Below are 72,089 nucleotides of genomic sequence, written 5' to 3' on the forward strand. Positions count from 1 at the left end.
GACTTCTGTGGCTACTATTTTATTTCATTGCCTTCTGTTTTCTGGTCTGTCTTAAGGCGTCTTTTGGGAGATTAAGAGTACGCAGGTAGAAGCCTAGCTAGCCTCAGTTTTGCATTTAGGCTTTGCTTTGTCTGAATTTGTTGGACAAATTTCTATGCTGAATAAAGGCTCTTATTAGGAAGATGAGGAAAAGCCTATTACACAAAGTAAATGGAAAGATGAGACATGGTGTTGAAAACGCCTTAGCTGCAAGGTGTTGCTCACTTCTAATTTACCTTGGAAGCTTAATTACATCGTGTGATTTACCCGTGGAAGTTACGGGTTAGACGGATCACCAGGATCTAAACACAGCACTAGAGCATAGGGTCCTCTGGGAAGGGGCTGGATACACGAAGTGAGTGGGTTCTGAGCCGCACCTGCAAGTACACCTCTTCCTGCCCGTATGCTCTCACCCTTTTGTTCCATCAGAGTTGAGGTGACAATCTGTGGAGGGTCCTGCCATGGGTGGAAGGTTGTTTTGGGTGCCCTTTGCATAATCCAAATCTGGGCATTTTGTGTGCCACCCAGCTCCCGAGATGGTGGCTGCCTGCAGGCAGTACGGTTTGATTTCAAAGCTAGGGACAGCCCTTCTCCCACCAATACCCCCATTTCTTCTCAGGGCTTAACATTCCACATATGTGTGCTATTTTGGCGTTAAGCTTTGATTCTGTGTTAAAAATCGGTTATCAACCTTTGCAAGTGCCAAGTTTGCAAAGCACATTTCACATACCTTATCTCAGTGGTCGGCAAACCGCGGGCTCGCGAGCCACATGCGGCTCTTTGGCCCCTTGAGTGTGGCTCTTCCACAAAATACCACGGCCTGGGCGAGTCGATTTTGAAGAAGTGGCGTTAGAAGAAGTTTAAGTTTAAAAAATTGGGCTCTCAAAAGAAATTTCAATCGTTGTACTGTTGATATTTGGCTCTGTTGACTAATGAGTTTGCCGACTGCTGCCTTATCTCATTGGATCTTTATAATAGCCCTCTTAGGTAGGAGAGTGGCAGTGTCTCCTTTTGGGAAAAAGAAATACAGAGGAAAGAGTATGATTTGGGAGCTAGAGATGCTGGGTTTGAGTCCCAGCTATAACTAATTTCCTGTGTGACCTTAAACAGGGGATACAACCTCTCTGAACTTAATTTATTTCCATACAGACTGGGGATTAAAATTTTACTTTACAGAGTGGTTGTAAGGATTAGAGAGAATATTTTCATTCATTCATTCATTCATTCATTCATCTACAAATATCTCTTCAGCCCCTACTGAGACCCAGGCACTACACTAGGCTCTGAAGATAAATTTGTAAATGTGACAGACCCTGGTCCTACCCTCATGGGGCTTAAAGTCCAGCCCTGAGCAGTGTAGAGCACATAGTAGTTCCTCAATAAATGGTGATTGTTACTAATGGCCGGCCCACAGTCACTTGGGGAGCACAGAGCAGAGAAGGAGCGGTGCTCAGATTTTCAAGTCTTTGGCTCCACAGTCTTTGACTAGTGAGTTCTGTCCTCCAGTCCTCGGGGGGTGGGGTGGGGGTGGAGGGAGGGAAGGGAGCTTCTTACTATTGCAACCTGAGCCATTTATTGCAGCCGTCGTCTCTGGTGTCCACTGTCACAGGAGAGTGCTGTAACAGAATCCCATAGACTGGGCGGCTTAAACAGCGGACATTTACTTCTCAGTTCCAGTGGCTGGGAAGTCCAAGATCAAGGCATCAGCAGATTGGGTGTTTGGTCAGAGCCTGCTTCCTCGTTCACAGGCAGCCTTTCTGGGGAGGGGCGAGGGAGCTCTTTGGGGTCTCTTTGATAAGGGCACTAATCTCATTCATGAAGGCCCCCTCCTTCATGACCTCCCAAAGGCCCCACCTCCTCTTACGATAAGGTTTCATCCTGTGAATTGGGGGGCGGGGGGAAGGGGAGGCACACATTCAGTTTATAGCACCGTGTGTGAGTAGATGGGTTATGAGCCAGCTCTGGGCTGAGCCTGGCTCTGCTCTTTAGTTGCATGCCCTTGGGCAATTTACTCAACTTCGCTAATCCTGAAATTCCTCATCAGAGGAATTCTTGTGATTGGGTTGTCATGGACTTCAGGTAAAAAGTCCCTGGAAGGTGCCCAGCACAGTACCCGGCACACCGTGAAGTGTTTGTTGTTCTTGTTGGTTGGCCGCTCAGTGTAGGTACATGTCAGTGGGGAAGACGTATCTCTCGGTACTGGCTGCCCTTTCTGTGGCCATGGGACAGAACTCACAGCAGCCGCTGGGTCCTGGGGGCTGTGGCTTACATCTCCCTCCTGCTCAATCCACATCCTTCATTTTGCAGCCTCGCAGGCCCGTGGCAGGTCCTGGAGGGGCAGGCCAGGAAGACAGGCTTTTCCGGGGCATGTCCTGGTTTCCATTCGTCGAACGTTGCTGGGTGGGGTGAGACACTTACGTTTGAGGGGGAGGCTTCAGAGCCGCCCTGGAAAGGATGCTGTGTGTCAGGCTTCTGCTTTATGTTGAGTCTGAAGTCAGACTGCCCAGCTTCAAGTCCCAGTCCTGCTTCATACCAGCCAAGTAATTTGATCTTAAACCCCAGTTTCTTCCCCTGAAAAGTAAGGGCAATCACAGGTAAGACGTGTAACATTCACTATGTCCTAGGCACTTCGTGTATACCTATTCACTTGTCCCTGCGTTAGCTCTCGGAGTTAGCACCAGTGTTATGCCTGCCTGCAGACCAGGAGGCTGAAGCATAGAGAGTCTAACTCGCTTTGCTCAAGGTCAGTGGCAGCTGGGATTCAGACCCAGCCAGGAGACTCCAGGGCCCTGTGCTCTTAACCCCACTCTACTATGCTCCTTTCTCAATAGGGAAGGATAATTAGCATCTACCTTATAGAGTTTGTGTGAGGCTCGGAGGAGATAAGCAGGAAAAGCATATAGTATGTGCTTAGTAAACACATTTTTGTAATGAACAATTTTAATTTTGTGCTAGCTAGTGTTTCTTTATCATTGCTTCAGAATGTTTAAGCTTAGAATTCCATCGCCCTTTTGGATTTCAGCTATATTTCTTTATTTCCCATGTTTTCACCTCTTGCATTTTGGATATTTAATTATATGGGTCACAAACAAGTATAGGTTTAGAAATGTTACATTTGCCCTAGCTGGTTTGGCTCAGTGGATAGAGCATTGGCCTGTGGACTGAAAGGTCCCAGGTTTGATTCTGGTCAAGGGCACATGCCTGGGTTGTGGGCTCAACCCCCAGTAGGGGGTGTGCAGGAGGCAGCTGATCAATGTTTCTTTTTCATCATTGATGTTTCTATCTCTCTTTCCCTCTCGCTTCCTATCTGAAATCAATAAAATCCTATATAATAAAGAGGTAATATGCAAATTGACCATCACTCCAACACACAAGATGGCCGCCCCCATGTGGTCATAGATGGCCGCCACACAAGATGGCCAGCAGGGGAGGACAGTTGTGGGCGATCAGGCCTGCAGGGGAGGGTAGTTAGGGGTGACCAGGCTGGCAGGGGAAGGCAGTTGGGGGCAACCAGGTCTGCAGGGGAGGACAGTTGGGGGAGACCCAGGCCTGTAGGGGAGGGCAGTTGTGGGGGACCAGGCCTGCAGGGGAGGGCAGTTGGGGGGGACCAGGTCAGCAGGGGAGAGCAGTTAGGGGCAATTGGGCTGGCAGGGGAGCAGTTAGGCGTCGATCAGGCTGGCAGGGGAGTGGTTAGGGGGCGATCAGGCTGGCAGGCAGAAGCAGTTAGGGGGCAATCAGGCAGGCAGGCAGGCAGGCGAGTGGTTGGGAACCAGAAGTCCTGGATTGTGAGAGGGATCCCAGATTGGAGAGGGTGCAGGCTAGGCTGAGGAACACCCTCCCTCCCCCCATGCACGAATTTCATGTACTGGGCCTCTAGTATATATATAAAAAAGTTACATTTAATTATTTGTTTAAAAATTTTATTTCATTGTGGTAAGAACATTTAACATGAAATCTACCCTCTTAACAAACTTTTAAATGAGCATGTTGTTGGCTAGAGGTACAATATTCTACAGTAGATCGTGAGAGCTTATTCATGTTGACTGAAACTTTATGCCCTTGATCAGTACCTTCCCCTTTCCCCCTCCCTCGGCCCCTGGTAGGAATATGTGCTCAGTAAATGCTAACTGTCATTCTTAGCTCCGAAGGTGGGAAGCAGCAGTCCCTGAGAACCCTGGTGTGGGGCCTCCCTCAGAGACGGGCTCCTGGGTCCACGTTTCTATCTTGGCCTCCTGCTGGAAGTTTGAAACCCAATGCTCACCAGTGGCCCCATAAAAATACGGTGATGCCCTCGTGGCAATACTCATATTTACTGTCAATGTGAAATATTTATTAAGTCCCTACTTAGACATGATGCACTTTCAGATGGCTCCAGGTACAAGTAAACAAGCCTGTTTCATACCCCTCTGGACTTTTACGTCCGAAACAAAGAAAGCTCTGTTTGTGCTGCATTGATTTTAGTTTCCCGTCACTTGGCACATCCATCTCACATTTTACACGGCGCCTTAAAATGATCAGCATCTTCATCATCATTACTATCATCCTCTCCACCATCACCATTACAAGCTCTTACTGTGCACTCAGTGCTTTGCCCGAACCATCTCATTGAATTCTCACGTTAAAACATAAAGTGAAGATTTATGCAAATTGGTCACCTACAAGTGAAAGCAAATGTTGTGTAAATATCATTGCTAGCAATAGTTATAATAGAGGGAAGGGGAGAGAAATATGTTTCAGCTCTTTGAGTATTTAAGAATTGGGCTATAGCCTGGCCAGTTGGTTGAGCGGTCGACCCATGCACCAAGCAAACAGTCTCGCGTTAGATTCCTGGTTCCTGGCTTTCAGGCTTGATCCCCAGTAGGGGGCGTGCAGAAGGCAGCTGATTGATGTTTCTCACTCATGGATGTTTTCTATCTCTTTCTCCCTCTCCCTTCCTCTCTCTCTAAAATTGATAAAAACATATTTATAAAAAGGAAAAAATTGTGCTATAGAAAATTGGAGGCTATTACTTTGGTATAAATGTCCACCTGCTTAGAATAATAGGATATTATGAATTTAAAAATGTTGACAAAATTCGGCTAGTACCCATTTCCAAAATATTGCCTAGTGGACATGAGTTTTTAATATAAATATTTAATGAGCAGCTACTATGTTCTGACATCTCAATGTTCTCCCATACCCTATTTTCTCTGCTTACCTGTGGAAGTTCTTGACTTACATGTGATGTCCTTTCATTGTGGTGATGAATTAACAGTTAATTTTATTCTCATTAGGTGCAGGGATTTTCCTGGAGCGGTTTCTCAGTGCTGAATGAGCTTTAGTGATGGAAAAGCAATCTGTCAGGGAAGTTTTTAAGATAGTCAATAGATAGGATTCTCTTCATTTTATAGGGAAAGTTTTTTTTTTTTTTTTTTGTGCTTAATTTTTTTCTGATTATAAAAGTAACATAAGCCCAGACTCTGATTCTAGCTATACTCTGAGAAATCTCCCTGCTCAAATGACCTAAGAATGCTGGAAAAATAAAAGAATGCTGAATAAAGTATAACTAATGACATGTTTAGTGATGTCTGCAAAAAAGTGAGTGCAGTTCCCAGGGGCTAGGGAGATACTGGAACTGGGTAGGAAGCATGAACTGAGGCTCTGTCTGAGGGTGTTTGCTGAGAGCAAAAACTTAGACTTGAGTTTTGACTATTGTACTAGGGTTCAGAAACCAGGCTCTGGGCCCTTGCAATATGGGAAGAGACCATACTATAAAGCTAGGGCTCTCCAGGGGCAACATGAAAAACATAGTTAGAAAAAAAATCCCCCCGCTGGCCAACAGAGATATCTGATCCTTAGCACTCAGGGAAGGGAGGAGCGGGGGGTGGGGGGGGGGGGAAACCGGTGGGGGGAGGGAAAGTTCTCCTTCCCCATATTTTAACAACAGTCCTGCCTTAATTTGGTTTGGGAGGCTGAATTTATACTATTGGGTGATTTAAGTGAAGGCCTGGGGTTGGTGGTGGTCAGAATGACTAGAAGATAAGAATGCAGATACTTTTTGAAGAAATGCACCTTTATCCCAGACCCTATGGCATCTCTATAGTTTCAGATGAGTTTCATGTGATCTCACGGTTAGGAATTAGAAACACACAAAGAATTTAATTAATTCTCAAGTATTTAAAAGTCAAGGGAAACAACAGATAGCAGGATGAGACCCTCAAATATTTCCTATATTGGAATTATGATGATACAGAAAAAGATACAGAAGATAAGTAAGTAAAAAATGTTCAGTGACATAATAGAACTGAAAACATCAGCAAAGGCATTGACTATTCCCTAGTAATATATGTTTGACAAATCTATTAAAAAGACAAGAAAGGTTTTTAAAAAGCCCAAGTAGAACATCTAGAAATAAAAATAAAATTTTTGAAATTCAAAGTAAAATATGCTCTTTGTAAGATATAGATGAAAATAAAGGCGCTCCAACAAATTAACCATTATTTTATCACCCAGGAGCAAGCAATATTAATATTTTTATGCAATTCATTCAGTTTTTTTTTCTGTGAATTTTTACAAAGTAAACATCATATTCTATATGAGTATAATTTTATGCTATTAATAACTTTCTACATAGTAAACAGCTCCCATCATTGTGCTATATAAATATGTTAATAAAGAAGTGCTACAATATAAATGTTCCCCTACAGTTGAGTTTATTTATTTATCTGCTATTTATTATTTATTTATAAAGACTATTTTGGCAGAAGCTGCCAAGCCTTCTTAATGCTGCCAGGCCTTCTTAGGCTAGAACTAGCACAGTGTCACTTTCCCCACATTCTACTGTTTTAGGTGAATCATCTGGCAAGCTCAGATTCCATGTGGGAAGAGACTATATAAATGTATGGATAATGGGAGGCATGATTCATTATGGACTTAGCTACCACATACATAGTGTTTTTGTTTTCCTTTTTGTATACAATGGTAGCATATGACACTGTTCTGCACCTTGCTCTTTTTCAATCAAATATTTTGTAGTACATTCAGTATTAATACGTACATTTTTGGGGATTAGGATTGACGGCAAACAAAACTCCAATTTATAGTGGCTTAAACAAAGTGGAAGTTTGTCTTCTGAATTTAAAAAGTTTGGAGGTAATTGGTCCTGCTTTTTCTATTTTGTTGCTTCATGACATGTAACTTCCATTCTCAAATCATCTCAATATCTAAGATGGCTGCTGCAGTTCTAGCCATCACATCTGCATTCCAGCCAGTAGGAAAAGAGAAAGAGGAAAATAAATTATGTCTTTCTTTAAGGGTACTACCTGGAACTTTCAATGATCATTCTAACTTACATTCCTTAGTCTAGAACATATTTACAGGGCCATACTTAGCTGCAAGGTAGGCTAGGAAAATATAATCTTTTAAAAATATATTGTTTATTGATTTCAGGGAGGAAGGGAAAGGGAGAGAGAGATTGAAACATCAATGATGAGAGAGAATCATTGAACAGCTGCCTCCTGCATGCCCCCTACTGGGGATCGAGCCCGCAACTGGGGCATGTGCCCTTGACTGGAATCGAACCCGGGACCCTTCAGTTTGCAGGCGGACACTCTATCCACTGAGCCAAAGCAGCTAGGGCAGAAAATATAATCTTGGACATGTACCCAGCTAAAAAAAATTGGGTTTTCTATACCTAAAGAAGAGGAGAATGGCTATTGAAGGACCATGGTATGTTAAGACTTGCCTCATGTTTTATACATATGAGTTTCAACTTAAGACTTTTGATATATATTCTTTAATGTTTTAAGGAAGATTTACCAATTACAGTCTATTTCAATGCCAGTTTATGCCACCCTCATCAGCACTGGGTATAATGAAGTTTATAATATTAGCAGTCAGTTAAGATTATGTTGTGTTCTAATTTAGTCTTTGATTACTGGTGTGGATTCAAATTTTATTCTATTGTTTATTAGCCATTCATATTTTATCTTGTGTGAACTTTTGTTCATGTCCAATGTCCATGGATTGATTGGGCTTATTTGTTTTTTGAATATTTATTAATTACTTTATATTAAGGTTACTGACCCTTTATCATTTAATTATAGAGCAAAAATAATGTTTCAGAGAGTCCTGGAATAGGGTGTATATGACAGTACCCTTTTGTAATTGTGGTGAGTAGTGAAGAACTCTCCTCATTGCACAGTAAGAGGGCTAAGATTTGTACAACGTTTATATTTGAGATAATAGACTTTTTTGGTAGTGTTTTAATTGTAGAAATTAGAGTATCTTTCTTTTTTTTAAAAATATGTTTTATTGATTTTTTACAGAGAGGAATAGAGAGTTAGAAACATCGACGAGAGAGAAACATTGATCAGCTGCCTCCTGCACACTCCCCACTGGGGATGTGCCCGCAACCAAGGTACATGCCCTTGACCGGAATCGAACCTGGGACCTTTCAGTCCACAGGCTGACGCTCTATCCACTGAGCCAAACCGGTTCTGGCTAGAGTATCTTTCTATGAAGGAATCAGAAGAACCAGAAAGGGCATGGAGAAAGGTGTGCCATAGAGTTACATTCAGTGTTTTTTAAACATAGCTGTGGAGGTCAGTACGGTGTTCTTTGACATGTAAACTGATTGCCAGGGCTTCCTGAATCCTGGATTTACAGGTCTCAGAAGAAAAAAATATTGGACACACATACTAAGATGTGAATTCTTTTATTATTTCCATGATAGTGAAGGTTGCAATGATACCACCTATCCATTAGAGGCTGCTCGATAGACAACCATCCAGGCCAGTGGTTCCCAACCTCTTTTGGGCTACCTTTAAAATCCTGAAATCCCCCACACTCCTCCCCATGACATATAATTCTTACTATTAAAAAAGTGAACTCCTATTCACATGGAGGAAGCCTAAAAGGCCATTAACTTGGTCTAAACAAGCTTCCAAAGAACATGGCATCCATGGGAGAGAAAAATAAAAAGAACGAAAGGACAGTTGAAGTACTGAGGAAGAAATCACTAAGAAATTGTTAAAAAATAATAATATGAAGTGGTATGAAAAAATAGCAAATAAAGTTTCAAAACATATAGACAACTGAAATGCATAAATATGTCACAATATATATTTATATACTGTATATGAGGCCCCTAGAACCATAAGAAATGCAAAAAATTCACTGTTAACACTCACTCTCAAATTGCCCCCCTTAAAAATCAAATTGCCCCCTGTGGGGCATGTGCCCCACCTTGGGAACCACTGATCTAGGCAGTCTATTAGTTGAGAGCATTTTGGAGACACTGTCTAATTTCATCTGCACAGACTCTCCAACCACAGTAAGTAGGCTGTCAGAGCACTTTAGCACTAACCTGTAAAGGTCATGGGTCAACAACTCTTACAAAGGGGCCCACTCTTAGAGATTACTAGATCAAAGCCCTCACCAAACAGACAGGAGCAACGTGACTAAGGTTACCCAGTTTGTAAGCAAATCTAGGACCTCCGCCTCACACGTGTATTAGGCTACCGCATTCTCCATGCCTCGCTGCCTCTCAGCTTCTACCACAGCCTGCCCCTGCCCTAAGGGTTTGAACTACCCACCTGCTGTTGAGATGCCCACCCACCTTGCTGGATCTCTCATGAATTCCTCAGGAGGTCGCATCCTGAGCCACCAGCCCCCTTGTGGCTCTACCTGAGAACAGCACTCTCCTGCACCCTCATGACCAAGGTCCCATGTCTGCTTCCGGTCAGCCCCAGAAAGTGCAGGAACAATGACCTGCTGAATCTCCCAGAAACTTGTTTCATCTCATGAACACTGAGAAAGGTGGGCGAGAGATTGAGAGCTATGGTGAAAGCTTGCAGGACCCGCGAAGAACAAGTCACGCACCAAACATGAGAAGACAGAATGTGGATAAAGAGCAAAATGGTGTATGTATGTCTGTTTATTTAAAAAAAAATTTAAATATATTTTTATTGATTTTCAGAGAGGAAGGGAGAGGGAGAGACAGAAACATCAATGATGAAAGAGAATCATTTATCCGCTGTTTCTTGCACGCCCCACACCCGGATGAGCCCGCAACCCGGGCATATGCCCCCGTCATGAATTGAACCGTGATCTGATTCATAGGTCGCAGCTCAGTCACTGAACCACACTGGCAGGCCGTATGTGTTTATTTTTATATTGTTTTTATGATGTGGGAGCATGGAGTGGGTGGGAAGAGCACCACATTTAGAGCCAGATTTGGGCTTTCTTCCAGGCCCAATGACTTACAATGGGGTGACCTCTCTGGATCTCAATGCCCTTTTCCATGAGTTGCAACAATAACGCCAGAGCTTTCCTAATGCCCAGGCTCAGTTTGAGGCTCCGATTGTGTTGCAGCTTGAATGCATTTGGTGAAGTGACCCACAAACTAAAGAGATGCTGCTCTGCCAATAGGAGGAACAGCTTCCTCCTCCCAGGGGTTGCATTGGGGTAGGTCATCCCACATTTTCTCTTCAGGCCAACTCACATTTACAGAGTGATTGGTGTCCAGGAGTGTCCTGGAATAGGAAATTACAAGGAACTGGAATCTGGGATTATAAATCAACTCAAACAAACCCATCTGTATGCGACCCAACTTTATTTGTGACCAACCAGTCCTCATATTTCAATGTATTTAAATGAGCACCTATAAAGCAGGCAAGGATAATCTAAAATCAGTCAGTACGGTGGTTCGTTTTTCTTTTTTAAAAATATATTTTATTGATTTTTTTACAGAGAGGAAGGGAGAGGGATAGAGAGTTAGAAACATCGATAAGAGAGAAACATCGATCAGCTGCCTCCTGCACACTCCCTACTGGGGATGTGCCTACAACCAAGGTACATGCCCTTGACCGGAATCGTACCTGGGACCGTTGAGTCTGCAGGCCGACACTCTATCCACTGAGCCAAACCGGTTAGGGCAGTACGGTGGTTCTTGAGGTCTAAAAAGTATAAAAGGAAAAAAGTTGTTAACTATATTACTACAAATGATAATTAGCTTTCATTACAAATTAATTATGACAGATCTGGGCAGAAAAATGTGCAGCTTAAGTTTTCTACTGGGTGTGTGTGTGTGTGTTTAAATACTGAAAAATATAAGAGCATTTTACAGATGAGCCAACAGAAGCGTTCAGGGTGTGTTCCTCATTGAACATGTCACATGTACTAAGTGGCAGAAGCAGGACTTGAATCCGGGGTCTTCCCAGCTCTGCTCTGAATCAATGCCCTCTATTGTCTTGTCTCCAAAGTCTGATAATTTACTGTTCTACTTACATCAAGTAGGATGTTGTACCAGATATGCTTTTTCATTGTTTTCCGAAAACCAATTAACTTCCAAGCTCTATATTATTTGCTTTTAAGCAATAGTGATTAATAATGTGTCTCATTGATTCCAAGACAAGCATTTCCCCCCCCACATTTTAACATCTCTGAAATTGGATTACTTCTTACAAGTGATGGTGTATCATCATTTAATTGGCAACATTTTTCTTTCTTAGTGGCATATAAAATAATGGCGCATCTCACAATGGATAGTATCTTTGATGAAATGCAGTAACAATGACTTGGTTTATATAAAGAATACAACAGTGTGGAGAAACATACAGCTAACCATGGGGTGTACTTGGGTGGGGTACCATTGGGGAACAACATTACCTGTTATCTGTCCCTTCTATTTTTCTAGTTAAGACCCTTGGCTTCTGTCAAATGAGCTAATATCTTAGCTTTTATCTCTTCTCTGCCCTTTTATCTTTTGTACCACAATCAGTTTTCTTCTTAAAGAACTGCCTACCTGTAATGATTTTCTAGCACCTCATGTGAAGGCCATCCACTTGGCATGAACTTCAGGGCCCACATGAGTCCAAAATCTGCTTTCAGCCTTATTGCTCATCATGTCTCTTCTCAGTCAGCTCTCGAGGGTCTTTGATCTAACCTAGTGTTTTCCAGTGTGTAGGACAGTGATGTCAAATGACTTTAGGTGCTATACTAACATTGTATTGGAATTCTCTCAACCTTCCAGAGAAGCTTGAAGAGAAAGTCTTTATTTAGTGCTGGGAAGTCTTCAGCCTCTTGCCGTGCTAGCTTCCCTTTGTGAAAAAGAGAGGGCAGGCTCAGCAATAGCATTTAGGTGGAATGTCATTGTTTTGTTTTCATTTATTTTTTACTAGAGGCCCAGTGCACAAAATTTGTGCACTGGGGGGGGATGTCCCTCAGCCCAGCCTGCACCCTCTCCAATCTTGGACCCCTAGGGGGATGTCCGACTGCCTGTTTAGGCCCTATCAACTGGCAGTCAGACATCCCTCTCACAATCTGGGACTGCTGGCTTCCAACAGCTCGCCTGCCTTCCTGCTTGCCTGATTGCCCCTAACCACTTCTGCCTGCCAGCCTGATTGACACCTAACTTCTCCCCTGCTGGCCCAGTCGCCCCTAACTGCCCTCCCCTGCAGGCCTGGTCCCCCCCAATTGCCCTCCCCTGCAGGCCTGGTCACCTCCAACTGCCCTCCCCTGCCACCTGGTTCCCCCCAACTGCCCTTCCCTGCAGGCCTGGTCCCCCCAACTGCCCTCCCCTGCAGGCATGGTCCCCCCAACTGCCCTCCCTCCCCTACAGGCCAGTTCGCCCCCAATTGCCCTCCCTTGCTGGCCTGGTCGCACCTAACTGCTTCCCCTGCTGGCCATCTTGTGGCGGCCATCTTGTGACCACATGGGGGTGGTCATCTTGTGCGAGGGTGTGACAGTCAATTTGCATATTACCTCTTTATTATATAGGATAGTTATCTTATACTTGGGGCAAGTGACACTGTATTTCCATTTATAAAAGTGACATAAAATTTCCTTTAAAAAATAAACTTGCCCTAACCAGTTTAGCTCAGTGGATTGAACATTGGCCTGTGGACTGAAGGGTCCTGGGTTCTATTCTGGTCAAGGGCATGTACCTTGGTTGTGAGCTCAATCCCCAGTAGGGGGTGTGCAGGAAGCAGCTGATCTATGTTTCTCTCTCATGGATGTTTCTAATTCCTTGTCCCTCTCCCTTCCTCTTTGTAAAATCAATAAAATATATTAAAAAAATAAACTTATGTCAGCAAAAATGGAGTTAATTAAAAATATTAAGCAAATACTAGTACAGGTGATATGTAGATACGGCAAGAATTGTGAACGTGGTACTCATGCCAAAAATGTGGGCAGCAGCGATCTGTTCCGAGTACTTCACTTCTCTATGTATTTGTGCATACTTGTCCTTAGTTCTGGGTGCTCTTTGCCCTACTCACTAATGGAACTCCATTGCTTCCTTCTCCTTGAAGCCTTCCCTGATTTCTCTCATCGGAATCAATTGCGGCTGGCCACAGGACATTGCTTTAAATTTGATTGAGTACTTTTGTTATTCTCATCCTCGTTAGATCTTCAAATGCCCATATTTATTGGGATTTGGAGTCTTTTACTGGCAGGGACCACTTCTCTATCCATCTCCATGGCTTCTTCCATGCCTTATATGTGGTTATAGGAAAGAATGAATGGATGCACTGGAAATTCATGTCAGCAATTATTTTATGCAGGTTCCCCCATTCTGCAGAAACCTGGCTTGGTTTTAGACAGCTCATTTGCTTGGCTTATATTTCAGCTTCAGTGTAAGTAGCAGTTTTTGAGGCATTTGTCGAAACTGCATGGTTTTTCAGCATAAATATTTTGTAAGGAAGGTCAGAGAATCATTGGAAACCTAAGGTAAAGTCAAGGAAAGGCCAGGAGGAACTGTGCCTCTGTTTGTGCCTGTCTGTGTGTGTGTGCATGTGTGTGCACGCTCGTGTGCTCGTGCATGCGTGCGTGTGCTGACAGAGCAGTGATCGATTGGGTTTGGAGCTGTACCTTCTGGTCTCCTTGCTCTTTCTCTGCAGCCCAAAAGACAAAATTCAGTGACCAAAGAGAATGGTAATCTAAGCAGAAAGAAAGGGAGAGAAATAAAATACTTGCAGTTTTTATACTCGAGCAGCCCTGTTATCTTTTTCAGTCTTAGATAAGGAGCTTTGCTCAGCCTGCCTGAACTGAGGCAATGGGAAAGCGTGCAGAATTACAAAGATAGGTGCTGTTTCTGGGGAGAGGTCCGAATCCACGACTGAGGCTGTCTTCTGGAGAGACAAAGCAGAAAAAGACCTGGTACCACGACACCAAAAATGATGTTGGATGTCACTTGGTGTTCCAAACAGCTCCTAAGAAAGCCCACTGCCTACTCCTCTTATCTCTGCTCAGGAGGGGCGATGTCCGTGTGGGAGAGTGCCTGGGGAAGGGGCCGTGATAAAAACAGGAGGCAGCTTTAAGGGAACACACCTCTATCTTCGTATAACACATTCAAAGCGTATCTGGCTGCTTCCTATCAAAAATAGCACTGCTCACTTCATAGTATATTCTTCCCGATTAGCCATCTGTTTTTTTTCTCTTTCTCCTTTTAGGATTCAACTGCATTGAGGTGCAATCAACGTGATAGTTTAATTGTTCTCCAAGGAATGCTCTAGTACAATCAAGACTGACACATGACGGTCCATGAAATGAGGATCTTTATTTTAAAAAAAAAATCTTCACCTAGTTGTCAGTCATTTACGAAAGAGAGTCCGGTTTTAATGATGGATGGAATTGGACACATCTCGCTGTCCTTCCTGGACTGGCTTTTCCTGGCCTGTTAGTTGGCAGGTCTGGGGGAGGAGGGAATAGCAATAAAACTCTTACCCTGGCAGGCTTTCCGAGGGCCTCCCTCGTGCCCTGGCAAACTGAATCGGAATAGTAATTAATTTGATCAATTTTACATTAAAAACTAATTTCTGCTTGTATCTGCCGTATCCTTTGTCAGGGTACAACCCTGTGGTCGGCTGATCTTTAAAGGAACAGAGAGCGTATCTGTTTCTGAGCCCATTGAACGTGGCTTCCTATTCGCGTGTGAAATGTATGGGACAGTTGGTCTTGCTGCAGCAATACAATTATTCTGGGAAAGAATTTTCAATGATGAAAATGAAAAAAAGTTAAAGTAGTCATAATTTACTGCTCCGGAGTGCCTGCCGGGCAGCTGTTTTCTGCCTCGATCTGTATTCTAATAAGTCTTTTAAATGAGGAGATTTATGAGATTATTTTAATTTTGATGTCTTTTTAATGCTTCATGCATTTTAAATACAACCTTTTAATAGTTTTTGAGATTGAAGAATTTAATTTTGTTTTATACTGCAGAAATAAATGTATTCTCAGGAGACCGCACCATTATTGTAGCTCTCTCTTTCTCTTTTTAAAACCGGCGTATCTGCTACCTACAGCTCAATTGCCAACCAGAACCCACAAAGTCTTTCTTTAGTCGGGAAGCCAGGAAACTGGAAGAGAAATGTTCATCACTGTGCTACCTTGTAACTGGTGCTAATAGAATTTTTGTGGGTTTAGATGTGTATTTACTCCCCAGCAGGGAAAAGATTTCCTGATGAAAATGACCCAACTTTATTTGGATGGGTAGTCACAGATGAATGTGAATTGAATATACACTTGGCCCTTGAATAATACAGGGTTTAGGGGGACTGACCCTCTTCCCATCCAATTGAAAATCCACATGTAACTTAAAAAATTTAATTTTGTTGTTGAGAGTATTACAGATGTCCCCCATTTGGGAAGAGATTAACCACGTGTAACTTTTGACTGCAGTTGGCGCATGGTATCCAGGGATTCAACCAACTGCGGATCTAAAACAGTATTTTCGCTCCACGGTTGGGTATCTGAAGTTGGTTCACTGCTGCTGGGAATGCAAAAGTACTGTTTTCAATCCACGCTGACTCTGCAGAGGCAAAACCTGCAAATAGGAAGGGATGACTATATTGAAGCAAATCCAGGTATAAGTGGACCTGCCCAGTTCAAACCCGTGTTCTTTAAGGACCTACTGTACATGTAATGCATTGCTCGTGACCCAGATTTGACCAAGTTAAAGTCAAATTTTAGATCGCTGTGGTGTGTATGGACCCATAAACTGGTTTTAACCTTTTGCACTCGGATGTCGAGTGTGACTCGACACGGCTAGCATTAGAATAAAGGAATCGAGAAAAAAGCAAGCGAGTGCAAAGGGTTAAAATTACAACATCATGGCCAACCGGCGTGGCTGTGATTGAGCATCGACCTATGAACTAGGAGGTCACGGTCCAATTCCTGGTCAGGGCACATGCCAGGGTTGTGGGCTCCATCCCCAGTGTGGGGTGTGCAGGAGGCAGCTGACCAATGATTCTCTCTCATCATTAATATTTCTATGTCTCCCTTATTCCCTGAAATCAATAAAAATATATTTAATAAAATAAAATAAAATTACAACATCATGGATAATATTGATCCAGAAATATTAGAAAAATAGTAACTGGTACTATTAACTTTTTAAGGCACTGAAGAAGCTTCAGAGTTGGATTGCGAAGTGGTCCCTGCCCATAAAAGGCTTGCAGTCACAATCGATATGGGCATGTGGGCTTCATAGCAATATTTTACTTTCTTTTTCCCAGGCAGGGGAAAACCATAATGCTAAGGAAAGTTGGCATAGCCAAAAGGTTTCAATTACTCAAGGCAGGTCTGTTAAAATGCAAACACAAGGGATTATCTCTAAATAAAAGCTTCCCCCTGATGTTTTAAGGTACAACTTATTACATTTCTAAAGTTGTTTTAGACAACATTACGTGTATTTATTGGCGTTAACAGGGGTCATGACACTTAGAGTTCCATATTATGTCAGAGAGATTCGAAATGCAGAAAATTCTTCAATCTATGTACTATTTTAAAAAGAGGAGATATCCAAACCTAAAAGCCACAAAATATAGTTTCAAACAATGATTAATAACACACGAAATGCTCTTGATATCATGTTAAATGAAAAGCAACACAAAACTGCATATACTATAGTATCCCAGTGATGAGAGGGAGCAATTTTCGTGTGACATTTAAAAAGTTATAAGCTGCAGCAAACTGGAAAAAAAATTCTGTCTTGGGGTCATGTAAATAAATAGATGTCCACATAGGCACATCACACATGCACAGAGCATTACACAATTAAGAATATTTATGATGAATATTTTGGACATTACGAGGAATTTTCACGATTTTCCACAATAAACATGTTGTTTATCAAAAACTAATAAAAATACCTTTAGTTGTGTAAAACAAGGCATAAAAGGAGCCAGAATTTATTATATAAATTGTTAAAAATCCTATATTCTTGTTGTAAGCATAGGTGTTTTCTAATAGCGATCTTCTCTTAATTTGAATTTGAGGGGGAAAAAGTGCCAGCTTCCTGTCTTGTGACTCTGATCTAATTTTGCAGCTGGAAACAAGGACTTGTTTGAGGAATAATCACGTTGTAGGAACTTCCAGGATATTGCTGCTACAGTACAGTTTTCATAGTGCTGCTTTCTGTGGCTCTTTCTTTCAATCTTTTTTTTTCTTAAAAAATAAGTTGCTCATGATTCCTACTTTGAGTAACGATTACTCAAGTTTTACTATACCATTTAAAATTCCAAACCCATGCAAATTGCTTTGTCAACAAAAAGACAGGCCATAAACTCTCAACCAGTCTCCCCCCCGCCCCCTCCCCCATGACATTTGGAAGGTTGGCACTGCTTATATATTTTCCTCTACTGTGCAGCTTTAGAAAAAAACCTACCTCCACTTTTAACTAAAGTCGTTATTTGGGGGCAATTCTGTCAATTGCATCACTCTCCTAGACTTCAGTTTCCTGAGCTATATAATGGGTTTAAGACCTGTCTTAAGAGGTAGCAAAATCAGAGGAGGTAATGCATGGAAATGATGGCATGCCTGGAGAAGTATAATAATACCAGTATCCTTATTGATGTCATCATCAGTAATAGTAATAATTGCAGGCTCCCTCTAGGCCAGAGCTGCCATGCTTCTGTGTATTCTTACAACATCTAATAATAAGATCGGCTAATATGACCTATGTGCTTTTTATGTTCCAGGCATAACTCTAAGTACTCTCCATACATTAATCTCACTTAATATTCACAAGACCTCATGAGATAACTACTGCTATCATCCCCATTTTGCAAAGAGGAACCAATGGCCCAGAGCATTCCTGTAACTCATCGAGGGTCTCCAAGGTCATAATTTTGGAGCTCCAAAGCAAACAAACCCCTCTGACTCTGGGCTCACCCTTCTAACTAGTACAGGCTGTCAAAATCATAAGCGAAATAGATAATTGTCATGTGAAGCATTATTATAGGTGGAAAGAAGGTCAGTTCTCATGGAAATGTTGGGAAATAGCTTTTGTTAATCTAAAGCGATTAAAATTGAAGCAAGGCCTGGTGACAACAGGCTAATCCAATTCTACCTTAGTGTTATTTGAGCATAATAAAAAATTTACTAGAAATATTAAAAAAATAAAATTAAGTTTATTGTAAGTAGTATTCAGCTAAAAATGCAGAGGAACTTGGTAACTTTAGCACTTTGCTAACAATAGTTTACTTATACTGGAACTGTCTGCCATGGTTTTTTTTGTTTTTGTTGTCAGTAAAATTGGTTAAAATATTTTTATATCTACAGATGCTGACTGTAGAGATAACAAGGTACCTATTGGTATCATTTCAATGAGTCATAGTTGCAGATGGATAACTCCATTTAACCTGCTGTCAGTTCTAGACAGGGCTTTAGAGTCTACAAATGAGTCACAGTCTACAAATAGTCTACAAACACGTTGAGGTACATTTTAGAATTCTTTTTTTTTTCCTTAGGACTGTTTTCTCTTCACTGGTTTTGATCTTCAGTTATTTTCCCAATTCCTTCCCACCTTCTCTTCCTTCCTTTTAGTTTCTGAAAATTCTTATGACATTAAAGGAAAATTTGAAAAAAGACAAAATCTTCCTTATTCCTGCAACATGCTTTTTTTCTTTTTGAGTTTTTGTGTTAAATTACCTTTAAGAATTTTTTGGTTTGTACACATAATTTACAATTATATGATTGTGGTCAAAGTCAACAATTCCATTCAGTTTTGTTTCATGCAATTAATGACTATATATTATTTCATCAAGCAGATGTTCATAATTCATGTAGTTTCCTCCCCATTGTTGAATTTTTAAATTGTTTCCGTGCTTTAGATATTCTAGATAATGTTCTAGTGAATATGTTTGTGCCTATGGCATTTTCTACTATTATATTATATGACAAAGTCCTAAGAGCAGAATTATTGGGTTAGAAATAATGAATCTTTTTATGGCTCTTACACATATAATGAATTTGATATTTCTAGGTGAGTTGAAGGAAAGAATGGTATAGACTTTGACTTCATTAAGGCCTAAAGTTCTTAATAATTAAATAGACCTATGAGAACCACAACAAAAATGAAGTTTTTAAAATTTCTATGCAAACTTCTTCAAGTAGTTTATACTATACAAGTGGATTTTTATCTAATCAATCTCAGGTCTACTTAATGTTAAAAAAGCTATTCAGTTAATTTAAAACATCTTGGCCATTCAGTAGGTAATTTAGCTAAAATGAATTCATTCCTGGTTCTAAGTTATTTATAGTTATCAATTATATTCTTTTATATTAGCCAACTCTTTCAGTTACCTGAGTAACATCAAAATTTAAGGTGAGATTTTGGAAATGGGATATCAGGATTTTTGTCACACTGACCAAAGATCTTGTGATGTGCATGTTAGCACACATCTGGATAAATGTCATATTTTTGTTTTGTGCTCCCTCCCTCTCCCCCCCTCTCTCTTTCTCTCTCTCTCTTTCTATCTCTCTATATATACTAGAGGCCCGGTGCATGACATTCATGCACTGGAGCGGGGGGGGGGGGTCCCTCAGCCCAGTCTGCGCCCTCTAGCAGTCCGGGACCCCTTGAAGGATGTCCGCCTGTCGTCAAGCCCTAAGCCAGCAGGCGGACATCCCCTGAGTGGTCCTTAGCACTGCTGCAGAGGCAAGAGAGGTTCCCACCACTGCCCCTGCACTGGCCAGCCGTGAGCCAGGCTTCTGGCTGAGCGGCGCTCCCCCTGTGGGAGTGCACTGACCACCAGGAGCAACTCCTGTGTTGAGCGTCTGCCCCCTGGAGGGAAACATCCTATTACATGTCCCTGTCGGGGATCAAACCTGCAACTTAGGTATGTGCCCTGACTGGGAATTGAACCCACAACCTTTTGGTATATGGGATGACTCTCCAACCAACTGAGCTGTGGTGATATGACTATATTTGTATTAGGTGAAAAAAAGGTGACTTCATTTCCTTGGTAGTCATTACTGTGATTACAGGGAGTCACCTATTGATAAACAATCAATGCCCTTCTTTCCTAGTCATAAGTTCATCTTTAATTTTTCACTCTCCTCTTCAGGTCTTAGTTTAAATATTGTGGACTATTCCCCAATGTGTTATAAGCTTCTGACTATACTTCCCACCCAAACTACTCTAGCAATGGTCAAATGAAGATTTTTATTATCAAATCTAAATGATGCATTTTGGCCTTTGCTTATTTGACCTTTAGAGCCTTTCACTATCTTGATCACTTGAAATTCTTGAAATTCTCTGCTCCTCGGCTTCCGTGACCTCGTTTTCTCTGCGCATTTCATCATGGTTGCTTTTGCTGGCTCTGCGTGCCTGTCCCTAAATGTCGATGTTCCCCTGATTTCTGGGCTCCTTAACTCACCTAATCTTCTAGGGTGGTTCTATCCATTTATAATCTGTTAAGCACCTAGCTGTATGCTGAATGTCCTCAAGTGTTTCTCTGACTTGCATACGGATCCATGCAGCCTACTGCTTATGCTTATGTGGGTGTCCAGAGTCACCTTTAATTTTACATGAACAAAATCGAATTCACTGGCTTTTTGCTGAGATCCACTTCTTTTAGGTGGTTGTACCACTGTCCATCCAGAAAGCTGGGGATTATCTCAGACCCTTTTTCTTATTGACCCACATCTAACTGGCCACTCAGCTATGTCTATTCTTTTTCTTAATTATCCCTGGAGCCCCATCTCTCCTTTCTGGTTCCACTGTTCCTTCCAGAGATAAACCTATCAGAACCTCCTACCTTGTCCACCTGACTCTAGCCTTGCCTTCCTCCAGTTCTCTGAGCTGGAGCTAGCGATTTAAATAACTCATATAATCATAGTACTTGTTTTGATCTAAACCCTCCCACGTCCCCTTCCCTAGTAGGCTCTACCGGGGATGTAAAAAGGTTGACGCTGGATCTTTTCCATAGCACTCAAGGTCTTCTAGGAACTGGCATGTGATACCTCCATCATCATCTTCTACAATCTCTGGCCGTAGTCTTTGTCCTAATGAAGTCCACCCGCCCCATTTCCCTGGGGAGTTAGCCAGGTGTTAACATAAGGGTTTTTCCCTGTGTACATCACTAAATAATATTCCACACAAATATTTCCCTGTGCTTCTGTGCCTTTGCATATGTTCTTTCTAGACTGCCCTCTCTGTTATTATTGAATACCTGCTTACCTTGCCAAGCTCCGTTCAAGGGTCTCTTCTGTCTATTCTGACCTCTACCTTGGTTACTCCCATGGTACTCTGTGCTCTCTCCTTTCACAGAGATTATCATACTGACTGATGCTTTGTACTTCTCCAGGAGAGTGTAAGGTCTTGAAGGCAAGGATTGTAGTTTCGTTTTCCCTTAGAAAAGATTCCATGATTTAAAAACAATGTGTTGTCAACAATTTAAATAATAAGGCCTAGAGAAGTAAATAAAATCACAATGCCCCCAGCACTCATATTTATTTCTTCCAATTTGCTTATGTGTCTATATATAATTATTTCTTTTGTAAAAATGTCATGATAGGATTTAGGTAATTTTGTGACATTAAGAAAACACCTAATATCGTATTGTGCAAATTTTTCCATATATTTAAATAGTCTTAAAAAAACACAATTTTAATGGCTGTACTGCAGTTGAAAAAATTGTATCATATAAATGTACCATAATTTATTTAACTATTTCCCATTATACATGTTTAATTTTTTTCAGTTTTATTAGATAAAGCTTTGTTGAGCATCCCTTTTTGTTGATATTTAATGGATTTCTTGAAATTGAAGGAGACAAAGATCTACCATAATATAACTCTAATTTTCTCAAACTTTACAATTCAGTCAAAGGGAGATTTTTATGACTAAGAACAATTGCCTGGTATAGTAAGAGCTCTGTTAACCCTTTGGACAGTTTTGTTAACAATATTGATAATTAAATATGTTCTAAAAAACATAACCTTTCTTGTAGATTAAATATACAGGATGCGTGAGGGTGACTTGCTGAGAGAACCTGAGCTTCCCCATTTTCTGACTTTGCAGTAATGCAGCCTTTTATGTAACTAGTTCATATTTGTGAAGTGCTTTGAAGATGAAAGCTATTATGTTGGGGCAAAATCACTTCATAAAAATGTTACATATAAAATACGAAAATCCATAGACAGACTTTAAGATTTTCAAAGTAACATCAACTCTTTCATGTAATCATTTATAACCACCATCTTTAGACCAGTAATCTAGGATTCATTTATAGATTATTCTTGGAGTGTTTTAGTGTTATCCATTACAGTGAAATTGTTTTTATAGTCCCAGAAAATGGTTAGCAATGACGTTATTCTTTTTAACCATGGCTATTGAAGTTGTAGCACAATTTATAAATAGGTGAGGATAAATAAAAATTGGCCATAAATATAAATCTTTCTTTCTTCATCGAACATTGCCACCTCGCAGATTGGTATTTTAAAGAAATAGATTTCATCATGTGTTGTTTAGGTTTGAAAGTAGTAGCAATCATAAATTACAGACCATCTGATTTCTGTAGCATATTCGAAGAAAGAGTGTACCGATTGTGTGAGCAATGGCCCTGGGGAGTTAGCCAGGTGTTAGCATAAGGATTTTTCCCTGTGTACATCACTAAACAATATTCCACACAAACAATGTGTCATACCTACACTGAAGGTGTCCTGATGTTAACATGTGACTCTTCTATGCACACAATGCTTTTTGTTTTAAAACATTGCCTTTAAAGTTTCCCTGATGTCCCTGCCCCTTCCTACGTAGGCATTACTAAAGTGAGGTACTACTGCTGTGACCTGAAACTGAAGGTACGTATTTGCAGTGATTGCTTCCAATGACAGTAGCGCTCTTCACACAGACACAACTCGACAGGCTGACTGCAAATGCTCACCGAGCCATCCTACGCTATGTGCTGTCTTTGGCCAGAATTGAAACTCAGTTAAGATCAGGAGCCCAGAATAGTAGTATGCAAGGAACCAAGAATCAGGGTGAATTTGGGGTAGAACTGGCATGTCATGGGTGAAGTCACGTCATTTTGCTTTAGTTTTTATGCCATTTAGATGGTGTTGATGTATATTTATGCAATATGACTTCAACTTTGAGAATTGAAACCAAATGAAATATTTTCTGTCTAACTCTCCCCCTCTCCCCCCATTCTTAGTTCTTACTTCCCCCTGTACTGGGCTCCTCCTTTCTATCATTACCCTGCATCCCTGCCCCTGCCCCAGTCTGGGCCTGGTTGGTTTCTTGGGGTATTTAAACCCAGGCATAATATGAAGTATGAGAAAATTAATGTTCCAGAAATCTCTTTTTTTTTTGGCTTCTGACCTTTTTGTGCACTTGAAATTGCATTTAATATTTCATTACTACAGGTCTTTCCATTTAATTTCCTGGACTTTTTTTTCCACCTGAAAAAAAAATCTACAAATTTGGTTTTGCAGTACAGAATTATGGGGGCTAATAATTCTCCGGCGTATGACAGTTCAGTAACTGGTGCCCTCCAGCATTTTATTGCGCACAATTTTATTGCTAAAAGGTTAGGCCATTTGACCATTTTTTTTTAGACTTATCCATCAAACATTGCTCAGAGAGTACTAAAATCATGCACAATTTAAAATGTAACCAACATCTAGTCATTTCCTTGAAAGGGACGTCCTTAAATTCATTATGAGAAGAACCTCCCACCTAGAAACGAAACAGATGGGTTCATGAACATGGGAAGGTGGGTACGGATATAGCGTAGGTATGTCTAGTACTTCATGTAGCTAACCAGGCTGTAGTAAACGTAATGAATACGGATTACTCCAATAGTCTTCCCCTTTTACTCACCCATAAATATTTCCAGAACATTGACCTTTAGTCAAATGGTGAATTCTTTCATCCTGACACGACAAGGGAAGACCAGTGAGCTAGTTAGGAAAACTCTCTTGCAATCCATTTTCTTTTCCAAATGGCTTAAAAGCAATCAAGAAAACTGTAAGATTGGAATTCCATAAAATTTACAGCTTCTCTGGTGCTATGGACGGGTGCTTTGTACAGTCGGGCACATCCCTTCGTCTGCCTGGTCATCGACCTCTATCCATAAAGCCGATTGGGTGCATCCTGAGTCTGACCAGCTCTCATGGACAGCTGACCACTTCTGCAATCCCTCCTCTTCACTCCCAACAGGGCCCAAGTGCCCTTGTGCCATTTGCTCCGGGGGGCATGCAGTAAATACCCAATTGCTTTGGGATTTCCCCGATGGGATGGAGGCCTCTTCCACTGTCTGTCGTGGAAAGTTTATGTGCTATGTGCTAAATGCATTAAAGAGCTATGCATCACACTTACAAGTTCCTTAGTGAGGCTGGTGATCATATTTAATAGTGATCGTTTCTCAAAGGAAAGTAGAACGTGTGAGCTGCTAGGTATTATTTAACGTGTCAACGGAAAGTCCCTAAAGAGAGAAGAAAGGCATCATGTGCCGTTTTCTTTTGAATGTGAAGTCTCCCAGTTAGTGGCATCGGCACAGATAATTTATGATGGTGTTGCTCTTAATATCATCAGTGACCGTTTGGTGTTGCCCTCCAGTTGGCTTGCCCTCCTCCTTACCTTCCGGACCTGTGTGTCTGTGACCACGATGGGTCTCACCCAGGACCTCCATGTGTGCTCTTTATTTTGTGCGGGACCCTCTTTCCTCGGCTCTTACCATGGCTGCCTCCACCCCATCCTCCCATCTCAACCGAAATGCCTTCCTTCCTTGTCGAAAGGAAGCTTGCTTTATTTTTCTCGATCACAACAGATTAATTTAATTCCATGATGGCTTTACTCTCAGTTTTTTAATGATTTTACTGAATTATTTCCCCAGCGCCTCCATCATAATATAAGCTCTACAAAGGCTAGGCCTTTGCCTTGTGATTTCCATATCTCAAACTTGCCCCGCTGTCCGGCACAGAGTAGGTGCTCAGTAAATATTTGTTGAACGAATGAATAGATTCACAAGTGACCCATTTACGCATCATTCCTGCTGCAACCAGTTGACGTGACATTTTCCTTTTTAGCTGTCTTTTTGGTCTATCCCATGTTCAACTCTTAAAGAGGCTGACTGATTTTGATAAAACTGGGTACCCTGCTCTGTGTAAGTCCCATCCTGAATTGGATTTATAACTCCGTCTGTCATCTTGAATCCAACTGGTGGCAGATAAAACTTGACAAATGAGACTTGGAGCAGATTTCAGTATAGTGTGGTACACGGGTCGATGTCCTATTTAATTGAAATGTGTGGAGTCTGGATTTCACAGACCCTTAAATCCTAACCTTAGGCTACCCCAACTCTACTTTCCCTTTTAACGATACCGCTTTCTCCAAAACGTAACGTTTGTGGCTAGCTTAAGGTGTCCCGGGAGGTAAGAATTCACAAGGAGTTTCAATGGTGGATATTTAGCAGTTTTCTCTGAAAGTCCCCCCTTTCTCATAACTGGGCAGTGCTGATGGGAGGCACACGGCTTCTTCATGAGTGCTGGCAGCCGGGCCAGGTGGGAAGGCCTCTACAGATAGTGACAGGATGGGAGTGCTCTCTAGCTTCCCCCGCACTGCGCCTGTGCCAGCAGGCCAGAGATAGATGCTGATGGAAATGCTGACCTCAGGTTAGGGAAAATGGAGCTTTCCCACACGGAAAAATCTGTCCCTCCCCAGGGGTGGTGACGGTCATGGTTTTGTCCCAGGAAGCATCTTGAATGTTGCAGGAACATTTTAACTCTGACATCTGGAATGGCCCTCTTGGAAGTCCCTGGCATCTTGTGTGAGGTCACCGGTATTTTTATGCTGGAAAAGCACTGGCCAGTGATGTCTTAGACAAAACGTAAGCCCCTCCTTGGCTCAGTTTGGTCTCTGTGCTGTGCTCGGCGCTGGGTTCTCGTGCTGGGGACCTCGTATCAGCATTCCTCCGTGTTCGGTTGTGTTTGCCCTCACACGGCAAGGCCCAGCTTCCGCAACAGTGGAAAAGCCAGTGTCAACACTGCAGGCAGAAAAGGTTAAACTATGGACTGCAGACTTCCTTGCTATTTGCAGTGGTTAATTCTGGCCCCAGTTCTCCCAGAAAACATGGGCTCAGGAATGGTTAACCCGCCAGCTTTGTTTGATCTTCTTAGACACACAGCTCTTTTTGCTGTCTTAATCTTGCATCCTCCCGCTTCCCCCACCGCGAGCCTCTTTACTCCTTGTCTTTCTCTCATTTATAAACGTGTATGACATCCTTCATTGGCTCCATTCCTTTTTTTCCTGATAATAAAGGACACTCATATTCATTATGGATTTGCAACCGTACATCGAAGAGACTAGAAATGACCCACAAGTTCACTGCTTGGAGGCAAACTCTAGTAGCATCTTAGCCTGTTCTCTTGCAGCCTTTTCCCTATGCCTGTGTGTGTGTGTGTGTGTGTGTGTGTGTGTGTGTGTGTGTAGAGGGTGAAGCTCACTCCCCGCCCCCCACCCGTTCCCCCCGCCCCCAGCCCGCTCCCCCCTCCCCCCATCCCAATCTTACAGCCGGCCTGAACATTTCCTTGCTGCTTATTCTCAGTGGTCTGAGAAATTCACTCCACGGCCCTGCCAAAACTGGAAAAGGCAAATGTCTTTTATTTTCCCTCCCTCCATCTGTTGCAGAGACTCCACTGTTTCCTCACCAGGCCCCTCTGACCCGTTGCCCCTCTCTCCCTGCACATTGGGCTGCAGGAGTCCGAGACTGGCCTGCTTGTCTGGGCCCTGCAGTTCAGCGCGCTCACCTGTAGCTTCTCTCTCCTGGGCTGTAGGACTGGGTTTCATTTCTGCTTCTCTGCAGCTGAGGGGAGGGAGGATGCTGCTGCTTTGAAGCTTGAAGTGCCTCTCTGGCCGGCATTAATCTGCTCAGCCAGAGACCACTACTGGGTTCTAGAAAGTCAGTCGGGTGGGCCTTCCTCCAGCAATTCCCTTTGTGAACACCAGACCCCTGGTGCCTCCAGATTGTAGGGAGGGCGGGACATCTAACATTTATTCAGCATTTACATACCTGTACTTTGCATGCATTTTCTCCAGACAACGGCCCATGAAATAGGCATTACCGTCACATTTTGGAGATGAGAGAGCTGAGGCTTAGTGAGGTTATGAGGCTTGCTCAAGGCCACTGCACTAGGACTCAAAACCAGGCCTGTGCAGTTACCAAGCCTGTATTTACCCAACTGCAAAGACCCCTTTGGTAGAAGAATGAACTCCAACTCTTTGGTGTTGGCCGGTCTCTGGCTAAGGCTCAGAACTGCTATGGTAGCCAAGGCAAGCACCTTACAGAGAGATGGGAAATGAGAGAAGGCTGCCAGTTCCTGAATGAGGTTCAGAGACTAAAAGAAAGAGATGGGCCCGTCCTTAGAGGTCATTTATGCAGGGGTCCTCAATCCCCACTGCGAGTTACAACTATCCGGGAAGCTTTAAAAAATACAAATGCCCGGTCCGGGCTAGCACATGAAACCATTTAATTACACAATGAAACTCAGCGAGCTTCTGAAGATGTAAAGCTGGACCCATCCTCCTGGCCTTGCATGCTCTCCGGTGGAAGGCGCAGGCTCCGTGCTCCCACCTGATTCTTGGATTCCTCCCACCGCCCCCCTCCCCTACCTTTCCCTTCCCTCATAGGCATTGGGACTCCTGTTGGCAGAGCTGTCCTGTGGCCTCTCCTTTGGAGAGGGTGGTGGGCCGGAGCCGGGGACAGTGCGGGTAAGGGCTGATACCACCACACAAATCTTTTTCAAGTTTCTAAGCAACTTGATTATTCCGAAGGAAGTGTATTAGGGACAGTAAAGTGTGTCAAGCTTGGAAGCAGGATGGAATTGTCTCTGATGGATTGAAGGTGGTCCATGTATTTCACGTGTGCTCTAACAATGAACATGATGGAGATGAGAGAAGGCAAGAGGAAGGTGACCAGAGGGAGTGGGGCTGGGTGTCCTGTGGTCTTATTTCTGCTCTGGCTGATCTGGAATGAGCTGGAGCACATGCTTCCCCTCTGTGACTGGGCCCAGGCCACGGTCAGTGAAAATGAACTTTTAGAGGGAAAACGTTTCTTTTACCCCTCATCTGAGTTTGAACAAGAGGTGGGAAGCTGTTAGACTTTAATTCTGTTTAGACTTTGATAGCTTTTCGTCTGAGTGTAAAAGTAATGTGCGTGTTCTATTAAAACATTGACAAAACAGAAATACTCAAAAAGAAGGAAGCAGCAATTGCCCATGTTCTCACGATGCCCTTCCAGTCTTTTTTCTCTGTGCTGATAGCGGTTTACATATATCTTTGCATTTGGTGGCCTCAGGAAGAGACAATGCATTTGCCCAGGCTGTAGTCATCTTCTGAAATGGCTCTTGTCAGAGCAGCTGGGGGCCAGCAGGGGGTTGAAGAGGCAGAGTGAGGCCCAGGGAGGTAAGGCTCATCCCATTCCATTGCCAGGAGAGTCTGTGTGTCTTCTCGTGACAAAGAGAGCATAAAACTCTTTGAAAGGACACACTCAATAGGCCACAAGAAAATGGCCATCTGCCCAGCCCATGTGGCTCCATGGTTGAGCATTGAACTATGAACCAGGAGGTTCTCAGTTCAATTCCCAGTCAGGGCACGTGCCCGGTTGTGGACTTGATCCCAAGTAGGGGGCGTGCAGGAGGCAGCCGATGGTTGATACTCTCTCATCATTGATGTTTCTATCTCTCTCTCTCTTCCTCTTCCTTCCTCTCTCTTAAATCAATAAAGACATATTAAAATAAGAAAGAAAATGGCCATGTCCTGACTGCTCCCTCTCTGTTTCTTGTGCCTTTCCTGGTGGATGGACCTCATTCTTGTTTAGTGCCACTGAAAGTTCTGTCTTCCATGCATGTTAGATTTCAACTGTCTCCTTTTGGTGTCATGCTCAAGAAATTAATTAAAATGTGAGTCAGTTTATTGCACAGCCTGTTGGTAGCAGAAAACTTAAAGGTCTTTTACTTTGCGTTTTGGTAGTGTGGATTATATGATCCAATGTACAGAGTAATCTATTAATATTAAAAACAACAACACCTTGTTCAGAGGCTCTGCTTAAACTTACTAGATCTGATCTTGAAGAGAAAAGCCCCCAAATTAGATTCCATTGTTGTCGGGATCTTAGTTGCCCAGCTTCAGATCACAATGTAGAAAGAAGAAAACTAGAAGTGTTATCAGGGGGAAGGGGAAAGGACATTTTTATTTCTTTTTTGAAAATTGTTCTAAGTTTGCATGCAGGTTACCATGACTACAAAATGTCTTGCTCACTTATTGAAAGTATCTGCTAACCTGTGGCTGTCCCATCTACGGCTACATTTCAGGATTGCCACCCGACAATTGCCGAGTATTTCACAACTACCCTTGTCGCAGATTACTGCCTCTGCATTGGAGATGTCCAGCTTTTACGCAAATGGAGCTCAGAACTCACTCCTTCCTGCAGTTCCCAGCTCACGTTTGACTCAGATGGTTAAGACGATTCGAGTCTGACATCCCAACATACAGCAGCGTTTAGGTCTCTGTGGTGTGAAAGTGAATTGGAAATAGTCATCGTGGCCGGTTGTGGGAAGGTGTTTTTAGAAAACCTTGCTTACGTTATTCTGATGTCTTTTGTGTTCAATCTTCTTCATATGGAAACCATCGGTGGAGGTACGAAAGGATGGTGTTTCGAAGAGCAAAGATGTTTGTGTCCCTTGAATGAAAGGTTCAAATTCTTGGCCACCACCCTGGAGGGCTGGAATCTGATGGCCGTGATCGTCCCTGTTTATTGGAATGTTTTGTGGTTTCTGATCATGTGGTTGTTCCAAAGCACCATCTACCTCTTCAAGCACAAAAGGAGGCTAAAAGTGGCCAGGTCTATCTATCTACTATCTGTCTATCTAGCCATCGTTCTTTCTTTCTTTCTTTCTTTCTTTCTTTCTTTCTTTCTTTCTTTCTTTCTTTCTTTCTTTCTTTCTTTCTTCTTTCTTTCTTTCTTTCTTTCTTTCTTTCTTTCTTTCTTTCTTTCTTTCTTTCTTCCTTCCTTCCTTCCTTCCTTCCTTCCTTCCTTCCTTCCTTCCTTCCTTCCTTCCTTTTTCTTATATAGTAACAAAGAAACAACAAAACCTTTTTTAAGGCAGTATACATATTAATACATGGCTACTCAATAACAATGCTTATAGAAATTAAATTCTGCTTTGAAGCAAGCAAGAGAGGGAAAGACTTTTTCAGGTGTTTTAAGATGCCCATGCCATCTCCCCACTGTTTCCTCTACATTACTCATTATTTGTCTTAATCTGGAATTACTCTTTTCTTACCTAATTGAAGCCCGAGTTGTTTGCAATCAGGGGTGGCTTAGCCGACCAGCTTCCTGGCGTATTTGCTCACTGCTGAGCCCATTTCATTTGGAATTTTCTCATATGTAAGCCTGTCCTGTGGCTTTTAAACCGGTGCCTTTGAAGTCCAGGTGGCCACCGAGGATCAGAACGTTTCTGCTCTTTCAACCTTGATTCTGAACTAAGCCGTTGATTCTCGTGACTAATTTGGTGCAATTATGGCTATTTAGTGTGCGTTTCTCTGATGATGGAAATTTGGGGTTATCTTCCCTGGTGATTTTCCTGAGGACTCTCCCCCCCATTTCTTCCTTGGGCGCCCACTTTCCTCCCACAGGAGTGGTTACTGACCTTGGGCTACCAGTGATTGCCAGCCATTAACCCAAATGCTTCTCTTGACAGCGATTGCTTTCCAAAAGGACAAAAGCTGCATTTCAACAATTTTCTCCATTATGACCTATTTTGAACGTGCACACCGGAAGAGAGCCAGAGTGTGGAAGAAATACGGCTGGTGGTTTCTCCACGAGTGTGCACATCAAATAACAGTCCCGCAGGCACTCTCACCCCTCCTCCTAAGTGTCCCTGGATGGAATCCCAGCATAGTTGTCATCTTGTGAGCACCATCGGATTTGGGACGTAGCAGAAAAGGGAGGGAAATATGCATTTTTATTTTTGAGAACAAAGAGACCCTGCCTGGTATCTGTGGAAATCTCCTGTGAATGACCTCGAAGCAGGGCCCACGCGTGTTAAGTTTTGCTGGCTCCTAATTCATCACAGTGGAGTATTGACTACAAATACATACGACTTTTGATCTTGGGAGGGCAGAGTAGAATGCCTTGCTTGAACCAGGGTCAAGTCTTTCATTAAAAAAAAAAATATTTTTATTGATTTCAGAGAGGAAGGGAGACGGAGAGAAAGATAGAAACATCAATGATGAGAGAGAATCATTGATTGACTGCCTCCTGCACACTGCACACTGGGGATCAAGCCCGCAACCTGGGCATGTACCCTGACTGGGAATAGAATCCAGGACCTCTTGGTCCATGGGACGATGCTCAATCCACTGAGCCACCACAACCAGGCAAGTCTTTTGGGTACCATCTGTTGTGGTAGGCATGGCCTTTAGCACGCCCAAAACATTTAATGCTGCTAGTTTAATCGGTATGAGTTTTGTGTCATCCAGTTCTTCTGAGCCAGAGGAAAAATATTTGCTGTTGGTCCTGGTGTGAGGAGGCTTAAAATAGAAGATAAAGGCAATAAAAAAACCCAAACAAACTCTTTTTCTTCACTATATCACTAGCAGTTGAGTCAAATATTATGGTAGGAAGTTATCAATCAATCCTTTCCGGAATGGAAAGGCTCCAGGTAAATATCAGCCCTCACGTACATTGTACAGAGTCAATAAAAATTGGCCTAATCATTTCAATAAACATGACACGATTTCTTCCCTCATTAAAGATTTAAGGAGCAATGCTGTAAGAATGATAACTCTCTTCAACAAATGAAACTGAATAAAATATGTGAAAAGAATATTTTGGCTGGTTCCAGGGAGGAGAGGCTGGGGTTTGGGTTTAAATGCCAAAGAATCCTATTTTCAAGTGAATATTTCGATGCTGTGAATCTCAACTCTTGGTTAGGCGACTTCTGACTGATGACTCTTTCAGACTGGTTCGAGCCCAGTGGTTTTCATCTAGGAGATCAGGGAGAGAGAGAGAGAGAGGAAATGGTCAGATCTTTTCTCTCCCTTGCTCTCTATCCCTCCCAAGTCGGTGATTAGGAGAGAAGCCAAAATTGGAAAAGTGTAGCACATACTAAGTGATCTGGCTGTTCTGAACTTTTCATTGTATATTCTCTAATTTTGAACCTGTCAAGTATAATCTGTCAATCATCTGCATATAGCTTGTTAAGATTACAGAGCCGTGAATGTGCATAGGAGACTGACTGAATCCTGTGATTAGCAACAAAACCCTTAAAAAAAAAAGTTGAAGCATGTATTAAAAAACCTATTGCTCATAAAGACCTCGATGTTTACTTATGAAAAATACAAAATAAGTGATTGGGGCGGGGGAGCGGAAAGGATATTGGAGAATGCAGCGCACACTGGAATTTATCTGATGTACGTTTAATAATAAAATGACAATGCGGCTGCACTCATGATGCTTAAGAACAAGAGGGATTATTAGATTTGTGCGTGGAAGGTAAAATTACTGCAAAGAATTGCTTGGGGGAATATACAAGATACAGGGTATGAAATGAAATAAAACAAATACAGGGCAGATGACTGGTTTCTCTGTATTGCTGGGCAGATTTAATTAATTGCTAATAGAGCACCGAGTCATGAATTACTCAATCATTGTTTCAATTGTGGAATTTTCCTCTTTAGTACAGATTCATTAGAAAAGAAGAAAATGCCACGGAGCTGTAAAGTACTGAGCCATCTTGTGAAGATATTTTGGAATAAGTTGGAAGCATTCTGTTTTCTTATTTTGATGGGAGGCCTTCTTATCTTTAGGAGTCCCATCGAAATTTGAAATAAAGCAGTGAACTTTTCAATGACTCCATGCCATCTCTGCAGTAAGTTGTCGTGCTTGTAGGTATTTGAGAATCGGCAGGATGAGGTGGTGAAAAAGGCCAGGGGTTTAGATTCAAGCAGACCTGGTTCAAATCCCAGATTTAGCATCTGTCAGAAGTGTGACCCTCAGGAAGCTACATAACTGCTCTGAGTCTCAGTCTTCTGCTGTGTATGGGCATAGTATGAGGAGGCGCGATCATTCATTCATCTGTTGTTATTGAGGACTGACAATATATGAAGCGCGGTGCTAAATGCTCTGGGTATAATCCAATGATCGTAATGATAGCTAATGTGTATTGAAAGCTTGTTGGATATTGTGCTGATCATTTCGTGTATCAAATCTTGTTCAATCCTCACAGCAACTCTGTAATGCCTACCTGGATGTAGGTAGGTACATGTATACACACATATATGAGCAAAACATATACATAAATAATTTCATAATAGAAGTGGAAGGAGGTTTTCTCTGGATAGATCAGTTTCCTCATCCGAGTGCCTTTAAAATTCTTCTTTGCTTTTTCTTCCCTTCTTACTATCCTTAGAAGAAAGGCTCGGATATTACTAACCTGCACAATTAGAGAGAAAAACAGCCAGAACATGATGTCATAGGATTGCAGCAGCTCCCGTCCTGCGGGGTTGGCGGCTGGGCGCTGGAGGCCGCGGCGGGGATGTGCGGCGTAAGTGCTTGCAACTGTTCGTGTCGCACTTGGCGTCTGAGCGCCCCTCCCGCGAAGGGTTCTGCCATTTGAAATGTCACGCAAAGCAAAGTTTGCCACGTATTAATTCAGAGAGAAACGGGGTGGTGTCATTGCCCACAGGAAATCCCTTCATAGAGTTTGAATGTCTTTATTATAAATAAGCCTCTAGCACCTGAACTGGAAACGCTTTACATTCCTCGGTATGGCCCGCCTCTCTTCCCATGTTTGAAAGCTGGGGATGACGGATCATCCGCTGTGGGTCTTTGCAGGCCGTCCATTCTGCAGCTGTGGTGGTGGTTACACGAGGTGGGCGGATTCCTGGCCATCGTGGGCATCTCAAGCTTCATCTCCTAAGAAAATCTTTAGCCAAGTCAGGTTTCCAATCGCCGTGTTAGTCATCCTTCTGATTGCATAAGGAACACCGTAGGAGCATTTCAAATGCCATCCGCTCTTGGCAGCGGAATGACAATGAGGATGAAGTATGAAAAACGAGGTGCCCATAAAGGCAGGCCTGGGGAGAGGGCCTGCACTCTGCTCCCCAATCTGCCTCGACAGTAACTCCGCTCCCTTACCACAGTGCTCGTTGGAAGAAAAGCATCATCTGAATTAATTATTTGCCCATATGGTGTGTTCCTGATGTCAGCTAATGCTACATTAAGGGCTTACATGCTGGGCACCCATTAAATAACCAAGTAAATATTTGTATTGTTTATGATAAACTGGCTCCTTCTGTGGGTATGTTCGGTGCCTTGGTAAACATTCCTTTAGTGGGCAGACTCTTGGGGCTTCATACCAGGCTTAAATCTGACAAAGAGGCCTCACCCCCCCTGTGGGCTTTTGGAGCTCAGTGAATATTTAGCAACACTTCAATATAATAGCGGTATCATTATGGTACGTTGCCGGACTGAATGCTACGTGAATGACATTAGTCATGTGGACTCATTCTTTTTTTCTTTTTAATATGTATTTTTTAAAATTGATTTCAGAGAGGAAGGGAGAGGGAGAGAGAGATATATAGAAACATCAATGATGAGAGAGAATTATTGATTGGCTGCCTTGCAACACAGGGGATCAAGCCCGCAACCCAGGCATGTGCCTTTAATCAGACCCTGGGACCCTTTGGTCCTCAGGCCAATGCTCTGTTCACTGAGCCAAACTGGCTAGGGCTCGTGGACCCATTATTGTCCAGCATGTCCTGAGTACTTCTGTGTGATTTCTACAGTATCCCAGAGTAATTAGGGATACAGTTACTGCAGCGGGCACCAAATATTTATACTGAAGCAACGTGCGTGTTAGGTCTCGAAGTAGAAGTGGGCCCAGCCTCTGAAGAAAAGACTGGGGCGAGGCAAGTGACCCCGTTTTTCTCTGGTGAAATACATTATGTAACTGGAACATACACACGGTTGATAAGTGCTCCGAGGACATGAATGAGGTTGACTTTGCACAGTGTTCACCGAAGGTCACATTGTCATGTTGTCACATGGGGAAATATGTCAAGGGATCATCGCGGGGCATGTTTTTCTGAGAAGAAGCCAGTGTTTGAGAAAAGCTTGACGTGAGACTGTCATTAAGTTTAGGAGGCGCCTCAGGACCCGTGCTTGGAATGCTGAACATACATTCCTAATGATGGGGGGGGGGGGAGGCTTTTTGGAATAAGGTCCTTATAAGGATTCCTTTTCAGTGAGCTTTAGGACATCTTGTTTTTTTGCATGCTTGATATTTCAAAGGGACCTCTGTATGTGCTCTCCATTGCCTGTTTTTTTTTTGTTTTTTTTTTTGTCTCATGAAAGGAAGGTTTTCGCCTGCTTGGCATTATTCTACTTAAAACTAAGTTGTGGAGGTGATGGTAGCACTTCCCTTGATTCCTGGGACCGACCTGTGCCTGACTGTCAGCTAATGCAGATTAGTACAACTAGGTGAACAGACTTGCAAACAACCTCTACACATTTCTGGGAAAGTGAAAAGGATCTCATTCTTTTTCCAAAAGTGGGGAGAATGGGCCAATAAGTACCTCTGTTTATTTTAAGGCAATGCGGCTTGTCATTGGCTGCATCTTGGCTATGGGAATTAATTTGTGGAGGGAAGAAAATCTAATGATGCTATCTCCCCCTGCACCCTACTTTTTTTTTTAAACTTCTAAGTGAATTTACTTCACTACCCCTAAAGGCAGATCTCTGATCTCTTAATAAATGAATTCACCCATTCATTCATTCATTGATTCACTTGTTTAACAAAGTTTCATTGATTGCCTGCTAGGTCTCAGGTATTGGTGTGATTCCGAACTTGGCCCAGGAATCTGGAACCTCTAGTTTGGGGCAGCAAAATGAGATGGTGGGAGATGTATGTTCAGAAAACAGGAAGATTGCCCTGGCCATTGTGGCTCGGTAGGAGTGTTGTCCTGTGTACTGAAACGTTGCCAGTTTGATTCCCAGTCAGGGCACATACCTAGGTTGTGGGTTTTATCCCCAGTGGAGAGGCATACAGGAGGCAACTGATTACTATTTCCTCTCACATTGATGTTTCTTTCTCTCTCTCTCTCTCCTTTCCTCCCCTCTCTAAAATCAGTAAAAGCATATCCTCTGGTGAGGATAACAGAAAAAGAGAAAAAAGGGAAGATGGTCACAGCTAGTATCTGAAGTGGATAAGCTGAAAGGCAGGCACTGGGGAGCAGAGACCCACAACTGGAGTCTCTTCAGAATAGGACACCAGGGACAGGATGTGAAGAGCCTCCTGGATAAATTGCAAGAGTGAAGGAATATGAGTTTTGCATGGGACTTGCTCTTGCTATTCTTAAAGTTTTATGATAACTGCAGAACTCCCTTAGCAGGCCAGGTCAGGACCAGCTTATCTTTTAGCCTTTATTCCCAGACAATGCATTGGGTTTGAGGAGACTGTTCGGTCCAAGAAAAGGAAGGTGCTTTATGTTCTTCGTGCCTGGAGCTACCCTGTTCCCTCTGCTGCCTTCTGTCGGGGCCTGTTTTTTTAGGGGGTCATGCAGCCTTTCCGAGCTCAGCACACGGAGTGCACACTGATACGTGGGCTAGGAATGCTAATTCTTTCTTTGTGTTGAGGTCCTGAATATAAATTGTCTAGCTTTCACCTGGGCATCTTGCAACACCAGCTTTTTGTCTTATTTTATTTTTAAGCTAAAAAAGATAAATCAGAATTTATTTCAACAGTACATTATTAAATGCAGGTGTTACATATACAATCTATATAGAAAAGGGGAGAGAGAGAGAGAGAGAGAGAGAGAGAGAGAGAGAGAAAGAATACAAGAGAATGAATTAATCTCCATTGGGAAAACCTCACGAAATTCGCCCTGATAATGGGTGTGAAGGGAAAGACATCTCCGTTTCAGGCCTTACTGACTATCTTGCTATAGGAACTTAGCAGTTCAACTCTCAGAGGTAAACTGGGGCCTTCTAGGTTCTCACCGACTCCCTGATGTGTTTCCTATGGGCTGTTTTCCTATGGGCTGTTTTCCCGTTTGTCATTTGGGTCAGATCATGTCTCTCCCTGTCTGCGAATGTCGTGGGGGATCTGGCCTGTGATCCGTCTCACTCATCGTGGGCTGCCTTCCCTCTCCTCCATCTCTTTCTGGCCCCGCCCTGGCTGCCGTGGTTCATTTGTGTCCCAGCCACACTCACCTCTAGCGAGTAGTTGTCTTTAGACCTCATGCGGGTCCCTGCCTCATTACCTGCTGGCATCCGCCTGCAATTCCTGTTCTCACTCACCCACCCACGCACCCACCCACCCACAGATAGTTAAATCAAGGGACACCTTATGACACCTTCCCATTTTATTGAATTCTTACCTGTACTGGGCCCTGCACACCACACACTCGTTATCTCTATTTAAGCTATATATAAGCCATATATAAGCTATATACCTGTGTATATCCATATTTAAGCTATAGAGTATAGCTGATTTAGACTGTGCTATAGCTCAGTGACTTTCAACCTGAATGCCGCAAGAATGTTTAAAACAGGCAATACCTGCCTATTTAGTCAGGGGCACTGACCATTTTTCCCTTAGATCATAAAAAAAAAAAGGAAAAGAAAACAGACAACACAATAACAGCTATCCAGTGTGAATGAATCAAATACCTATTTTTTGGGTCAGAATTTTAGTCATTAGTTTATGTGTGCCATGAGATGAAAAAGGTTGAAAATCACTGCTATACAGTATAGCTGACTTAGACTACGCTACAGCTTATGCTATAGGTAAGCATTGCATATCCCAGGGGATAAGTGCTATTATGATGCCCCTGGTAGGGATGAAAAGAAACCTGAGCTCTAAGGTGGAGTGAGGCACTGCCCTTGGACTGCCCCCCCCCCGCCCCCCGCCCACACTGCTGTGTGAGTGCTCTCGTCAGCACTGCCTTGCTCAGCAAATGGACTGAAAGTCTCAGATGAGCCCAGTACTGTTCCAGTGCCTGTTCCACTGCCCTGTGCTCACGGAGCTCCTCTTCTAGGGAGGGAGACAGACACTACGCAGGCCCATGTTTAATATACCCCCATCGATGCGATGAGTGCCAAGGAGGCAAGTAGCAGGATGAGGGACAGAGTGAGGAAGGGGTGCTGTAACGATGGCCTCTGACCCGAGGGGACGTTAGTTTGGCTGGAGCAGAGTGAGGGATGGAGAGAAGCCGGGAATGAGTTCAGGGAGGGGGGGCAGTTGTGAATTATGGTATGTTGTTTGGGTTTAATTCTGGAGCCATGGGATGGTTGAGTCAGGAGTCAAATAATCCAGCCCATGTTTGTAATATATATATTGATTTCAGAGAGGAAGGGAGAGGCTGAGAGAGATAGAAACATCAATGATGAGAGAGAATCATTGATCAGCTGCCTCCTGCATGCCCCACACTAGGGATCGAGCCACAACCCGGACACGTGTCCTGACCGGGAATCAATCCCTCATTTCCTGGTTCATAGGTTGACGCTCACCCACTGAGCCACAAGAGGAAAAGTAATGGAGAATTGGCCTCACCACCAGGGAGAATGGATTTACCTTCCACTCAGATGAACGTGTGGGTTTTTGGGGGTGTACTCATTTTCTCTGACTGTTGCAACAAGTCATCACAAATCTGGGTGGCTTAAAACAACAGAAATGTATTGGCTCACAGTTCTGGAGGCTTAAAAGCCCAAATGAAGGTATTAGCAAGGCTATCCTTCCTCTGAAGGCCCTAAGGAGGAAGCCTGTTTTGCCTCTTCTAGCTTCCAGCCGTTGCCATCCTTGGCGTTCCTTGGCTTGCAGAAGCATCACGCCAACCTCTGCCTCTGTAGTCACATGGCCTTCTCCCTGTCTCTGTCCATTTCTCTCTTCTTATGAGGATACCATTCATTGGATGAGGGCCCACCTTAATCCAGTCTGACTTCATCTTAACTTGATTACTTCCCCAAGGACCTTATTTCCAGACAAGGTCACGTTCACAGATACTGGGGAACACAATTCAACCCACAACAGTGGGGACCACGAATTTGATTTTAGTCAGGTTAAGTCTAAGACGGAGAGCAGGGCATGCGGGCAGTTGAACAGAGGGATGTGGAATTGGGGCTGAGTCTGAGCTGGAGGAACAGGCGGGGCAGCACAGTGCAGAGGTGGTGGTGGAGGCTACAGGGCTTTGGAGAAGAGGGTGTGACCTGAAAAGGCGAGGATTAAGGACCCAACCTGGAACGCTCTAGTGTTTAGAGGTCAAGAGACAGGGAGGAGGAGGATCTGGATGGCGGTGATTTGGTTCCGTGTCTGTGTCTGTCTTACAGACCCTAAGCTGCTGGAGAGCAGCAAACCATCGTTTTATTTCTAGCTGCAGCACGGGCGCTGGAGTAGAGAGGCTCTCCTTACATGCTTGCTAAATAAATGGACAGTGAAAGTTCTCTGTTTTAAGCCATACATAAATGTACACCATCACTGGAGAGGTAATACCAACGGAAATGCGGGTGCTGGCCTGTCTGTAGCCAGCCAATGTGTTTGTAGTCACAGATACTCATCCATGCTGTCTGCCTGGGATGGGAAAAGGACATTTGTGTGAAAATGGGCTTGGAACATGATGAGAACACCTACTCTCTGCTGAGCTTCACCGTGGGACCCAGTGCTAAAAACGGCCAAGGCACCCTCAGGCTTCACTAACGGACCCACTCCCTGCACTGGCACAAGGGGAGCTATTTTCACATTGTGCTGTGCAGTGGTCAGCCCACCGGAGAGCCTCAGTGCTGAGAACTTGGCAGCTGGGACAGAGTTTCCACAGGGCTCAGATGATAGGGTGAAGGGTTTTGAAGTTGAGGCATTGTTAGCCAAGGGAAGGCCATGTGAGAAGAAACAGGATCGCCATCTTTAAATGTCCCTAGTTTTATCAAGGGGAAAGGGATGAGACTAGTTTTATATTCTGGAAGGCAACACTAAGAACCCTGGGCAGAAGAGACATCAAGGACATTTAGATGTAGCCTAAGGATTTGTGTCCATACAGAGTGTCATGGTTAAGAGAGTTACCAAAAAGTAGTGTTTCAGAGCATGAGCCGCCAGAGAGCGTGGGTTTGATTCTGGTGTCTGCCATTCACCGTGTAACTTGGCAGAGGGAGTATGGTTGGGCCCTAGCAATATCTGCCAAGATAAGTCACTTGAACTCTCTAAACCTCGTCTACTACTCTCTAAAACAGGCATAATGATAACATAGGGCTCAGGGTCTTTGTGGAGATTAAGGGAGATAATGAATATTCAATGTTTAGCTCACCGCTTGGCCATGGAAAGCCAGCAAGGGTAGCTAGTATTGTTCTAAAAGAGAAATGTATGAACAAGGATACCGTGCCTTTTAAAGAGTAATGGCCATGGACTCTACTGAGGAAATAAATTATTAGAGGGAGTTTGTGTCCATTTAATTTGCTTGGAGAAGTGCCCATAATAGAATCTTACACACTTGGTCACTTAAAAGAATTATGTGTGGCTGACACACTGAAGTCCCATTTATCCACTCGGACAGAAGGTTCATCTTGAGTATAGAGCCTATAATTTACTTACGGGTGTATATGGTGGGATAAGTCAGGTTAATGTCTGGGAACAGAGACCAACAATTAGCAAGTTAATTAGGGTCCTGATTTCTGTAGTGAAGGATAATCATTTATTAGTTTAGGTCAGACCCTGGGTCTTCCTGCGACGTGACTTTCTATGAAAATATTGACTAAGAGGGACTCCCTGTACCTTCCCCAGCACAATACACACATGCTTGGGAAACTCATTATCTCTCCCAGTGACGGTAGTGAGGATTACAATAAGTTCAGGAGGCCTGGCTTCAGCTGGCCTGTTTGAAGTTGATGGTAGAAATAGAAATAAAATTCTAATACAGGCACTTAGAATGAACAGAAATAAAATTCTAATACAGGCACTTATTACACTTAGTTTTATTGTGCTCCACAGATGTTTTATTTTAAAAATATATTTTTATTGATTTTAGAGAGGAAGGGAGAGGGAGAGAGAGATGGAAACATCAATGATGAGAGAAAATCATTGATCAACTGCCTCCTGCACGCTCCCTACCAGGGATTGAGCCTGCAACCCAGATATGTGCCCCGACCAGGAATCAAACCATGACCTCCTGGTTCATAAATTGATGTTTAACCACTGAACCATGCCAGCTGGGCCTATTTTTTTTTTTTTTTTTTTTAGTAAATTGAAGGTGAGGCCCTCCACCGGCAAAAAGATTACAGGTCATTTTATTGCGATACTGGCTTTATTGCGGTGGTCTGGAACCGAATCTGCAATATCTCCGAGGTAGGCCTGTGCAACAGTAGGAGCAGCAGTCCTTGGACCCCACCCAGGCTCTTCAGGCGCCGTGATGCTGGCTTGTGACTGTCACTTTCCTCTTTTCCAGCCAATAACCTCACATAAATTAACACGATCATTTCATTTGAGGCATTTGTTGGAAAAAAACAAACAAACAATGTAGAAAGAATACTATTATTATGCTTGGGGCTAAAAGCATTAGGATGTGGAAGCTTCTCTTTTTTCTTGTTTTTCACAGTGACAGCCATTGACCTGTACCTGGGATTCAGTAGAAGGGGCTGGAGATTATAAATCCAATTGAGAGAAGAGGAGAGGGCATGGGTTGAAGCTGTGGATGGAGATAGGAGCGGCAGGGGGCTCCTCTTCTTGGCAATGAAAGACCCGGCATTCATTGTGTTGCTTTTGTCTTCCTACTCGACCCTTGTAGCTTTGCTTTGGCGCTGGCGCCCACTGGGCCTGGTTGGAAAGTTACTTAGAGTGTCCCTGGACTAATAAGGTGGAGGCTTGGCCATGCTTCACGAGCTATAGAAAGGATGATGGACAAGGCTTTTAAAATCTGTTTGGCTGCTGTTCTCGATGCCATCAGTCATGGGTTGTAAGAGAGTTGTTTCTGTTTGTCAAGTAGGAGCCGAGATGAGGTCGTGACAAACGTGGCTTTGTAAGTCACTTCGGCTTTCTGATGGGAGCGGAGCCGGGCGAGAGCGCTCCCGCTTCTCTCCGTGGGGGCAGATGACCTCAGCACTTTCCCCGTTTGGGTTTAAGCTGAATCTGCCAAAGGAAATGCCTACTATTAAAAGTCCAAGCCAACAACAAAGAGGAGGTTTTAAGTGACATGTCACCATTGTTTTTTCTTAGCCCTACCTGGGTAAATGGAATTTCAGAAAATAAAAGAAAGGAAAATGGCAATAATTTCCTGTGGTCTAGGTCTCAGCAATCCAGGTGTGGATTGGTGCACATTTGGAAGCATTGTAGATGTTTAACAAATACTATTTTTAAAAAATATATATATTTTATTGATTTTTTACAGAGAGGAAGGGAGAGGGATAGAGAGCTAGAAACACCGATCAGCTATCTCTTGCACGCCTCCTACTGGGGATGTGCCTGCAACCAAGGTACATGCCCTTGACTGGAATTGAACCTGGGACCTTTCAGTCCGCAGGCTGACGCTCTAACCACTGAGCCAAACCAGTTAGGGCAACAAATACTCTTGTGTGGTAAGTAGAATAATGCCCTGGTTACCCCCCCCTCCCCCCCCAGAGCCCCTACAGAGCCTCGAGAGTTGACTGACATGGCCAAGGGCACTTTACAGACGGGGTCAAGGTTACAGATCCTGAGATGGGGAGATTGTCTTGGATTTCCTGGTGGACCCAGTCCAATCACATGAGTCCTGAAAACCCGGAAACTTTCCCTGGCTGTGCTGAGAGAGCAATGGCAGCCTGAGGAGGATCTGATGCCCCATGGCCGGGTCTGAGGTACAGGAACTGTGCCCAAGGACTACATTCTGCCAGCAGCTTTAATGAGTGAGGAAGTGGCCCTCCCCTGGGGCCTGCAGAAAGGAAGGCAGCGCTGCCCGTGCTTAGATGTGAGCCTGGTGAGACCGTGTCAGGATCTGACAGACAGGACCGGAGGAAAATACGTCTATATTGCTTTAAGCCACAGAGTTGGAGGGAATGTGTTGCAGCAGCAATAGCAAACGCATCTACCTTAGTTTCTCTGGTCTAGAGTTTTCCTAATGATGATATGGTTTCTGAACGCGGTGTGTGCCCTGCAAGCAGGAAGGGCTGAATCATCTCCTATCAAAATCAAAAGCTTTGCCTCCTGTATTTCAAAGAATCCCAATCTATGGTCTGGGTTGCTAGAATGTCAGGAGGCTTGGCTGAGAGGACCCAGCAGAAGTGAATGACTATTTTTTTTTATTTGTTTATATTTTTTATTGACTTCAGAGAGGAAGGGAGAGAGAGATAGAAACATCAATGATGACAGATAATCATTGATTGGCTGCCTCCTACATGCCCCCTACTGGGGATCGAGCCTGCAACCTGGGCATGTGCCCTGACAGACTGTGACCTCCTGGTTCATAGGTCAACACTCAACCACTGAGCCACGCCGGCCGGCTGAGCAGAAGTGAATGACTATTCATGGAGCACCCCCTATGCTCTAGGGACAGCCAAACTCTCACTTAACCCTTTAATAATCTCCGAGGTGGATATTATTCCATTTTACAGATGAGAAAGTGCTTCCCAGTGGTTCATTGGCTTTTCTGAGCTTACAGAAGCCGTGACACAGTGTGGGCTCAGAACCTCCAAAGAATGCATCCTTTCTACGTCCTGCCCTGCTCTTGTTTCCTTCTTAGCAAGCCACAGGAGTCAGGAAATCAAGAACGCAGTGGCTGAGTCTTCTGCTGTAGAAAATAAGAAGATAGAACCACTTGCCAGTCTCTCTCCCATGTTTCTTCAGTTGATGAAACATTGATGAAGATGAAGGACACCGTCCCTATTCTCCCTCTCCTTCCCCGCTTCCCTCGAAAACCCACAGTGGAGGGAGCAGGACCCAGCGGACTGGCTTACCTCTCCTACACTCCATTTCCCTGCTATGCTCGGCTTCTCTGCTTACCAATCAGTGCAGCTTTGTGGTTTGCAGAATAAGCACCTAGTTTGTTAGCAAAAGAATCAGGTTGGTATTTAAGACGTAAGAGTATTTAAAAAAAAAAAAAGATTGATTATTTTAAAGGGTCCCTTGGGACTGGCTTTGCAGATCTTACTGCATTAAGCCAGATTTGGGTTCGATTGCTTGCAATGCCATTTGGATTAGACGTGTGCATCGTGTTTCCGAAATCCCAAGATCCTCTGCCTGCCATTGAGCAGCCCTCCATGTGGTCCAGAGAGAACATAGACTGTCAGCTAAGGAACCCCAGCATCCCCTGCCCCCTCCCTGTGCCAGAAGATGGACTTTTTAAATTCAGCTGTAATGCTGGCAGAGGCCTCCAGACAGGATTTGTTTAATGGGCGGTTTTAAAGCACTCACTCGCAGCATTAAGTTCCGTGCGAGCAGGAGCAGAGCATGAAAAGTGCTACCTGCTTCGAAGGAGCATCTGGTCTAGAGGGAGCGAGAGGGCTGTTTCAAAAGATGAGCAGGTTGTAGTAAACAAATAGTCCTGTGCTCCACAGGTGAGGAGACTCAGAGGCTACCTGGGCACCGGCAGGTCTGGAGCAGGCAATCAGGTGTTGGTGGCATGTGTTTGTTCATGGGTTGGTTGGCCAGGATGCCTAAAACAGTCCCAGCACCTTCTCGGCTGGAGAACCGAGTCCTCTGACCTTGGCCGGGCCTTGGTGGCTGGACCTCAGTGTGCTGTTCAAGAGCCCTGCGATGGACCCCACCCCTGAGGTCTGAGGTCTAGGGGGTGAGCTGGGCATCCTCATCCATAGGATGTTGAATGGTAGCTAGTCTATTAGTTCTTCTGAATTCCCTTCCTAGAGCTGGATCGCACTTCTAGAACCTTCTCTTCTGCCACTGCTAGAATTCTGCCTACTTGTGTGGGCCATTCCTGTCCCACATGCCCCCTCACCTGGCTCCTGGCTGGAGCGGGTGCCTGAGATCTCTGCTTTCTGTTGGATTGATGTCTTTGTGTTACTTGCCTCAGCTTATAACTTGCTTTTCAGACTCAGAGCTCTCTGCCCCTTATCCATCTCTGCCTCGGGGTCAGCTTCCACCCCCCACCCTGTCCCTCACATCCTGGGCTGCCTCTGGCCTCTGGCCTCCCACTCTCTGGTGGTTCTGTGTTAAAGTCCCAGTGTGCCTCATTTGGGAGTGGGAATAGCAGCAGAATGGCCCCCCAATTCATCCCTGTGGGCTCCTTGATTTACACCCATGAGGTTTACAACTCCCCTCCAAGGCTTTAGCAGTGACCCTAGAACCCAAGCAACACAGGACCCAGCTCTGCAACTTCTCATTGAAATGGCCTCACAGCCTTAAATAAGATTCTTACTGAAATAAAACAAGTGAAAACCTCTCTCTTCTTTGCTGACTGCAGGAGGCCTTTTTATAGATGACCATATTATTAAAAAAAAAAAAAAGAAAGAAAGAAAGAAAGAAAGAAAGAAAGAAAGAAAGAAAGAAAGAAAGAAAGAAAGATACCAACTGAGTTTTCGGTTAGGAAACAGTCTCAGAGTACACTATGCCCCAAATCAGGTGGCTGTGTGTTTTCTATTCCATGAGATCTTTCCCTCTCAGCTCAACTCTTAAACTAATTTTAAATACTTCACACTAAACACTTCTTACATGAGATAGTGTCTTTTTGGAAAGAGTTCTGGGTTATATCTGGGTTTATTTTTGTAAACCAATTTTTTTTATATTGAACTCTACAATGTGCATTGTAATGGTTTTTATAAGCACTCCACATCAAGGGAAACATCTGTAGTCGGGATAATCTGTTTTAAACACCGTGTTCAGCATATCACAACTCTGCTTGGAAATTTTGGGTGGCTTCCTAATCTCTTTTCCTTTCATTTAAATTTGAGTGTCTGACTTTCCAGGTCTCCTGGCACCGACCCCACTTGACCTTTTCTTTTCCAGCATGTCTTTTTATTGTCCTTTCTCCACGTTCAGCTCAGAATGAATAAGAGGCTGTGTTATAATTAGTGACAAAGACCCCAAAGCCAGAGTTCCTGGTTCAGGTCATGGCTATGAACTGCATGTCTTTGGCAAATGGCCTAACTCGCCTGTTTCAGTTTTTTTCATCTGTAAAATGGGATAATAATGTGACTTACCTTCTAGGGTTGACATGAAGTTGGAATCTGTTGTGATGAAAGTATGAAAGCCTGCTTTCTAGCACACAGTGAGTGTTCAATAGGTGTGAGCTATTATTTTACACCCTCTTGTAGGGGTGGAGGGGATTGGTAATTTGGATACCACGGGTGTAGGTATCCTTATACTTGGTTTAACCTGAAATTGGCATATCACTTGAAACATTTTTCCCCTTTATTTTTGCAGATACAGGGTAGATTCGGGTACCTTTGACCATTTAGAACGTACTGACTAAAGAATTTTTCTAAAAGTAGCCAAATCTCTATCCTCAGCCCTAGCCATTTGCATATGCATACAAGGTATTACCTAGAATCCAGAAAATCAAATACATTTTAGGTTTGAATCATTTTTTTCTGTGTTCACCGCTGTATCATTGAGACCAGCTTGGGAGGTATAGATACAGGGTAATTCATCTTTGATGAAGGGTTGGTTTGAATCAGGAGCCTGTAGAAGCAGAGTGTTTTAGTGGTGGTTTTTGCTATTTTGGAACTTTCTATTCTGGTTCTCTAGCCCCCTTCCTCCAAATGAATCCCACAAGCCAACTGACCTTCAGAGCTTGGTTTGAAGCTCATTGAGAACATCAGAAAATGAGACTGCTACAGAGGGCCAGATTTCCACTCTCTTTAGCCCAGTTTTCTGTCACCAATATAGGGGGAAGTGGTTTTGTCTTTTTTCTTTTTTAAAATATATTTTTATTGATTCCAGAGAGGAAGGGAGAGGGAGAAAAAGATAGAAACATCAATGATGAGGGAGAATCATTGATCAGCTGCCTCCTGCACGTCCCCTACTGGGGATTGATCCTGCAACCCAAGCATGTGCCTTTGACCAGATTTGAACCCAGGACCTTTCAGTCCACAGGCCGATGCTCTATTTACTGAGCCAAACTGGCTAGGGTGGAAGTGTTGGTTTTTAGGAGAACATGTCACAGATCTACCACAAATTATCTTCAGGAAGTCAGGGGCTCACCTTAACAGCTAGCAAAGCCAAGGACCCCAATGGGTCACATTAGGTTGGATGCCTGGATGGAACCTAAGGAGGAAGTCAAAGGCTCAAAGTCAGACTCTGTGAAGTTTTTTAACCGACTCAAAATGTAGTCTAATGAAAAGAAAATAGTTTCGTTTTTGATCACTTTGCCCATTTACTTTACAGAACAATGCCCTTTCATTTTACCTTAGCCGAATGCATTTTTTTGCCTCATGAATTTAAGTCTTGGTGATATAACAAAGGAAAGACTTCCTTATATATCATCCAGTAGTCATTCTATATATTTCTCCCTGAAAGAGAATTCAATGGGGTTCTTATCTTTATATTTTAGTTGAGACATATTATTAAGTTAGAGACCAAATTATTCTAGGGGGTAAAAGATTTGGTAAACATCATCTTGGGCAACCTCTGGAGGCCTTTGTCTTCCCATTTGTAATTGGAAACAAAAAAATAATGAAAGATTCTCTCCCCCCCCCCCCTTCCTACACACACACACACACACACACACACACACACACACACACAGCAGATTTGTTTTTGAAACTTGAGTGAACCAACGCACACGAAATGCTTAGGACGCTACCTGGCCTATGTCAGGACACAGTAAATGGAAGTTCAGTCAGTAAAATACATATGTCTCTTTTTATTCTGTGCATGTAAAAGGCACAGGGGCTGCACAAGTCAGTAAGAAATGCCTTCTGCTTCTGAGAATCTTACACTAAAGACACCAGGTATAGGAAGTCAGTGGGTTTAGTCAATAAAAGAGGAAACAGTTGCGGGCTTGTTAGGTGCTGGGATGAGCTGATGGCACTATCTTCACAAGGGCGGCAGGGCCACCCGAGATGTGGCTTCTGCCCATGTGAACAGCCTCATGTTAACGCTCCTCCCCTCCCTTACAGGACTCCAGCCACACTGGCCACCTCTCCCCACTCAACAACCACTTAGTAGATGTATATTGAGCATCTTCCATGAGCAAGACACTATGAGCAAGATCAGAAGCCTGCTTTCCTGGAACGTATGTGCTTGCCAGTGTCTCAACGTGCTAAGCTCTTTCTCACTTAAGGACCTTTAATCACGTGTGTCCCCCCACCAAGATTGGTTCCTCTTTAATGCCTTCTTCACACTAACTTTCCTACATCCCCCATTGACCCCCTCTAGTTTACCCCCACCCCCAACCCTCCACCCCAGGCCTTCACCATCCTATTGTCAGTGTCCATAGGTTATGCATATATGCATACAAGTTCTTTTGGTTGATCACTTCCCACCCACCCTCACCTGCCTTCCCTCTGAGATTCTGCAGTCTATGCATCCCTCTTATTTTAATTGTTGCTTTCTCAGACAAACCTTGCTGATCTCCTATCCCCAATCCAATCCAAATGAAATCCTGCTTTAGCATTTCTCACTGTATCCTCACCTTTTATTTAAAGTGCACTCACAGTTTATTTGTATCAATGTTCTTTTACTGACTCATCCACTAGATGGTCAGCTCCCTGAGGTCACAGACTGTATTGATTTTATTAATTGTATCTACCACATCTAGGACTTAGCTGGCTCACAGTAGGTTTTTTAGTGGATCACAATGGGTCGGATGCCATTTGTTGATTTAGTCAGAATGGACAACATTAATTTTATGAGCACTGATGGAAAATGTGTGCAGATTTGGTGATAATGCATTTAGATAGGTAGCCTTATTTTGGTTCTTCTAGCTGATTGTTTATAAGTATATATACTCTTTTAATTGCTAAATTATGATCCCAGAGTCTTATTCTTTATATTTGAAGAGCTTTCAAACAGTTTTCTTTTCCTTCCCACAGGATTGGCTTTTAGAGTGAATTTTTCTTGGGTCTTTGTCATGTTCTATAATCTTTTTAATGGCCCAGGTCACTCAGTATAAAGTCCTTGGGTGTTTCAGAGGCTCATTCTTCATGTTGAAAATGAAAATCTACTCCCTTGATTGCCTGTGCTGTCAGGGTAACCCCAAATTTCCAGATAATGTTGAGCAGAAAATGAAAAAATGGGTAATGCACCAAACACATGTCATCCCTTTGTTTGCCTGCTGGAGTGGGGAGCAGATGGGAAAGGAAATATTTGTTGGGTTTACATGTCTACAGCTGACATTAGCTGGAAGCATTGGTCAGACAGAAACCTTTCCTTGGCAAAGTTGATGAGGCCAGCCCACTGTGTTCCTATCCTCTTGAAAAGTGTTAGTTCAGGTTTCAATACTACTGTGAAAACAAAATTTGCCATCATGGCAAATGATACCCTTGGATGTGGACGGAAACCCCATAAAATTGTATGGGTGATATTAATTTAGTTACCTAGGGCTTAATAGTCATTTTATGGACAGTAAAAAAAAAGTTTTGGAGCCATAATGTTTTATCTATCTTTATGGTCTCTTATGCTGTGTTTAATCAGTGTAATTATGGGAGAAGATAATCAAATGTAGTACTGTACAGTTCTTAAGATTTTAATGCTGTTTTACGAATTTAACCACAAAAAGGATATATAAAATTGAATCATAAAGAGAACTTTCAGTAAGAATTTTCAGTAAGCAGTTTAACAATGAAGGTACAGTTGTGTCTTTTTTTTCCACTTTATTTACATCATTTAGTATATTCTTATTTATAACTGAGAAGGAAAATCAATAGGAGAATATTTATACTATTCTTTGAACAAAAGATCTCTCTTTAGTTCAAAATGGTTACTTTAGAAATAGTCTACTGCCCCCAAAGGCTACCCAGGACTACAGTTTAAAGCTGAGATCGTGCATGGAATAAGAACATTTATTTGAATGAAAACAGGGACTGATGAAGAATTGGGGAATGTGTTCTAAACTGTCCTGCTTTAGCAAAGCAGCATTGAGGTCCCATTTGCTGGTATTAAGTTCCTGTTGCTCTTATGAAAGCACACATCTGACAGCTGGTCTGACTGTAATTGAAGGGTGTCTTGAACATCGTGGGTGCCTGATAGGTCTCTCTTGATCCATGCTCACGTGGACCTCTGTGATGGAGCAGGTATTGAGTAGAGCGCACAGAAGAACAAGGATTCAAGAATGCAGGGTGGAGGGTGTGCTGGGATGGGGAGCCAGTGTGAGCAAAGGTGAAAAGGCTTGAAATTCCTGGGGAAGAGGCAGAGCTATGTAATGGGAAATTAGTTAGGGGAAGGAAAAAAAATCAGACCAGAATGTGGAGCTTAAAATGTCATGCAAAAAAGTACTGGACTAAATACAATGGAATATTATTCAGCCTTAAAAAGGAATGAAATTCTGATACATGACCAACATGGATGAACCTTGAAGATATTAAGCTAGATGACATAAGCCAGACACATAAGGGCAAATATTATATTGTTTCACTTATACGAGGGACTAGAATAGTTAAATTCATAGAGACAGAAGGTAGAATGGACGTTCCCATGAGCTGGGAGGAGGGGGAAGGTGCGGCTATTTATTTAATACTAGAGGCCCGGTGCATGAAAATTCATGCACTGGAGGGGGAGTCCCTCAGCCTGGCCTGCCCCTTTCACAGTCTGGAGCCCTCAGGGGCAGGAGGTGACCCGGCGATCAGGGGAAGGAGACACCTCCATCACACCTCTGCTGCTGCCACTGCTGGCAGCGCAAGCCTTGGCTGGCCCTAGTTACCTGAGCCTCGAGCAGCACTGGGCAGCTGCCATCCAAGGCTTGCCAGTGCCTCAGGCCGGCCCTGGGAAGCTGGGGGGCTGAGGGGACTGGGGGACTCCGGAAGCAAGTGTGTGGCATGGCTGGACCTGCCTGGGAGCAGGTCCGGCCGTGCCTTGTGCCTCCGCCCTGGCAAGGCTGAGGGGACTGGGCGCCATAATCTTGTGTCTGTGGGCGCTGCCATCTTTGAGGACATGACACTCAATTAGCATATTCCCTCCTTATTGGCTGTGGGCGCCACCATCTTTGTGAGTGCACGATGGTCAATTAGCATATTCCCTCTTTATTAGATAAGATACTTTTACGGATTTCACAGAGGAAAGAGAGGGAGAGATAGAAACATCAATGATGAGAGAGAATTATTGAATGGCTGCCTCCTCTACGCCCACTACTGGGGATCTAGCCTGCAACCAGGGCATGTGTCCTTGGCTGGAATCAAACTCTGGACCCTGCAGTCCACAGGCCAATGCTCTATCCACTGAGACAAACCGGCTAGGGCAGGTGCGGTTATTTTTTAGTGGGTACAGGATAGTGGCTCCACAACACTGTGAATATACTTAACTGCTGCCCAACTGCACACTTAAAAATGGTTAAAATGGTAAATTTTATGCCATCCTCTCTAATAAAATGGTAATATGCAAATTAACCATCACTCCGCTACATAACCCACGCCCACCATCCAGACCACGTCCACCAGCCAATCAGGGCGAGTATGCAAATTAAGCCCAATCCAAGATGGCTACAGCCACAGAGAGCAAGGTTTCCCAGGTAACAGAGGAAGCCAAGCTTTCCATAGCCGTTGCAGGCCTAAGCCTCCACTCAAGCTACAAAGTTTCAATTATAGAAGGTAAACAAATTCAAACAAATGGCGGCAGAATGGAGCTTGAGAGAGCAGGCCAGGGTTGCCGGCGGCAACAGGGGAAGCAAAGCTTTCCGCACACCCTGGCCGGGCCCACCCACTTAAGGCTACAAAGTTTCAATTGTAGAAGGTGAATTAACTGCCACAAAAATGGCTGCCGCCCCAGAGGGAACAGCAGGCTTGGCTCTGCTCCAGGCTACAAAGTTTCAATTGTAGAAGGAAAATAAATTCCAGATACCAGGGCCTCCGCTTGGGTTGTCAGGGGGCGTGGTCGGCCTGCAAACCACCACAGGCCCCTCGCTCAGGCCGCCCCACACCCCAAGGGAACCCCCACCCTTATCTGTGACACCCTTCAGGGCAAACCAGCTGGCCCCACCCATGCACCAGGCCTCTATCCTATCTAATAAAAGAGTAATATACAGATTGATCATCACTGCAACACACAATATAGCTGTCCCCATGTGGTCAAAGATCCTGCCCCCATGTGGACACAAGATGGCCACCACAAGATGGCCAGCAGGGGAGGGCAGTTGGGAGGCACCCGGCCTGCAAGGGAGGGCAGTTGGAGGTGATCAACCCTGCAGGAGAGGGCAGTTAGGGGTGACCAGGCTGGCAGAGGAGGGAAGTTGGGGGCAAACAGGCTGGCAGGGGAGCAGTTAAGCATCAACCAGGCTGGCAGTGGAGTGGTTAGGGGGTGATCAGGCTGGCAGGCAGAAGCGGTTAGGGGCAATCAGGAAGGCAGGCAGGCAAGCAGTTGGGAGCCAGCAGTCCTGGATTGTGAGAGGGATGTCTGACTGCCCGTTTAGGCCCGATCCTGGTGGGATCGGGCCTAAACGGGCAGTCGGACATCCCTCCAGGAGTCCCAGATTGGAGAGGGTGCAGGCTGGGCTGAGGGACAACCCCCCGCCGTGCACGAATTTCGTGCACCGGGCTTCTAGTATATATATATATATATATATATATATGTATTTTTTACTAGAATAAGAAATAATTTAAAAGCACTACACTGAGCCTGGCTAGTGTAGCTAAGTGATTGAGCATTGATCAATGAACCAGGAGGTCATGGTTTGATTTCCTGTCAGGGCACATGCTGGGTTGTGGGCTCGATCCTCAGTAGGGGGCATTCAGGAGACAGCTGATCAGTGATTCTCTCTCATCATTGATGTTTCTATCTCTCTTTCCCTCTCCTTTCCTCTCTCCAAAAGAACCCCACAAAAGTACTGTGCTGAATTCTGTAAGCAATGAGAGACTTTGAAGGTTCTTGTGAAAGGGAGGGTAAGCTCCAAGTGGCTTTTCCCCCATTAATACGTTTTATTAAAAATTCTTAAAAAGAACTTTACATTTTATTCTTCAATCACAGTTTACATTCAGTAATTTTATATTAGTTTTAGGTGTGCAGCATAGTGGTTAGACAATCATGTACTTTACGAAGTGTTCCCCCCGATATTTCCAGTATACACCTGGCACCATACATAGTTATCACAATATTATTGACTATATTCCCTACCAAGTGGCATTTTGGGATGAGGAAACTAACAGGGCTGATGGCTGGAGACCGAATAATTCAGAGTGGAACTGGGGTGGCAAGGAATGATGGAAACCAGAGCTGGTATCCCATATTGGAAAGACTTCTTGGCAATCGTGAAGAAACTTAGGTTTGCCCATATGCTTTAGGAAACAAGCTGGGCGAAGCACCGAAACCTCATGTTGAAAGTTACCAGCCTGGAATTAATGAAAAATGTGAGACCAGATCCTTCGCTTTCAGAGTGGTTTCGTGCACTAAATTGATGTTGTGTTCCTTTTCATTTTCCAGCAAATATATTCTCATTGTGCGCTCCCAGGAAATGATTCAAAAATATCATTAAAATACTTCTTCTCCTTTATTCTTCATTGGAAGAGGCCACAAGTGTCTGCTTTTCCAATTTGAACCAAAGCCTCGCTTTTGCATTCCGATAGCAGCGCTAAGTGCTCAAGCGTGGTTCAGTGGCTCCCGGGATTTTACACCAGGCGACTTGCGAAGGGGCGCACTCATCATTGTTTTGATCTCCTCGCTTTAGAGACAGAAGCTGCGGCCCGGAGAGTCATCATTGGTGCTTTCATAATTCTATCCATTTTCTGGCAGTTAGAACAAACTTACAGCCAAATGGCAAGGCTGGCCGAAGAGAGGCATGTCGGGTGCATCAGGCTCTGGAGAAAAGGAAAGTCCACACTGAGCGATAGGAGAGTGAAGGAGGGAAGCCACTCCTTGCAGGACAAAGCAAGGGAGGTAGCGGGAAGGAGGCAGGTTCGAGGGATAGACACCTCTTCCCCATCACACATGGAGCCAGGGAGTCGGATCAAGTCAAGGGAGCTTTATTTGGGCCGATGGACACTGAGTGGTGGGCCTGGGATGAGCTTGATGGTGGAGCTTTGAAGCTAGATCTGGGGTTACATTTGGCTTCACTGCTTATGGTGTTCTTGGTCGAGTTATTTATTTCTCTAAACCTCAGTATTCTCATTTGTGAAAGAACAATGGAAGCTCCTTAGCGGAGGGCTCTGGAGATAAATGAGGCTGGGCTTGTAGGAACAGAGGAAGGGCTCAGGAAGAGGAACTGTTAGGGCCCTAGCTGTTTTGGCTAATCAGCTCAGGGGACAGAGCATCAGCCTGCAGATGGAAGGGTCCCGGGTTTGATTCCGGTCAAGGGCATGTACCTTGGTTGCAGGTTCCTCCCCAGCCCGGGTCCTTGTCAGGGTGCATGCAGGAGGCAACCAATCGATGTGTTTCTCTCACATCCATATGTCTCTCTGTCCCTCTCTTCCAGTCTCTCTAAAAATCAGTGGAAAAAAATGGTGAGGATTAAAAAACAACACAAGAGTAACTTACCTGTTATCGTGTTGTTAGGGGAATGGTCAGGTGTCATTCCCACTGAGAAGTCTTTGGACTCCCCTCCTCTACCCCCTATAGGTGCTCTTCCAGGAGGCCCTGGAGCACCTGGAGCCCTTGGGCCTCTCTTTGTGGAGCTCCCACCTCCTGGTGGTGAAGTTTATTTATGTCTGTCTTCTTCACAACACCCATGTTCCATTAGCTTAGCAATGATGTTCTACTCATTTTATATCCTCAGCACCCAGCACAGGGTGTAGCAAATAACTGCTCAATGATTGGTTGGATGAATGAGGAAGAGAATGGCATTATTTGACTTGTCTTGGGAAAGGAGTGACAAAACTTAGAGGGCATAAGGGGTTGACCCTTCACAGGTAGCATGAGGAAGTAGAGGTGGTGAGAGTCAGAGTGAAGAGGGACCTCGATTTTTTTGCCCTTTTCAGAAATGACAAATCAGGAGGTGATTATTTGCTTCAAAAACTCTCTCTATATAAAAGGCTAATATGCAAAGTGTCCCCTTGGGAGTTCGTCTGGGAGACTGGGAGTTCGATTGCTCACTATGATGTGTGCTGACCACCAGGGGGCGGTGTGGAATGAAGGAAGGCCCCAGCAGGCAGCTGGAAGGCCCTGATTGGCCCTGATTGCTGGCCAGGCTAGGGACCCTACCTGTGCACAAATTTTGTGCACCGGGCCTCTAGTTTCTTTATAAAATTTACAAAATGATTCATGGCTTGGGAAGAGATTTTGAGAGAGCACAAACTTCTTAGAACACAATTTAATAATACAAAGAACCTTAAAAGGGCTCATGACCTATGATCCAGTGATTTTACTTTTGGAATTATTTCCTAAGGAAATAACAGAAAATTACAGAAATAATTTCTTTTGCACAAAGTTGTTCATGGTAGAATTGTCTATAATAGCAAAAAAACTAAAAAGAAAAAAAAGATTAATTATCTACCAAAAGGAGTTTGATTCAGTATCTTTTGGTAAAATCACGCATTGGAAAAGGATGAGAATTTGAATAACATGGACAATGTATGTATACATGTAAAATTAGTGATATATGCAGGTTTATGATATATGTTAAAATAGAGGAATAAAATACATGCACACTTAATAGTAATTGCTTCATTCTGCAATAATAATGGGCACTAATTTTCTTTATATGTATATAAAATCATTATTAATTTTTGTTTATCCTCATCTGAGGATATTTTTTCCATTGATTTTTTTGAGAGAGAGAGAAAGAGAAAGAGAAACATCGATGTGAGAGAGAGACACATTGATTGGTTGCCTTTCACAGCTGCCTCAACCAGGACCAGTATTGAGCCCACAACCTAGGTACACGCCCTTGAAAGGGAATTGAACCCGAGACCCTAACCACTTAGCCTGCCAGGCTCTTTATATTTTTTATATTTTCAGTAAATATTTATTAACCCTTTGCACTCGCTTGCTTTTTTTTTTTTTTTTTTAATTTTTTTATTTTTTTTTTAACACGGGTGTCATACCGGCTTTTTATTTTTATTTATTTATTTATTTTTAAATTTCTTTATTGATGAAGGTATCACATATTTGTCCTCGTCCCCCCATTCCCATCCCACACCCCTCCCCACACATGCCCCCACCCCCCTGTTGTCCTTAACCGCTGGTTAGGCTCATATGCCTGCACGCAAGTCCTTTGGTTGGTCTCCCCCTTTACCCCCACCCTTCCCTACCGTCCCCCTGAGGCCCGACAGTCTGATCCATGCCTCCTTGTTTCTGGGTCTGTTCTTGTTCATCAGTCTATGTTGTTCATTATTTCCCCTAGATGAGTGAGATCATGTGCTATTAGAAATACACTTATAAGAACCGAAAATGAGACAAGCAATAATGGTATGGTGACAGGCAAATGAATCAGTGTGTAGTGAGTTTCTTTCTGGGTCAACAGTTCTTTTGAGACCCAATTTCAATGTCCAACAGTTCCTTATGTGTACATGTCAGCACTGACATTTCAGTTCTGGATGGTGGACAAATGATGGTAATTCAGGTCCGACTCTGTCCGGTTTGGTCCTGGGCAATCTGCAGTGATGCACAGCTGCTAACTGCTAGTATGGGAAGGCCACATCAGCGTCTTCCGTCTCAGGACTGCTTCTCTTCTGTCTTCATGGCTGGAGTAGTCCTGTCGATTCCTCTCTTGCTGGAATCCACATGGTCTCGGAGTTGTTTTCTGAAAATATACAAACATATTCTCGACCAAAGGTTAATAAAGGAATATTTTCTATAAATTTGACTGGGGATCCTTTTTCAATTTTTGCCCAAATGATTTTCCTCTGGCTTGTTTTGTCACCTTGTGTGTTTTTCATGGGTGTCTTGCTTTTAGCCTTACAATTAATTTTCTAACGTATTAATTTTCTAGATGTAATTTACTTACAGGATATTTTTCCTTACATGATATTCCTCTACTATCCCCTCCTTTTTTGATTTAAATGTTAGGAGGCTTTTGAAAATTTTATAATGTATTCTTGGTGGCTTTTAAATTTTAATTTTTTGCACTATAATATAGCTGTTTTAGGTTCATTATATGGTGCACACTTTTATCATGAGATGAAGTACCAATAAAAATTTTAGTTGACTCTTTAGGAACACCTTTTTGTCTGGTACAATTAATTTTTCTAGAATATTCACTTGTTTCAACTAGCCAATTTAAATTTGTCTGAAAACTTGACTACTATTTTACTGTCAAATTTATTACTCTAACAATAATCTTGTTTTACCCTGTAAATATTGGTGGAAGGGATTATTTGCCTTCTTGAGTAGGTCCTGAGCATTCCTGGTGGTAGGCTGGATTTAGATATCGTAAACCCCCTTCCCCACACCATGGGTATAGGGCAACTCAAACAATTCTTGTTGGAGTGAGAGGGCAGCTGCTGTCGGCCAAGTCTCTGTCGGTCACCTGGGTCCTGATCTGAGCTGGGCATGGGAAGCACAAAGCAGCCATGGGGTCAGGAGACCTCCCTCAGAAGGGGCTAGGATTCAGGCCCCTGCAATGTTGGGGGGGTGAGGGTCTGTGCCCCACCTCTGTTGATCCCCAAATTCTCTCCTGATGGCCCCTCTGCGACTGTGCCTGTCTTAGGTTGTTCCTTCCTTGAGGAATCTTACCCGTCATTGACTAACCAGCCATCCTCCGGGGCCAAGCAGGGTGATGTGAGGTTCAGTTTTGTCTCCTTGGTAGCCTATGCCCCCGTGGCCTCCATGCCCAGCACCTGCCTTGGGATCCCCTCGCCTGCTGGCGGGGCCCCAGCACTGATCACATATCTTTTGGAACCCGGGTTTCTTCTCCAGGGAGGGCTCATTCGCCCTACTGGGTGATAGACAGATCCATGGCACCAGTCGTCACGAGACTTCAACCTCGACATGAACTGATAGCTCATGCAACAGCTGTGAGCAATTGAATTGTGAGAAGAGGGTCTCTCTTGGCCTAAAGGGTAAGAGGGACCCATATAGAATGCTCAGGTGCCCTCCCAGGAGGCCCTCTACCCAATGAAAAGGGTTAAATCCTTGCATGTCCTTTTTAAATTGCTGCCAGACATTCAAAGAATTAGTTTGTATGTTTGCTTGGGATAATTGTATATTATGCTGTAGTAATTCTAAAGTATCAAGAGATGTGTTAAGTTTGTCTCCAAGCACCAAACATATGACTTTTTTTATTTTATTTATTTTTTATCCCCAAGGGTGCTAGGAACTATTATAAGTACAGGGGGTGTTCCAAATCTGGGAATAATTTTTAATGACAGTGTAGGATAATATCATGTAAGGATATTCTTTGTTCTAGTCCATGGGAATTCCCTTTCAGACTGGCTGTCCATTTCTTTTTATATAGACAAGGTCTTAGTTACATTTTCTGCACCTCCACCGGGGGCACGTACTGATAGTAGTGACACCCTTTCTTTGGTGTCCACTCAAGCCAGAAACCTCTCTTTAATTGTACACACAAAGGGGCATTGTTTTGATTTAGTATCATACAAAAGGGAAGCTGGGTGGGGACCCCTATGTATTTATACTTTCTTGCCCCACCCATGGACCTCCTTGATGTCCAGCGTGTTTGGTATTATTGGTACCTACATTAGTCAGAGGATCAGCCCACGTAAGGGGTCTTACCCATGAAGGGTCAGGAGCGTAAGATCAAAATACTTACCCTCTTGTCCCCGGTAAAATTACCGTACATCTGATGATTGCTAGCGTGGCTAGAGAGGCGTTCTCAGGCATTTTTGGGTTTCTGGTTACCTCACAATTTCTTCCCTGCGGTTTGACGTTCTGATTGATGTTTCTCTGTTTCTGGATCTATTTTCCCCCCCATCGGTTTATGTTGTTCATTATATTCCACAAATGAGTGAGATCATGTGATATTTATCTTTCTCTGCCTGGCTTATTTCACTAAGCATAATGTTCTCCATCTCCATCCATATTGTTGCAAATGGTAAGAGCTCCTTCTTTTTTACCGCAGCGTAGTATTCCATTGTGTAGATGTACCACAGTTTTTTAATCCACTCATCTGCTGATGGGCACTTAGGCTGTTTCCAAATCTTAGCTATGGTGAATTGTGCTGCTATGAACATACGGGTGCATATATCTTTTCTGATTGATGTTTCCAGTTTCTTGGGATATATTCCTAGAAGTGGGATCACTGGGTCAAATGGGAGTTCTATTTTTAGTTTTTTAAGGAAACTCCATACTGTTCTCCACAGTGGTTGCACCAGTCTGCATTCCCACCAGCAGTGCACGAGGGTTCCTTTTTCTCCACATCCTCTCCAGCACTTGTCATTTGTTGACTTGTTGATAATGGCCATTCTGACAGGTGTGAGATGGTACCGCATTGTTGTTTTGATTTGCATCTCTCTAATGATTAGTGATTTAGAGCAGGTTTTCATATGTCTCTTGGCCTTCCTTCTGTCTTCTTTCGAAAAGTGTCTATTTAGATCAGTTGCCCATTTTTTGATTGGGTTGTTTATCTTCTTTTTGTTAAGCTGCATGAGTTCCCTGTAAATGTTGGAGATTAAACCCTTATCGTTGATATCATTGGCAAATATGTTCTCCCATGTAGTGGGTTTTCTTGTTGTTTTATTGATGGTTTCCTTTGCTGAGCAAAAGCTTTTTATTTTGATGTAGTCCCATTTGTTTATTTTCTCTTTAGCTTCCATTGCCCTAGGAGCAGTATCAGCAAAGAAGTTCTTTTGGCATATGTCAGAGATTTTTTTGCCTGTAGATTCCTCTAGTATTTTTATGGTTTCCTGTCTTATGTTTAAGTCCTTGATCCATTTTGAGTTTATTTTTGTGTATGGTGTAAGATGGTGGTCTAGTTTCATTTTTTTGCATGTATCTGTCCAATTTTCCCAACACCATTTGTTGAAGAGACTGTCTTGACTCCATTGTATGTTCATGCCTCCTTTGTCAAATATTAATTGAGCATAGTGATTTGGATCAATTTCTGGGTTCTCTATTCTATTCCATTGATCTATATGTCTGTTCTTGTGCCAATACCAGGCAGTTTTGAGAACAGTGGCTTTGTAATACAGCTTGAAATCTGGTATGGAGATCCCACCTACTTTGTTCTTCTTTCTCAGGATTGCTGTGGCTATTCGGGGTCTTTTTTTATTCCAGATGAATTTTTGGAAATTTCGTTCTAGGTCTGTGAAGTATGCCGTTGGTATTTTAATGGGAAGTGCATTGAAATTATAGATTGCTTTGGGTAATATGGACATTTTGATGATGTTGATTCTACCAATCCATGAACATGGTATGTTCTTCCATCTGTTTATGTCTTCCTCTATCTCTTTTTTCAGTGTCCTGTAGTTTTCCGTGTATAGGTCTTTTACCTCCTTAGTTAAGTTTATTCCTAGGTATCTTAATTTTTTTGGTGCGATGGTAAATGGGATTGCTTTTTTAGTCTCTCTTTCTGTAAGTTCATTATTGGTGTATAGAAATGCCATAGATTTCTTAGCATTTATTTTGTATCCTGCTACTCTGCCAAATTCATTTATTAAGTCTAGTAGTTTTTTTATGGAGTCTTTAGGGTTTTCTATGTACAGTATCATGTCATCTGCAAATAAGGACAGTTTTACTTCTTCTTTTCCAATTTGGATGCCTTTTATTTCTTCTTCTTGTCTGATTGCAATGGCTAGTATTTCCAACACTATGTTGAACAGGAGTGGTGAGAGTGGGCATCCCTGTCTTGTTCCTGTTCTTAGGGGAAATGGTTTTAGTTTTTGCCCATTGAGTATGATGTTGGCTGTGGGTTTGTCATATATGGCTTTTATTATGTTGAGGTATGATCCTTCTATTCCCAGCTTGCTGAGAGTTTTTATCAGGAAAGGGTGTTGGATTTTGTCAAATGCTTTTTCTGCATCAATTGATATGACTATATGGTTTTTATCTCTCAATTTGTTTATGTGATGTATCACGTTTATTGATTTGCGAATATTGTACCATCCTTGCATCCCAGGGATAAATCCTACTTGGTCGTGGTGTATGATCTTTCTGATGTATTGCTGGATTCGATTTGCTAGAATTTTGTTGAGGATTTTGGCATCTATGTTCATGAGGGATATTGGCCTGTAATTCTCCTTCATTGTGTTATCTTTACCTGGTTTTGGTATTAGGGTGATGCTGGCTTCATAGAAGGAGCTTGGAAGTGTTCCTTCTTCTTGAATTTTCTGGAATAGTCTGAGGAGGATAGGTTTTAGCTCTTCCTTGAATGTTTTATAAAACTCCCCTGTGAAGCCGTCTGGCCCCGGGCTTTTGTTTGCTGGAAGCTTTTTGATAACTTCTTCTATTTCTTCCATAGTTATCAGCCTATTGAGATTTTTAGTCTCTTCCTGAGTAAGTTTTGGAAGGTTGTGTTTTTCTGAGAATGAGTCCATTTCCTCCAGGTTGTCTAGTTTGTTGGAGTAGAGTTGCTCATAGTATTTTTTGACAATCCTTTGTATTTCTGTGGGGTCTGTTGTTATTTCACCTCTTTCATTTCTGATTTTGTTTATTTGGGTCCTCTCTCTTTGTTTCTTGGTGAGCCTGGCTAGAGGTTCATCAATCTTGTTTATCCTTTCAAAGAACCAGCTCTTGGTTTTGTTGATCTTGTGTATTGTTTTTTTGGTCTCTATGTCATTTATTTCTGCTCTGATCTTTATTATTTCCTTTCTTCTGCTCACTGTGGGCTTTTCTTGTTGCTCCCTTTCTAATTCTTTGAGTTGTTGAGATAGATGATCTATTACCATTTTTTCTTGTTTTTTGAGGTAGGCCTGTAGAGCTATACATTTGCCTCTCAGGACTGCTTTCATTGTGTCCCATAGGATTTGCAATGTTGTGTTTTTATTGTCATTCGTCTCCAGGATGTTTTTAATTTCTTCTTTGATCTCATTGATGACCCAATCATTGTTTAGTAGCATGCTATTCAGTTTCCAAGTGTTTGAGTTTTTTGGAATGTTTTTATTGTAGTTTATTTCTAATATTATGCCATTGTGGTCTGAGAAAATGCTTGATATGATTTCAATCTTTTTGAATTTGGGGAGACTTTGCTTGTTACCCAATACGTGGTCTATTTTTGAGAATGTCCCATGTGCACTTGAGAAGAACGTATATTCCATGGCTTTGGGGTGAAATACTCTGAAGATGTCAATTAGGTCCATCTGATCTAGTGTGTCATTTAGAATTGCTGTTTCTTTGCTGATTTTTTGTCCAGAGGATTTATCCATTGATGTCAGTGGTGTATTAAAGTCCCCTACTATGATTGTATTGATGTCGATCTCTCCCTTGATATCTTCCAGCAGATTTTTTATGTATTTGGGCGCTCCTGCGTTGGGTGCATATACGTTTACCAGAGTTATATCTTCTTGCTGGATTGCTCCCTTTAGTATTATGTAGTGGCCTTCCTTATCTCTTATTAAGGCCTTTACTTTGAGGTCTATTTTATCTGATATAAGTATTGCAACCCCAGCTTTTTTCTCATTTCCATTTGCCTGAAAAATGTTTTTCCATCCCTTCACTCTCAGTCTGTGTGAGTCTTTTGCTCTAAGGTGGGTCTCTTGTAGACAGCAAATATATGGGTCATGTTTTCTTATCCATTCAGCTACCTTATGTCTTTTGATTGGTGCATTTAATCCTTTTACGTTTACTGTTATTATTGATAAGTATCTGTTTGTTGACATATTTTTCCTTAGTGTTTGTGTTTCTTCTTGCCTTTCTCTTTCTTCTTTTTACAGCAGCCCCTTTAGCATTTCTTGCATTGCTGGTTTGGTAGTGATGAACTCTCTTAGCCCTTTTTTGTCTGTGAAGCTTCTGATTCCACCTTCAATTTTGAATGATAGCCTTGCTGGGTATAGTATTCTTGGATTCAGTCCCTTGTTTTGCATCACTTTGTATATTTCATTCCATTCCCTTCTGGCCTGGTGTGTTTCTGTTGAGAAATCAGTTGATATTCTGATAGGAGATCCCTTGTAGGTAACTTTCTGTTTCTCTCTGGCAGCCTTTAAGATTCTTGCTTTGTCATTGGTGTTCGTCAATTTAATTATGATGTGTCTTGGTGTCGGTCTTTTGGGGTTGAACTTGTTTGGGACTCTGTGTACTTCTTGGACTTGGATAGTTTTTTTCTTGCCAATATCAGGGAAGTTTTCTGTCATTATTTCTTCTAACAGGTTTTCTATTCCTTGCTTCTCTTCCTCTCCTTCTTTTATCCCTATTATTCGAAGGTTGTTTCGTTTTGCGTTGTCCCGAAGCTCCCTTAGGCTCTCCTCTTGCTTTTTAAGTCTTCTTTCCATTTGCTGCTGTGTTTGTGTGTTTTTTCCTACCTTGTCTTCTAATTCGCTGATGCGGTCCTCAGCCTCTTCTACTCTACTCTTTAAGCCTTCCATTGTGTTCTTTATTTCAGCTATGTCGTTCTTCATCTCCTCTTGGTTTCTTTTCATGTTGGTGACATTTTCATTCAGCTCCTTATAGCTCTCATTGAGTTGTGAGTATTTCTCATCCATCCGTTTGAACATCCTTATAACGAATACTCTGAATTCTTTCTCTGTTAAGCTGCTAGCCTCAAGTTCATTTAACTCGCTTTCTGGTGTTTCTTCCTGTTCCTTCCTTTGAGAATTTCCTTTCTGTCTTCCCATGTTTTCCTGTAATGTTTTAATTGTAGTTCCAATTGCTTTGCTACCCAGGATCTTTTGGTGATGGTGCTACTGGTATAATCTCTCAGTTCTCCTGGGCTTGGCAATCTAGTGTAGCTCCTTACTTGAGCTACTTGGGTTCTCTTGATATAGGCCTGGAAGCTTGAGAGGCACAACTATGGTGTCTAAAAGTCAGCAGCTATGGAGTGGGGTGTCCCAGTTTTTGCTGTCTTGCACCCTTAGTTGAAATCGCGCGTGTCCAGTGGGAACTCACAGTGGCACCCAGGAACCGTCTGTTGGGAGAGCTCCCAGTAGCTCCCACTAGCACCCTGTGTGTAGATGGGCTCAGGGTGCCTGCCTATTGTAAATTCCCTTCTGTGAAGGTATGTTTGCAGGTGCACAGCTCTGACGCACTTTGAGGGACTCTGGCACTGAAGTTAAACAGCTAGGGTGTATGTGGGAAGGTATTCAGGAGAAAGGAGTTCAGAGTTTTTGCTGTGGGGCAGCGAGTCCTTGGATGTACAGAATCACTCCCAGCAGGGGCTCACAGCAGCTCCCCAGAGAACACTGTGGATATATGGGCTCGGGGCGGCTTCATTTGCTGTGGCCGTGAGTTTGCCAGCCGTTGGGTGTGCGCGAACTGGTGGCTAGCCCGCCGGCGCACACCTCTGACGCAATTTGAGAGACTCTGGCACTGAAGTTAAACAGCTAGGATGTATGTGGGAAGGTATTTGGGAGAAAGGAGTTCAGATTTTCTGCTGTGGGGCAGCGCGCCCTTGCCCGCACAGAATCACGCCCAGCAGGGGCCCAGAGCAGCTTTCCAGAGAACCCTGGGGATATATGGGCTCAGGGCGCCTTCCCCCGCTGTGGCCGCGAGCTTGCCAGCCCTTGAGTTTGCCAGCCCCCCAGTGCGCGCGAACTGGTGGCTAGCCCGCCGGCGCAAAGCTCCGAAGCCCCCTGGCACTGAAGTTGCACCGCAGGGGTGTCCCTGGGCAGCTAGTTAGGAAGAGGCAGTTCAGAGATTCTACTTAGGGCCGTGCACCCTTGACTTTGCAGAATAACCCCCTCAGGGGCTCTCAGTGGTTCCCAAGCACTGCCTGGGTAGTGGAGTGCCCGGGTGCCTATGGGCTGGGGACGCAGCGAGTCCTGAGTTCCGGCGCTGGGGAGGGGGAGGTTGCACTTACTGCTTTCAGTGGCACACTTTTGGAGATGGAGGTCTCAGGGTTCTCGTTTCTGCAGCTGGGGTGGCAGGTCTTCTACCAGAGTGGCTGTAGTGACCAGGTTTGCTTCCAAGACCAGACTAGGTGGTGGTAAGGTTAGGATTCTAGTCTCTAGCAGTTCCGTTCTTAAAGATGGCGGGGTCTCTGTGCCACTGGTGTCCTCCCTGGAGTGTTTGCAGCGGTCTCAGGGTTTTGCCAACCAAGACTGCCTGGATTGGATGCCCCCTGGAAGAACTGCAGGGTCTAACTGTCCCTATTTCATTCACACACACACCCACACAGGTCCACACACACCTCTGTCACTCCTTCACTCGATCACACGCTCACCCTCCCTACCTACCTGCCGGTCGCCATCTCCCTTCCCATTCTCGCTTGCTTTTTTCATACGAGCTGCTACCTATGCTAACCATGTCAAGTCACACTCGACATCCGAGTGCAAAAGGTTAATTGTATAATCAGAAAATAACACTAAAAAATCCAGTTGCTACACCCATTTAAAAAGAGACGCTGCGCACATTCTCATTGTGCATTCCACGAGGCATATCCTAGCCCCGAGGTGCACCAGCTCCATCCCCATCTCCTCCCAGGAGCAGAAGGGGCTGATGAGGCAAAGTGTCTGAAGTGACATAGAGACACAACAGGGAGGTGGAGACGCTGCCACTCTGACGTCTCACGTTGGAACCAGACACAAAATACCAGGGAGAAAGTGCTCAGGAGATAAAGTACACAAGAGTCCTTGAAACGAGAGACAAAAGGAGAGATTGAGAGGAAGGATGTGGAAAACAGAACAACCTAAGAGGAAAGAGAAAGGAGGCAGAGAACGGGGGAAAATAGGAATGACAGAGAAAGACAACTAGTGTTTTGGGGGCACGTGTAAGGAAGCCTTCAATCAGTCCCTTTGATGGCTCTGCGCCTCCATGATATTCTGGTAAAGTAATACATCAATAGGTGCTTTGCTTTTATTTATTTGTTTTTATTTAGTAGCGGTATCATCAGGCAGTAAACAAATGGGCATATCCACCTGAGTCTCTCCGGGAAGCATTTGTAATTCAAATCGGAGGCAAGACCAGTTTTTTCTCCCATGTATCTCTGTCACCTAGAGCAGCTGGTTCACACTGTGCTGAGAACCTCGGCCCTGGATGATGGACTGTCGTGTGACTGTTGTCTACACGCAAACACTTTGTTTTCCTAAATAAAGGATCCTTTGCAGTGGGCCCCAGTGCTTATAGCAGAGGGCTGAGGCCTGGGGTTTAGGAATGCATTCCATTCTGAAACCTCTGACCAGTAGCTTTGAGGGATCACCTTTCCCTACTATGAACAGATCCATAAAATGGGAATACCTTGCTAACATTTGTCATCAGCTGGCATTTACAAAGACTTCTGGTATCTGGGGAAGGCCCTTGATGGAGGAGGGAGACAAAAAAGGAAAAGCAGAGAAGCAAGGAAGGAAACTGCTTAGTGTAGTGGAGAGAAAATTGCTTTTGGCATCATGCACCTGTGGGCTGGCATCTTAACTCAGCTACTTACCTAATGACCTGGTAAACATCACTTAACTTTTATGAGTCTCAGTTTCCTCATCTAGAAATGAAGATATTCATGCCTAATTCAGGGGTTATTATGAAGACTCAAGGACATAGTATGTTCAAAACACCTAATGCATACAAGGTGGTCATTTAAGGGGCTCCCTGGCCCACTTACTGACTGCCTACCTTATGCCAAGAACTGTGCTAAGTGATTTCCAGGGCCCCTGCCTCGTAATTTAAACAGACAACTCCCATTATTTTCTCTGAATGCAATAAAGTTGTTTTGAGGATATCCTGATAAGTAATTGCTTCCCTTAATGATACTCTAGTGGAATACAATATGGAAACCTCTGAAGGTTCTTATTCTTGAAACTAATTTTTAAGTACAAGTGCTTACAATTAGTCTTGCCTCGGCGTGATTTGTAGCATACCAAAAAGCCCTGGGTGTCTAAATAGAGATATCAAGATACCTTGAATCCTGGGAAAGCCAAATCAGAAAGCCTTCCACAAAAGGAGCGTGTGCTCACACCATTCTCTAACATAACTGCTTTATCACATTATCGGGAACCCTGTCTATTCAGTTACTCAGTGTCTTAGAAAGGGAGGTGTTCGAAAGAAAAAAAAAAACACAACAGAAAGGGAGGTTCTGGATTTGTTATTAACTAATCCCCCATCCATGCACTCTACACCCCCCTCCCACATTACAGCACACAGGAAAGTTCTTGCAAAAACAAGCTCAGTACTTAAAAAAAAAAAAAATCCCCAAACCCATGGATGGCAATGCTCTGATGGCCAGTACTTTGCCAAGTTGCTGGTTAAAAACCAGCCACGCAGAAAGAAAAATGACCAAACTGTGGGCACGTGCCGAGTGAGATTCCTGGAATTCCACCTCAGTGAGTTATTCTGCAGCGGGTTGAGTCCTGTGACGGAGGAGTGTCCAGGGGCTGCCCCTGCTTTTGACCTTGCTAAGCACGTCATAGATACCAGGTCTTTTTAATCCTCATAAGATTTCTGACAATATTTTTTCAGTAATGGAAAAAAATGGGCCACACAGAGGTTAGTAGGCCTTCTGAAGGCAGCCCCGAGTTGGTGAATCGCCAGGCTGGACACAGAGCTGAGCGTATTGTTTGGGCTTCAGTTTCCTCATATATGAAATGGGTATAATAGTACTTACCCAACAGGGTGTTGGGCAGAATGGGGGAGGTTAATGGATGAGAAGATGGAATGCTTGGTTCTCAGAGTGTGGTCCTTGGACCAGCAGCATCAGCATGTGGGGCCGCATCATCCCAGGCCTCTAGAACAGTGGTTGGCAAACTGCAGCTCGCGAGCCACATGCGGCTCTTTGGCCCCTTGAGTGTGGCTCTTCCACAAAATACCACGTGCGGGCGCGCACATACAGTGCCATTGAAACTTCATGGCCCATGCGCAGAAGTCGGTTTTCGGCTCTCAAAAGAAGTTTCAATCGTTGTACTGTTGCTATTTGGCTCTGTTGACTAATGAGTTTGCCGACCACTGCTCTGGAATCACAAACTCTGGGGGTGAGGTGCGGCAACCCGTGTTTTACCAAGCCCTCCAGGTGATTTTGGTGCCCCTCAACCCCAAATCTGAGAATCACCAGGTCAGTTTCTTTTGCACCGATTTCTCTTCTGATGACTAGTTTGTTGTCCCAGTGGTTACTGGTCCTATTTTAACCCACAGACTAGGTTGCCAAGAGTTTTGACTTTCGTTTTAAGTGCTGTTGGGTTTGCTTCGTTAGGTTTTCTCATAGGCGGTCAGTAGCTCTTGTATACCTCATTCATTCATTCATTCATTCGACCTCCGCGAGCATTCAAACCTTGATCATTCAAACACTGGGCGCTGCACCGAGTGCTGGGTGACTAGGACGGACACAGCCGCTGCCTGTAGGGAAGCAGAGTTTTAAACCAATCGTCACCCATAATGAATTGTTTGTGACTGCGCTAAAGTCTGTGAAGAATGAACACACAGGGCCCTCAGGAGATCCTAACGGAGGACCTAGCCAAGTCTCTGCAGATAACAGTCCACCTGGAACAAGAGAGATAAGGCAGAAATGCCAGGTAAAGAGCCCCAGGAGCAGGGCCCGGCTGGAGCAGAGGCTGCGGGCGGAGAGGAGCGCCTGGCGCTGGGTTCCGAGTGGTGACCCTCGTGGTTGAGTGCTATAGGCTGTGGGGCCAGTGGCAGGAGCTGGAGCTGGCGAGGCGGGCAGGACCCCATCCTGCAGGGTCGCGCAGGCTAGTGGAGGATTGCAGATTTTATCCCGAGGGTAATGGGGTTCACAGGAATGGCGGTACTTGAAGAGGTCCCCAAATTGCTAAGTCTTTTTGTCTGAAGAAGAAGAAGAAGAAGAAAAAAAGTATCTTGAAAAGATGGGAGATGGTGTTGAGGGATGAACTTGGCTGGTTTCACTTGAACAAATAAATCACCGGCTGCCATTTATCCCCAATCAGCAATAATCTCAGCATTCTCACCCCGGGTCAGTCTGGACAAAAGCTGCCCACTCTGCTCCGTTCCACATTTGTCAGCCCGTAATAGCATCCTTATCTGGGGAAATCTCTAGATTGCTCCCTAACGTAAACTGTTTGCTGGGCAGCCAGGGTCAGCTGTGCCTGCTAAGCTCCAAGGCTGACCCAGGCGCCCTCTTTGAACTGCAGAGGGTTCAATGGAATGGAAGAGGCAGGCCGAGGCGGTGGTGTTTACTGATGCAGGGTTGGGTCTGGGACTGCAATTTCCTGGCGCCTTGGAAAACCACCTGCAGTAACCAGTTCACGGGCTGAATGGTCAAGTACTGCTTGCAGCCCAAAAGGACAGTGCCCTAAAAAACCCAGAGCATTTATTTGTTATTTTTATTTTTTTAAATCCTCACCGGAGGATATTTTGCCATTGATTTTTAGAGAGAGTGGAAGAGAGAGGGAAAGACAGAGAGAAACATCCATGTGAGAGAAACACATGGATCGGTTGCCTTCTGCATGAGCCCCGACAAGGACCCAGGCTGGGGAGGAGCCTGCAACCGTGGTACCCTTGACCGGGACCCTTTGGTCCACAGACTGACGCTCTATCCACTGAGCCAAACCGGCTAGAGCAGTGGTCGGCAAACTCATTAGTCAACAGAGCCAAATATCCACAGTACAACGATTGAAATTTCTTTTGAGAGCCGAAAACCGACTTCTGCGAATGGGTCACGAAGTTTCAATCACACTGTACGTGCGCGTCCGCACGTGGTATTTTGTGGAAGAGCCACACTCAAGGGGCCAAAGAGCCACATGTGACTCGCGAGCCGCAGTTTGCTGACCACTGGGCTAGAGCAAAAACTAAGACCATTAAAACCAGCTTCAATCATGCAAAGAGCAGGGTTTCTCATAGATGGGGGTGGGTGATGTGGAAAAAACTCCTCAAATTACAAAACCAAACACAACCAAAAAAATACACACAGCCTCCACTTTTTTGGTGCCGACATGGGACCAAAAATACCTCCTCCCTCCCCCCCCCACCCCCGAGAAGGGAGTGGATTTTAGTACGAAACGCCTATAAATTATCTGCTGGATAGGCTGCCTGGGCTTAAATGCTTTAATTATTTCCAATGGGAAGTTTGGGCTGAAAAAAATCCTCCTTGCCCAAAGGGGTTAAAAAAAATGTAGACCGAGTTTCCTAGGCCTTTTTTCGTTTGTTAATGGGAACTGACATTGCCTACAATCAAGTGGGCCTGAGCCTAATCATATTCTTCCTGACAGAAGAAATTAAGGTCTGTGGTGGAAGACATTATGATTGTGACAGAAGTTTCATGCTCTCCAAAAGCCCCAATTACTCTGTTTACTAAAATCACATGTTGGCGGGTCTTTGTTTTAGTGCCCTGATTCGGGGGGCCTGCTCATTTCCATGTTGTGGGGAAGAGGTGGCCTTTGGCGTTGTCAGCAGCCTCCCACCATTTATCTTCAGATGAGCCTGAGCAGATAAGTGGCTCCATCCTCTGGGCCTTTGACCAGGAAAATCTCCCCCATGCTGTCTGACTTCAGGGCTTGGGCTGGCTGAAGGCAGCAGAGAGAACTGACTCATTTTGTTTTTCTCCAAGGCCCAGCATGGTTTCTTCCTTCCCAAATGATCTGTTTGGGATCTACCAGCAGTAGAGCTGTAAATTTATTCAGCAGAGTACCTCAGGTATTGAGTTGTACACTCAAACCAGGATGGTTTTGTGAACCAATGTCACCCCAATGCATTCAATTTAAAAAAAGAAAAGAAAAATATATATACATATTTCTGGTGATGGATGATTTGATAGTACCTGCTGTTTTTCGATTATTATATCCAAAGAAAAAGTAGGCTTGCAGCACCATTATTTTGTTACACATGGCTGAGGGTGAGCTTCAAAATGTTGTACGTGACCAAACACTGCAGCCAATCAGGATGGTGCCTGTGTAAATAGCGGGCATAGCTGTAGCCAGGGAGGGCTGATACATATTTAACAACTTAATCTCCCTCCAAAAAAATGTCCCATAAGCGCTGACTCATAGTGCATGCCGATTTCTGTGGTGTAAATACTCACACCATAGTCAATTTCAAGCCACCGAGATGATGTCCATTGGCTTGCACAGTTCCTGCAAATTTAACAGTTAGCTCTTGCACAGCCAATTCAAGCCAGACCCGCACAGCACACGCCAGTTTAATGGTATCTCTGCACACACATACACAGGGATATGCGTGCATCTGAGAGCTCCTTTTCTCCCTCCAAAAAATGTGTAGTTAAAAATGACACAGAGGAACAAGTCAGCTGGGAATAACGTGTCTGAAGTGTTACCAGATGAGCCATCAGGGTTGTCAGGAGGAAAGCCCCAGCTTGATTATTTTCTGCTTCCCCATTGCGGTGAAGCTACAACTCAAGCTTTGTTTGCAAAATGCATTTCTTACTCAAAAATCTTTTTAAATACCTTTCATCTGAGGGGAGAAAATAATGCTGTACCCTGGCCACCAGTGAAGCTAGCTCAAAAGTCACCAGTTTTAAAGAACCATTTTCCAATTGGGTATGTGGACAAAATAAACGGAGGCTGTAATCAGGAACTCTGCTTAAGTGCAAATGGATCTGAGCTGATTTTAACTCGGTGGGTAATGAATTCTATGGCATTGTAGTGGGAATAATTCCTTGTAAGGCTTCTTGGGGCAGCTACGTTCTAAAAATGCATCTATTGGGCCCGGTCTGTGTGGCTCAGTGGTTGAGCATCGACCTGTAAACCAGGAGGCCATGGTTCGATGCCCAGGTGGCGGGCTTGATCCCCGGTAGGAGATGTGCAGGAGGCAGCCAATCGATTCTCTCTCACAGTTGATGTTTCTATCTCTCTCCCTTCCTCTCTGAAATAAATAAAAATATTTTAAAAAATGCATCT

Source organism: Cnephaeus nilssonii (assembly GCF_951640355.1).
Source record: "Cnephaeus nilssonii genome assembly, chromosome: 1".
NCBI lineage: Eukaryota > Metazoa > Chordata > Mammalia > Chiroptera > Vespertilionidae > Cnephaeus > Cnephaeus nilssonii.